The sequence below is a fragment of the Vigna umbellata genome, chromosome 1 (genome assembly GCF_029865625.1).
Source record: "Vigna umbellata cultivar VRB3 chromosome 1, Vumbellata_1.0, whole genome shotgun sequence".
Classification (NCBI taxonomy): domain Eukaryota; kingdom Viridiplantae; phylum Streptophyta; class Magnoliopsida; order Fabales; family Fabaceae; genus Vigna; species Vigna umbellata.
In genome coordinates, this window is record NC_142165.1 from 82,181,303 (window position 1) to 82,253,391 (window position 72,089).

The following is a 72,089-nucleotide window of genomic DNA, read 5'->3' on the forward strand; positions in this document are numbered from 1 at the left end:
CACTAATGGATTACCTCTTTCTTTTGGTACCAATGGGAGCTGGCTTCTTTCAGGGGCTTCTCCAGGTTCCTAAGTTTTTGACTGAGTACTTCAATCTTGACTTTGGATTTCTCTTCAAAGTGGTTCATAGCTTCTTGCAGGAAAAGTATCTGCTTTTTGAGGCACTCTATGCTTTGCTGGCTCTTCATTTCACACATTGACATCTCCTTTTTCTCTGCATGCAATCTGGCCATCTCATATTGCACTTCTTTTAAGCTTTCAAGAGCACATTCTATTTCTTTTCTCAAAAGTGAAATGGTTACATCTCTTTCATGCACATCATTAGAAACTCTTCTTGATTTTGAGTCATTCATATAATATCCACATTTGTCCAAATTAAAGGGTAAGTCAGCCTGGTCAACTATAGGTTCTTCAACAAAATGGGGATCTGAATCACTGGTTATATGTGTTTCCGAACAGATCTGCAGCAATGCCATAATAACAAATACTGAATAAAAGTCATTCACATATCACTGACATAAATGAAATATAAGTGACATTGCCAAAAGTAAATCTATCAGAAAGCAGCATTAGTTTACCCTTGGTTCACCAATATCATCACAGTTTGATATGCAAGCTTCCAATGATTTTCGGTTATCAAGACTGCCTGAAAGGTCTGCAAAAGAGCTCATGCATGACCTGAGTGAAGAGACACCATCTTGTAATATCACTAGCTGCTCCTTTGTCTTTGAAATGTCATTATTTTCAATATCTCCAAGCTTTTGTTCCAAAGCACAAGAATGCTCATGCTCCTCAGACAGCTTCTGCCATAATTCATTACATCTTTCCTGTAACTCCGTTATCTGCATTCCTGCTTCAACAATTGAAGTGGATTGTTCCATTACAAGGGCATCCATCCTCTGATTAGTCTCTGCTAATTCACTAAGCTGAATATCCTTATGCTTTAGATCATTGAGGTAATCAAGATTCACTTCTGACAATCTATTCACAACCACAAAAGCAGCAGTTGCACAGTTTGACACTTTGCTGATATGTTCTCGAGCCAAAGCACGAAAGTTCTCTTTCTCCTCTGACAGCTTCTGCCATAATTCATTACACCTTTCCTTTAACATTGTTACTTGTCTTTCTGCTTGTGCAAGCGAAGCAGATTGGTCATTGAGAAGAGCATCCTTCGTTTGATTAGCTTCTGCGAATTCACTGAGTTGAATACCCTTATGCTTTAGATCATCCAGGTAACCAAGATTCACTTCCGACAATCTATTCACAACCACAAAAGCTGCTGTTGCGCAGTTTGATGTTTTTCTGCTATGATCTTGAGCCATTAACAACTGCTCCTTCAGCTTTGCCACAATAGATGTTTTTTCACTCAGTTGAGAGGTCAATAGGAGAATTTCTTTTTCTTTTTCAGCACACTCCTTCTGATGGGATTCTGTAATCACTAACGTTGCACTTCTTAAGGACTTCAACATACACTCCATATCACTTCTTTTATTGCTTGCATCTTCCAAACATCTTCTAAGTTCATCAATTAATAATTCCTTCTCAGAGATTTTTCTAACCACCATGCCAACTTGTTCAGAAATCCAGATCCGTTTCTGTGGAAATGAATTGCTTATGTCACCAAGTTGGTCAGAGGCATCAACAAGTGCCTCACATCCATCAAAAAGAATTTCTTCAATCTCAGAGGTTAATAGTTCCCATTCTTCAGCCAGTGAAATGAGTTCTATATCTTTCTGGCCAATCTCTTCCTTTAAAATTTGATTATCATTAGTAGTTGTATGCAAGTTTTTGTACACCTCCTTCAATTCAGTTTCCAGATTCAGCATACTCTCTTTCATTTCCTTTTCCTTCAAATGACTGTCATTTACTTGATGCTGGAGCAGGGCAAGTTCTTCTTGCATACAGACAATCACCTCAGCTGTTTCAGCCTCAGCTTGCCGACGGATTTCATCCATCTCCTCTTCATTGGATATCTGGAATGCACGATCACTTTGGTATGACATGTTCAGTTGCTTGGCTTTTTCAAGAGAATCATGCATCCTTCTAAGTCTTACCTGTAAGGGAGACTTATTTTCAAACTCCGGATGATCTGAAGGAAAATTATCTCTAAACTCTTTAGACATAAGTTGATTCTTCAGGGTCATGATTTCATGCTCTTGTTTCCCCATAAGCTCCAGATAATGGCGGTTCTCGTTCCTTATCTCTTCTATCTCTTTGATAGATAATATTTGCTGCGATTCTAGAGCTTCAATAACAGATTTTTCCTCTTTCAGCTCATTATTTGCATCCTCTAATTGTTTGCTTGTCTGCTTAAGACTGTCTTTTGTCATAAAAAGGTCCTGATTTAAGTACGTTGTTTGCTCCTCCAATATGCCACGGAAAGTCCTCTCTTCCTTCAGAATTACCTTCATTATATCTAATTCCAGCTGCAAATTTAAAACATCTTCTGTGTGATTTAACATTTGAGTTTCATGCTTCACCCCCATCGGTGGAACTGCCTGAGTATCACAAAATGGTCCTTTTGTAGAAGCCTGTAAAACAATAATGATAAAAAGATACTTCATTTCATATGACGCAAATTTCATACATAGAAAGGGGTAGTAAAGGACAATAATTTTTGTAGAAGGAAAGACCGTACAAAAACAGCATTCACATTTTCCTACTGATTTGTACAATGTATGGTAAAGACAAAAATGAATATATGTTAAATCAGAATAACAAAACTACCTTTGTAGCAGCAGTTGTGCTGCTTAACATTGATTGAAGAGAGTCTATTTCCCTGTACAAATATGCAATGCAAAAACATTAGCATTTTTACAGCAACGAAATTTGGAGCTCCTATTTGTCTGTATACAACCAAATGAACTTCAACAACAGCACAAAAATTATACCTACTGAGTTTTGCATTCTCCTCTAAGCAATAATTTAAATTACGCCTGCATTCCTGTAACTCATCAAGGGTGTTTCTTAGCTGCAAGCCATTAAAAGAAGTGGTCTCACATAATTATTCTGTTGGGAAGAAAAGTTTATATTATGCTATGAAGGAATAAAACCTCTTGATCAAAAGAACTGTTCTCTTTCTTGCAGCACTGAGCTTCCTGCACCAGCGGTAAAAATAAATTGTTAGATATACATTGCACTTTACAGGAAGGATTAACAGTTATTGGTGATCACTATTGTAATGATGACTGTATGTCATACCATACTAGTACAAATAATGACATTGGTCTGGTTTAGAAACACAATTTCAGCAAACATTGCTCTAACATGCAAAAAGGAATGAAATGTTCAATAGATGAAAATCATAAACTGTTTCAGGTAATTGTAGACTGACCTGAGGTTGAGTGTCGTGAATTGAACTACGCTGAATGGAGTTTCTTCCATGATATTGAAGCAACTACAGAGCAAAGGTTTTTCAATCGTAAAATCTTAAAAACAAGGAATCTAGAATGGAAATTATTTATGTATTAAATTCTAGAAGCACAAATACTTGTTCCCTCAGAGAAGACACTTCGGCTAAAAGAATATCTCTCTCCCCTTCTTCATAAAACTCTTGATATCTGTACAAGTAGTTGTAAGGAGCTGCTAAAAGGAGAGAATATTTCATAATGACAGTCTTGGTTAGAAAAGATACATTACCTTCTAAGTTGGTCTAGAAGCCTGATATTCTCTACAGCAAACCGAGTAACTTCAGGATTTCGATCAAGTTTGCCCTGAAGTATCTGATTTTCCTCAGAAAGCCTTTTATTCTCTTCCCGCAAAAACGTGTCTGTAGGAATGGAACCATCTAGTCGGGATTCTAGTCTCCGAATTTTGTCTTCACGAAACCTAAGCATCATTTTGCAACTCCTAGTGTCCTCTTCTCTTTGACGAACCTGAGTGACAGCAGATTCATGGATAAAGACTGAAGACAGTTGAAATATTAACTCCAATAGAAAAAAGACCTCATAAGAGAACTACCAAATGGTTTAATTGTTCAATTTCAGCTTCAAGTTGCTTGATAGAAATTTCTGCCATTCGTTCTCTTCTCAAAGAACCAGCAAGAGTTGTCTCCAATGATTTTAACTGAGCCACAAATGATTTTGAACATATAAATATATGAAGGTGTGGGGAAAAAACTATATTGTACAGAGATGCTAAGCTAACAACTGTATAACTTTGGAAGACTAGTTTTGGATGTTTCTTAGCCATAGGTAGGTTAATGCATAAGCATTCCATCATGAGGGATAGATGGAGGACCAGATATAGAGGATATTTCCATAGCTAAAACTTAGGAAAAATCCTAAGGCATAGCCTTTCCATTCCACTAAGGCTCACTCTCCCACAAAATCTAACAGCATAGTCATAACTTTTCATTTTACTTGGGGCAATAATCTCTTAGAAAAGAAATTATTAATTATAAAGAAGTCCTTAATTCCTTAAATCTTGAAGGAACAAGCCATAAAAATAATAGAAATATTGGTTCAATCTTTAAACATAAATTGTCATCCCACTGGCTATCATTAACATAGGAAAGCTGGTATACCTGTTTGTGGGACATTCTGATGCCCTTGGATTCATAATCAGACATATTTTCTTCACATTGGTCAACCAAGTCAGTTTCATTTTCTAGAAAACAGTCTTCTAGTTCTAGTGATTGTTTTATATCTCTGACAGAAGCCAAAGAAAATGACAAAGACCTGGAGACATTCTGATGCCGTTTGAGGGTAGAAAGCTCCTCCTGCACCAAAATTTTACCTTTTAAGTTAAAGTATCAACTCACTCAAAGCTAATACTATCAGAAATAACTGATACCACCTTCAAAAGCCGGATTTGATGCTGTAAAGCTATTACATCCCCAGTAGAATCTTCATTCACCACAGCCTACAATAAAAAGATACAGAATGAATAGGGGTGATAGGTTGATGAGATTCATTCCTTCAATTCAGACGAATTTAGATATGCCCTCACATTATTTTGTATAAGTTTTGCTCTCTGAGCAAATTTAAGTGTATTCAACGTTTCTGTGGCACAACTGCAAAAGTGAAATGGGTAAGCCCCATCAAGCTTCTACGGCAAGTTGTAAATTTAGATAAAGGAAATATAGTTCCAGATAAAATGAACAGACCAGATAGAAGGGCTGACATTGGCAATGATCATTGTTTTCGAGTTTCCACCAAGAGAGTCCTGCATTTTATGCCAAATAGTGATGAATAAAGAAGAACCCTGAGACTAATGATTTAACGGAAACCAGCACATAAATCAACCTGAAGAAGAAACGTTAGTCTGGAGTCTCTATAAGGGATATGCCTCTGCTTCCCATTTGCCACATCCACTAATATCATAATAACATGACTGCAAGAATGATTAGAGAATACTAGTTACTTAATGAGAAAGAACAAATATGACAATTTGAAATACTTATGTGGCAAGATCATAATACCCCAAGGTAGATAATGATTTATTGATATTAGCCGCTTCTTTCAAACGCTCACCCTCAGCACCAGAAGTCTTCTGTCTGTTATATATAATAATGATAACTCTGTTAGTATACATGCACTTATATCATCCAATTCCCAAGATACAATTGGTCCAATCAACACCATAAGTTAATGCATACCTTTCTGAACCAGCTAGATCAACCAGGTTTAACCTTGCAAAACGATAATTAGCTGTAGAATCCTTTTCCCATGTGCTCTCAATTACACACGTAAAAACACTATGGGACCTACTGCTCTCTCTATTCATATTTGTTGCTGCAACTTTTCTATTTGCAGAACCCTACATGTCAGAAATGACAACTTAATGGACGAAAATGCATTCAGAGTAAATATGTATTTGATTTAAATAACAAAGATAGGGAGGGAGTTGTTTGGGGATTCCTTAAAATGAACAAGATGGTCCCATAGATGTACCTGAATTAGAAGCCTTATAATGTCACTCACACTTTGAACCTCGAACTCAGATAAATTTTCAACATAAACACCCTTCTTGACATCCTCACGCAGCTATTAAGAAAAAAAAGGAGCATTGAGAAATAATAAAAAATGCTTTGACAGTCATCTCATGAGTGAAAAAACTACACCTACCAGCAAATTAGTAGAGGAGGGATCAAGTAGATCGGTAATTTGTTCGTTGTAAATCTCCAAGAAAGAACACTTGCAATTGTATTTTAAGTTCTCATCTCTTCGGCTTTCCTCTTCCTGGAAATTTGATTCAGAGAACAAATGTAAAACATAAAAAAACAGAGATATTGATTAATTGATCAACATTGACTACAGAAATTGGACTCTTATATATAAAAAGCTGAATTAGCTATGAAAGATTAATGAATTTACAGCTTGGATCCTGGCAAACAAAAACTCAAATATGCGTGGTGTCATTCCACGATGGGGACTAGGCTTCACATCTAGATCCTCAATTTCTCCGAGCATTGTATATGTTTTCCCACTTCCTGTCTGCAAAATTAAAAGAGTCGTCCATCACCTTACAGTTAAAAGATGTCACTTTACTGTCCATTTCTAACTATCTTGTACTAAAACACAGCAATACAATCTCCCAACGGATGACAGAATTTACAACTTAGTTTTTTATAAATGATCCCTATACTGCACAGAGAGCTAAATTTCTTCATAAAAACGCTTTAAAATGTTAGTTGTGTTAGGCTTTTTATGATTCCTAATTCATAGAAACGTACATATTCTTATTGACAAAAATCCAAAGGCAGTGACGAACTGAAGCTCCTGATTATGATATATGAAAACTTGGGAGTTAACTGTCACTGTTTGATAATGGGAAAACTAAGGAGCGAGCTAACCAAATTCGTTTTCTAATTTAAAATCATAAGATTATCCGATTAGCAATAGATTGGAACATGTGCATAAAAATCTGTTATGCTGTGAAAAAATCCTTTAATTTTTCTTTGCTTTATTAGGACAAGCAATGTTCAGAAAAGATAATGACAAATGCTTTATTAACAGAAAAAAAAAATAGATAATGACAAATGTTGAGCCTTAAATCCATGTTTATAAGAGGAGGGGTAGAAAGAAAGAAGAGGGGCTGAGAACAATGGGCTAAGCATGGAAATGCAAACACAGATTTGGTGATAAGCATAACAGATGTACATGGCAATAGGTCATCGGAGTGTGGGAAAGACAGTGAAGGACGTGTTTGTATTATAGGGTAGGGGATAGAGTAGAAGAAGCGGGAACGGGAAATCGGTGAGGAATTGGTTAGGTATGCCTTGGGGACAGAATGGTAGAAAACGAGTTATCTTGTTTGCAACGTTGCTATTTTCTGTTTTTTGCTCGTTTCTTTTTCTAAGCTCATGCATTTCAGTTCATACACTACCAGTTTCTATAATTGTGGCTAAGTTCAGGATGTTACCTGTCCGTAAGCAAACATACAACTATTATACCCTGAGAGGCAGTTCTCTACCATTGGAAGACCAGCCAATCTGAAAATCATTTCCTACACAGCCAGAAACCAGAGACACAATTAACAACTCCTTCCCAACAAGAAATTAGCACCTCAAAAAAGTCATTTCAATGAAACCACACCTGGTCTATGGTTTCACACGCAACATGGTCAAAGGTGAACCGGTTTTCCTGGTGCCCAATCCAACTAATGCTCTGAGAGCTTTCTTGCTTCAGGCATCTGTTATACCCTTGTGTACATCGCTCCATGCTATTGAGAGGACGAACACGAATAATAACCTGTACATAACGAAAATTCAAACCCCAAATCACAAAAAAAAAAAAAAGAAAAAAACACCAGAATTAAACAAACCCACTCATCGAAATAAATCAGCTGAATTGGAGAGATATCTGGATCACTCACCTGTACATTGTGGTTAATCCAAAACGAAGAATCTTCCTTGAGATCAAAGTGAGGCACTTCGACCGTGTTAACAACCGTGGGAGCCATGCAAGCCGAACTGGGAACCCCTTTGTACAATGCAGCATAGTTCCCCAAACGAGCACTGAAGCCACCTCCATCAGCCTTGCTCCGAACACTTGAGCTCGGGGGCTTAGTCACACTCTTAGTCGGAGTGCTCTGCGTGGAATTGCTCTCGGAACAAGCCGTGACACTCGAAGAAGCTCTCCCCACAGTGCGAGGCACGCGAGGAGTCACATTCCCAACAACATATCCTCTCTTATCATCACCAAACGAGGAAACGGCGTCGTTCTTGTGATTCCAGCCGAACCGGTGTTTCCATAGCATGCTTCCTCCCCCGTGCTTATCTGGCGTGCGAAGCTCGGCTCCTCCGCGACCTTTGTTGTTGGCCTTCGAAGGAGTCCTCTCAATCTTGCTCACGCAATGCGCATCGGGTTCCTGAATTGTGTTCAATGGAGGTCTTGAACCATCCCCGTGCCTCTGAACCGTGGTGGATGAATCCAAAGGATCCATATTCTCAGGTTCTTCGTGTTTTCCAGGGTTTCGGCGTGGGAGTTTGAAATCCCTCAGCATTCTATGGCATAATAAAAAATGAAAAATCAAGCATGACGCCAAAAATAATTTATTTAAAGAAAAGAAAGCGTGTTCAAAATCGTGAAAGGAATTGGAAATTTGCAGGACCTGACGGAAGAGTTGCAGAACAAGATTCCGAAGCGAAAAATTTGAGCAGTGCTGAAATTGCTTCGGTTCTTGTTAGGTTGCTTCAATCTTAGTTCGGCGTGGTGTTGCTCGGGATTTCAGATTGAACTGCAAGGTTGAAGTTCAACATAGATCCAAGTCAATCATTTGCAGACACGCACTCTCTCTCTTTCTCTCACTCACTCACTAACTCAAGCTATTGTTGCTGTGAGGTTTCGACTGATTTGAAAATCCCACTTGAAATCGATGTAAGGAGAAGGGTCTTTGGAGTGAACGGTTGAGATTGGATCCAGAATTCAAAAATGTGTAAAAGTTAAGGCATTCGCGGTTTGGGGATTTGAAATACGAGGGCTTTTTGGTCATTTAAGTGGGTTCTTAATTACAAGGAAATTCAAAAATTTAACGGCTACATGCTTCTTCCTGAGAGAGGTGACATGTATTGGGCCAATGGTTCATTGTTATATAATTGAAACGCTAAACAATTATGAACTATTTGTAAAGATTTATAAATGTACATTAAATTAAGGGGTGTTGCTCCCTCCACCCCCACACATCTCTTCCTCCACCTCCCCTTTACTATTTTGCCCCTTCCTCCACCTTTCCTTTACTATTTTGCCCCTCAGTAAAATTTTATTTTTAAAATTGTTGTTTTTTAATTTTATTCATTTATAACATATTTCACTGATAACCTACGTAGTTCCTTGTATGAGTAAAATATTTTTCTACAAAGCTTGGTGATCGTGAAAAGAATTATCAAACAATCTTCTTCTTGTTCTCGGTGCAGTACGTGGTGCAGTGCGTTTATGGTGTAGTGTCCTTGTCGTGGTTCCTCTCCAGGTACGTAGTCATAATCCTTCCAATAATCCTAAACCCTAAATCCTTCCCATACTTCCAATAATCCTTTTAATATCCAAGCCTATAATCCTTGCATGAGCCGCAAAACGTAGTAAAATAAAAACGAAACGTAAAAGGAACACTGCCTATGACATCCTTCAACGGATGTCAACATCCGTTTAAGGCAAAACGGATGTCGACATCCGTTTAAGGCAAAACGGATGTCGACATCCGTTTGCCTTCAACGGATGTTGACATCCGTTGAAGGATGTCATCCGTCCAGAGGCAGTGTTCGTTTTTATTTTATTTGTTTATTTTATTTACAGTAATTTATATTTAAATTTATAATTTTAAATGTTATATATGGTTAGTTTTTAAACGTAATAATTTTGTTAAAATATGAATTTGTTATAGGTGGAGAAGAAGCTTAACGGAAGAGAGAAAGGTAAACGAAAATGGAAGAGAGGAAGAGGTGCAGAGGGAAGTAAATCAGAAGTTTTAAATAAATTAAAATATTAAAATAATAAAAATAAAAATTTTAACTTTTGAGGATATAATTGTCATTTTAGAAGGATATAATTGGCATTTTAGAAAATTGGGGAGGTGGAGGAAGAGACGTGTGGGGGTGGAGGGAGTAACACCCTAAATTAAGTGTCTCACATTCACTTAATATAAATTTAAATACTAATGTGATTAAAAGTAAATATTCATCAATGTATTTTTCTAATTTTTATAAGAAAAGTATTATATATTTATTATATAATTTTATTTTTAACATATGATTGTAATATATTTATTATATAAAATTTCAAAACATTTATAAAATATGATGTTGATTAAAATTTAATTTTTGAAAAATAAAATATTGGATAATTTGTAACCAACAAAGAGGAATATGATTATTTGTCTAAAATTATTCTTAGACACTAATTTTAAAATTTTAATTTGACTTAAATATTTTATAAGTAATTAAAATATATTAATTACATGATAATTATTTTAACTTTTACCCACAAAAATGATTTAGTAAAATATAACATGATGTATTGTTAATAGATTAAGCCTTTTTTTATATTTTTAGCGATTACTTCATTAACTTCAACTTTCTCAAGCCTAATTGCACAAACTTTTAATTGAATCATTCATTTGACTTATAACATTTTTCATTGATGCTCTCTTGATGGATCTCTCATCTTTTTTCTTCTTCTTCTCTTCCATTGATGCAGAACAAACTTAAAAATCTTTTTTTTCTTTCAATCTCCTAGTCTTAACTTAAGTTTATGCTCCCTTGATGGATCTTCATTTAGTTCTCAAGATGGATTTCATCATACACTCCCTTTTAAAAAATGAATTGTCCTCAAATAAAAAAAATATTTGAGGAAGCACAACTTTAGTTTAATGATCTCCTCCTAAATAAAAATGTACCTACAAAAAATAGTAAATAGGAGTATTATTAAAGAAAATAGACCTAAACAAAAAACACAAAGAAAAAATGTCTTTTATTTTTGGAAAAGGTTTAATGAAAAAACATTGTTGGCCTCTTCTTCTCCCTCTGAATAACACTTTTCCTTGCCATAATGGTTAATTTGAGAAATAAGGTCTTTTATTTTTTAAAATATTTTCTTTAGGAAATTTTTTTTTCCACAGAATTTAAAACTTTTTCTTCACTAGGTGAAGAATGAGAGTTATCTACGCTTCTAGTGTGTTGATCTTTTAAAAGTAATGTTCCTTTGGAAGGACATTCAAAAGAAATGTTCCCTCTCTCAAAACACTCGAAGCATTGAACATCTCTTGTTCTATCTTCTTTAGATTTTTTTTTAAAGTAATAAGACCAAATTTACAAAAATCTTTTTGTTCACCTTGAGTTATTTGTAACTTGTTACGCAACAAAAACTCAAAGATATTTTTCAAATGTTATGGAGGAGTAAAAATTAAAGGGGAGTCAAATTGGAGGTAAAAGCATCTTGAAAGTAAAGGTTTGAATCAAGAAATGAGAAACATTAATAAAATGATAAGAATTCAAAGATTGGAAAACTCCCTTTAAAACTCTTGACTCAATTATGATTGGAAGAGTAGGAGATGCATTGAGTAACATTTTTTCTTTGAGTAAGATTTCTTCCTTCTCTTTTTATCTTCTATTAATCTCTTCTTTTTCTTTCTCCTTCCTTTCTCTTCTTTCTCTCTCTTTTTTCTCTCCTCCCTTTCCCTTATAGTTTCCTCCTTACTCTTAGGAGTTCCTCTTCTCTAGCTTTTAAAGCTTCTTTCTCTTTTTCTTTCCTAGCTAGTTGTCTTTGCACCTTTTTCTTTCTTTCAATATCTATTCTTTCATTATCCCTCAAGAGATTTTAAAATTTTCCTTTATGAAAGAACTTCATTTCAGTTCTACTATTTTCTCTATCTCTCACCGTGAGTTCTTTCTTTTCATGTTTGAGCTCTTGATTTTTCTTTAGAAAATGTGGAACAAATTTTCTTCTCATGCATGCTCTTAGATCATTCCAATCTCTAATTGGTGATTTGATACCATTTTTAACATCATTTTGCCTTTGATGCCACCAATCATATGCATGTCTCACAAATTTAGAAGAACACAACCAAACTATATGAAACTTACTACACTTAATAATGAATGGATGAAGTTTCTCAACCTTTTCTTCCCAAGCAAAGTATGACATCGGATCAACTTCTCTAACAAAATGTGGAATTTCATTCTCAACTCTTAAATGCAACTCATCCTCACTATACTCATAATACAAACGATCATGATCCTAAAAACGATCGTGCAAACTAGAATGGTAGAAGTTTTCATTATCGTGACTATTATAAAGCTCATTACTAGGAGAGGTGGATGTTTCTCTTGTGTACCTTCTTTTCCTATGTAAGGTTTTCTCTTTTTGGTCCATTACAAATTTAGTAAACATACTCTCTAGCTTACTTATTTTTTGTGAAAGTTCATTCCTAAGATGTAAGTCCTCTAGGTATCTTTTATTACCATGAACACTTGAATAATGAGAATGTTTACTCATGTTGTGAAGTTCAAAAGAGTTCACAAAGGTTTTCAAAACACTTCACAACTATGAATGAAAAGAGGCCAAAGAATGAAAGCAAAAAAAGCACAATTTGAAAGGTAAACTCAAATGGAGTAAGATGACACAATACTTCAAAGAAATCTAAGAATGATAAGCAAAAAATTAAGGCTATCAATAGGTAAGTACTCACAAGGAATCCCTAAGGAAAAGTGCTATAATAGACTATTAAAACCAAAATAAAGCTAAGAATACAAGTCCAAACAGATTAGTCAATTTAAATCACTTGCTTGAAAATGCAAACTACACTAGAATTCAAGTCCAAAAACTAAGTTCTTAATGTTGTTGTTGTGCCATTTTCTTTTGATAATTTTTTTTCACTTCTTTTGTCCCTTTTATTTTCTTCATTTACTTTGTTTTTATAGAGGGATCTTCTATTTTTGTCAATATAATTTAAAAAACAAAAAAAAACATCATATTTCTTACACAACTCATACTCAAATTCAAGGCTAAATCAAGTAATGTATATAGGAAATCCTAAGGAATCAAATAATTTTTTTGACAACTAGAAATGGAAACTTAACACTGAGAACTTGTTTAGGAACTAAAAAAAAGTATGAATACACTCAAAAAAATCCAGATTCAACCTAGAAACATCAAAATCCGAAAACCAGCCCACACTCTAGAACAACTACTAACCTTTGTTGAGTGTTTTATCCATAACTTTCTCCATATAGTTCCAAATGAGATGATTCTTTTTTTGTTGGAACTCTAGACTCAAAGAGCTTTCCATTTACTACTATAAGTACATATCATTTGGACCTCTAATATGGTTGCAATTAAATTACGAAAACTGACATGCAGACAACACTTGAAACTAAATTTCGAAAAATGGGTAGGCTTGACGTTTTCAATTTTTCTTTCAAGTTCAACAAAAATGTGATGACATATATGGATATACAAGACTTAGGATAAAACAATAGGATCATAAAATCAAAGAAAATGACTCAAAACATGACTCAAAACATGACCCAAACCCATGACACATACCTAGAACTCTACACATGTTCAAACAAAAAATGGAAATTCTAAGCACACAACATAGAATGATTCAAGAAGAACAAATAGTTTGAATCAACATTTCAAGACATACAACACATAATCACATATCAAACAACATACTAGACATGATGGAAATGATGAAACAACAAGAAAATGACAAGAACAAAAATGGGTAAGAACTTAAGACACTTATCTCTTAGACTTCCAAAATAGTGACCAAAGCTTTAGATACCAAATGATGGAGATTTCTTTGAAGATGCTCCTTCAACATAAGCTATGATGAGTTGATGAAGCTTCTCCAAAGAGATGGACTCCATGCGATTAATGAAAGTAGCAGAAGCAAATAAAGATGAAGAGATGAAGATGTTGGCATTGAGTGGTCTTGGTAGATGTCCTTCTAGGAGGTAAGGTCAACCATGAAGGAGAAGGTATGACAGGTCTAGAAGAAGACATTTCATAAGGTGAGAACTAAGGAAAAGTAGTCTTGCAATTTTAGCAAAGTAACTTTATATTCAACTAAGTTCTAAAAATTACAAGAGGGTTGTCTCTCCTTTTATAGAGATAATGATGAAGAGGAGCTCTGGTTCATTTCAAGAAAGCTCCAATCTATGTGGAGGAAAGGGAAAGGTACAATGTTTAAGAGCAGACACTTCATATCTGGTTCTAAGAACAACATAAAAGACAAACGACTAGAAGATACAATTGTCTGTTTCGAGTGCAACAAACCTGTACATTTCATATCAGAATATCCCGAGATTGAAAAGATGAAAAATAATTCAATCGGACCCAAATATGAAAAGAAAAAGATGTTGATGAACACCATGGAAGACCTGAACACATCTGACGAGGACGAAGATGTCAAAGTGTGCTTGGTAGCAGGGAATGTTGAGAGTACATCAGACGATTATGATGATGAGGTAAATTTTTCTGATTACACTCAGTTAGAAATGCATATTATGAACTTCTATCATATTCATCCAAACTGTCTAGTACATATAAGGATTTATGTAATCAACGAATAGAACTCCTCACACAGAAATAATCTAAAAGAGAAAGTAACTACATCTAGAGATAATGTGAAGACACTAAAAAAAATGTTAGGATAGAGTTGAGTGTCTCAGAATAGGATAAGGAAGAAACTAGGCAACAAAATAAAAAGCTTATAAAAGATATAATAGTAGCCAAGAACATAAATTACTTAGAATCCCTTAAACATAAAAATGATACCCTTACTAAAATACCAAGTAGAACACTTGAAGGGAATACTAGACTAGATCGTTTATTAAGAGAAAGTAGTCATTCATACTCCTGATTACTCTCATAAGAGGTTTAGGCTCTTAATTTGTTGGTGTGTATCGTTTCATTACGAAACTTCATATAACATATTACGTTCAATATTTTTTATCATTAAAACACTTTAAAAAGATTAGACTCCTTGGGTCTTGATAGTATCTACGTCGAATATTTCATGTTAAGTAATTTGACAATAAAATTTGACATAAAAATATCTTTTAGACAAATATATATTAAAAATTTATAAAGAATATATTTATTTGTATTTTTAGGTATAAAAATAAAGTTTTAGTCTCTGTAAATGTTAGATTTATCCCTTTTAATAATTAATGATATGTTAATATTTGATTTTTGAATAATATCTATATATTTTATGAAAATCATAAAATTACTAGTGTAGCAAAAATCAAAAACCATATTCAGTATATGTGTGACCGTTCTCATTTCACATGTTCCCACTTTTTATATATATATGTCATGAAAAGGGGAAGGAAACTCTATAAACAGACAACAAAATGTAGACGCAATTATGTGTTTCTCATTTAGAATTTCAGTTTTATTTTGGTAATTTACAAAATAAATGTTGGCACAACATAAATTATAAACTTACACTTAAGTTTTAATTAAAGAATGCTATTAAAAGCACTGAAAGAACCTCATCCAAAAGATAAAGAAGACCAATTCACACTGTATATAAAAATAACCCAAGTATAAAAAACATCAAGTAATGAGGTAAGATCAGTACAACTTAAATGCAAGCAGGATGGATTTCTCCCAGCACAAGGAAAATTCCATAACACAATCCTTCATGGTAGAAAGTGAAGTATATTTGTAAATATTTCACAAAGCAATGAAGAACCTTTAGACATAACACTGTATTGACTCTCAAAATCAGCTGAATGGCCTTCCACCAACTTACATGGCATACACTATTTCTCCACTGCTATCTAAGTCAAGATCAGGATCTGTATCCATGTCCTCATCAATATCCAAGCTACCAGTAAGATCATGGTTGGGAGACTGAGATCCAGCTGCAGGAATTGTAGCCTCTCTGATTATCTGCATGATTTCTTCAATGCTTTGCATTGGTTGATCAGGCTCCTCAAACTGGTTGTTGCTATTCCCATCCATCAGATCACTTGGAAGGTTCTTCAAAAACCACTCGTGGTTTCTAATTTCAGGAATACTTATTCTCTGTTGTACAAACAATTTTAGTTTCTATGTTAAATGTCAATGTCATCATCCTTGAAACCAATAAAAGGAGATCGTCCGATTAAAAACTGCTATCGATGATAAGTTTGTTGGCTATCATAATAATTAGCTTGAAACGCATTCGTAATGATTTCTATTCGGTTCATTGTTTAATGATGATAATACATGAAGATTAAACAAATGTAACGACAAAAACACTTACTTTTGCAGGATCAGCAACAAAAATCCTTGATATCAGATGACGGCACTCGGGAGATATATGAACATAGTCTGGAATTGAGTACTGAACATTCAAAATCCTCTGCAACAAACATGCATCAGTTTAGGAAAAGTAATTTCATAAAAGTACACCACATTGACTGAAAAAAAAATGCAGTTAGCTACATGTATTGTCTTGCGGAAATTTTTAGGTTCCTCGGGATCCTCAAATGGATATGCTCCCACCAACATGACATACAAGGTCACCCCACAAGACCACACATCTGCAATCTGTCTCAAAATTGAGTCTCAACATTAGTATGAAGTAAACAATTAAAAAGCTATGTCAGAATGCAGTGCTGGTTTATCAACATCAGGGCTTCAAATGTTTTAATGTATACCAAGCTAGTGTTATCACAAATCTTTTATTCTACCCATAAATAAAAGGTATTTATGGACATTAAAATTTTCTATTAAAACTCAACCTAAATCAACAGCATCTTCATGGGAAATTTTGAAAGTGTCACAAGTTAACTAAATTCCAAGTGATAGAAGTTACAACATACCTTGCCATCATATTCCTTCTTAAGCAAAACTTCTGGAGCGATATATGCAGGGGTTCCCACTGTAGATTTTGGTTGAGAATGTAGCACTGAGGACTGAAGAAGTAGGACAATCAAGATGCATTGGTAGTGCAAATTTATCCATTATCAACAAATGTCAGATAAAAAAAGAATGCTTGATCTTGGACTTGAAGAAACCTACAAATTCATTAACTTTCTAAACAATGCCCAGTTGAAATTTTAGCGCCACAGCCTTCAATGCAGATACTACAAATGAAAAAGCATCGTAGAGAATGAAACTACATATACCTTTGAATAGCCAAAATCACAAATCTTCAAACGAGGAGCTGGACTACCATCCAACAATGTGTTTTCCAACTTCAAGTCTCGATGGCATACTTGCTTCAATAAAGAAGACCAGAAAATATAGAAATAAAAGTCAGCTATCTCATGATACCTTTTTCTGAGCTAAACATAACTAGTAAAAGAAAAGAGTGTATGTTCAAGTACCATTGCATGACAATAGCTAACCCCTGATATAAGTTGTTGGAAGAAGAAGCGTGCCTGCAGCACACAATTACAGAGATTAAAGGCATATGCAGTAGCATTACACAAATGAATGAATGCAACAGATGAGAACCTCATCCTCACTGAATCGCCCTGCATTGCATATTCGCTCAAATAGCTCTCCTCCAGAAGCATATTCCATTACAATTGCCAAATGTGTTGGTGTCAATATAACCTAAACTCACATAAGCAAAGGACCAATTACAATACTTCTAACATACGAACAAATAGCATGAGACATTAGGAGTTTACACACCTCCTTGAACCTCACAATATTAGGATGCCTCAGAGATCTGTGATTTATAATTTCTCTCTGTACATTTTCATCTATCTGTTAAGAATCAGCATGACCCTGCCGTCAGGTCTACCAAACCAATTTTACCAACAAGGCCATCATCCAAATTTTTACATTGACGAGATCATAACAAGCAAAAGTTACGCTTAATTCAACTTGCGTTAGTAGTAACCAAAAGAAGTAACAACAACATGAATTCTATGAAAGAAACTGAAGAGAGAAGCTCAGTTAACCAAATCAAGTGATCCTTCAAATGATAATCTTTAGTTAATCAAAACACTTAAAGCAGAAATCCTACGAAAAACTCAGTTCCAAACTTCTACCCCCACATACAGCACAAACATCATTGATATGCACGTTTTTTATTTTTGGTTTCCCCATGTATTATATATCTTCCGGAAGGCTTCCGATTGAGATACAATCAAACATTATAACTAGACACCTCGTTCAACAGAGGTTGTTGGTTACGAGAGACTAGCTTTTGTTGGTTGATTGATTTGCGCTATAAGTAGCAGAAGAAGGATAGAGAACGTAGATGACAAACCTTTTCACCTCTCTCAATATACTTAACAGCAACAAGTTCCTCGGTGAGCTTGTCCCTCATGAGCCTTGCTACACCGAAGTTGCCAGAACCAATGTCACGCAGGAGTTCGTAGCGATCACTGTCATGCATGATCGGCATATCCATTCCTGGCCCAACAGCCATAGCAGACAGATCTATTTGGTTTAAAAAAAGAAGTTTTATTGAAGCACAGCACCCCCAACAAGAAGCTAAACTCTCACATTATTAGCATTCCGAAAGATAAAGCAAAAGCAGAAAGGTGACACCGAAGCCCCGGCTGAGGAGGAAGAAATGCGTGGGCTTTGACGTGGTTGGGTGTGGGCCACAGGATTTAGAGCTGGTGGGTGAAGAAAGAGACCAGAAATGGTTCCACCCCGTGAAAGCTTCACCAACCCAAACGAGCATTTGGGATTTTCAGAAGTTTGATATGTACACCATGCATAGTATAGTAGTAGAAGCAGTACAATTTGATTGATTCCAGCTGCAAATTGGCGGTGACACACTCGTGAACTGTCTCTCTCTAGATGCTTCTGTGTTATATGCTGTCTTTCTGTTCGGTGCTCTTAAGATTTTACTTCTTTTATATGTTACTACTGCAAACTTTACGTTTTCTTTCGTTTCCAACAGATTTTATTTATTTCTTAAAACATTTCTTCGCACTTTGTTTTTCTCTTTTAGTATTTCATTTTCCCTCATTTTCATTCGTTCCCGTCCTCTATTCTCTTATTTTCCACGAACTAAACAAAGTGTAAGGGATCAATCGGATTTAAGTCGTAAAATATAATTTCGCATTGTCAAATTCTTGAAGAAAACCATAAGATTTTTCCTTAAAAAATATGGTTTAAACGTTAGACGATATTAAAATAAAAAATGAAAATAATGTATTAAAACACGAAAACAATTCTAGATTTTTTATGAATGTGAAGTTTTGAAAGTGATTTATTAACACTTGTACACATTTTAATATTAACATGGCTTTTTATAATTATAAGAATTGTAATTAAATAACTCATAGCTTTTTTATCTTGTAAAGAAGGCTTTTACAGTTCTTTATTTTTTTGTAATGATTAGTTATTTGCATTTGAATTATTTGGTATCGTAACATAAAGGCAGAAATGGCCTCCTTATTTAGCTATTTTATTTATTTTCAATGTTGATCTATTACAAAAAAACTGCTAACAATAACTAAAAAATTTCACAACATTAACCACTACTGTTGTCAAAAAAGGTTTTGATGAAAGTCAGAACTATTGTAATAATTTTATATGTTACGATAATTCTTGAATTGCCGTTGTTATATCTGTAAAATATAACAATAACTCTGTAATGGTCGTGATATTTAGTAGCAATTTATATTTTCTTAAGCGTTTATAGGTACACTCAATTACTACAAGAAAACATCAAAAAGCGTTCCAATAAAACCCTCGGTCTGACCCAACTACCAATGCTTATGCGACGACTTAGTATGTGGAACGGACACTTCTTTAAACTGGGGTAGCAAATTTATTATAATGAGAGTTGTCGGACTGTGAAATTCAAGCTTCATCATCATGTCTATTTTCTATTTATGAGAAAATATTAATAGTAATTAGGGCTAAGACCTCCTTGAATTTTTTTTTTCTTTTAAAAAATTGCTGTTTGTGTGTGCTAAACCCTCAATAAAATTTTATTTTTTAAAAATATTGTTCTTAAGAGGGCTAAGCCCTTTAAAGTTTTATATATTTTTAAAAATTGTGTGGACTAATCCCTCACTAATGTTACTTTATAAAAATATCAAAGGGTTTCTCCCTACACCACCACATTTTCTTTCTGCACTTCCTCATTTTCAATTTATCCTCGTTAGTAAATTAAAGATGGTGGTTAAAAAAATGTACTTTTCACCAATATTCAATTATCTTATTTAAGCGGTTCCCACAGCATAAAATGCATCCCCACACACTCACGAAAATCACATTCGTCATCTTTTTCCTTCACTTCACTGTGCTATGTTGTTGTGCTTCTTGTCATGGTGGTTCTTTGTGGTGGTGGTGTGTTTGTTTGGAGGTTGGAGAGTTTCCTAGAAGAGTTTGGTGGTCAAGAAGGTGGTCTTGTGCTAGTGGTACATGGTACAAGAAGGTGCTTCGGTGGTGGTGGCGACGCAGTAGGAGGAGGAGATCGTCTTAGGTGCGAAAGCAAGATGGAGAACTCTTCAATGGATATGAAGATCTATCAACGAGAGGTGCGGAAGCTAAGTCATTGTTCCTTTTCAATGGTTTTAATCTATAGAGCACCTCTCTTGCTAACACCCCCTCATCTACATATGTAACACCAAGTAATTCCATTTGTTATGTTTCATTATCCTTTAGACTTTGTTTTCCATCAACGAGTCAATGCATAATAAAACACTACGAACAAGCTTCCTTTTCAAATATGGGAGTTGTTGTATTTCATTCATATGCACATCCTTTTGTTCCTGTAAAATGACATCACAAACAGTAGAGAAAAATCAGTAACAAATAAATTTTTCATGCTTTGTTTCTGTATTTATTTTTCTTTTTTCTTCATTTTTTTCTTCTTTCTTTTTTTCTCATTCTTTATTCACTCTTCTTTTCTTCCTTTTATATTCTTTCTTTTTCTATTTTCTCCTTCAACCTATGTTGATCCTTATTGACTTGTCTTGATGTCACAAATTTCAGCTTAATTTTATGTTCCTCATGCCTCAAGTAAAGTGAGCGTTCATCAAGTTTGAATGCTTTAAAACGAAGCCATGATCATCCTAAAAGAAGATGACAAGAGTCCATAGGAGCATATCACTCATTGTCCAATAGTGAATTTGATCCACACTTCTTGTTGGTAAGTGGAGCTCCTCCATCAATCTTTGGCTCACAACATTGTTGACACTTCCATAATTGTATGCAACTAAACATGAGTGACATTCGATTAAACACCTTGTATAGAAATTTTCCATCGTCATGCTAAACCCAGAGTCGAATCTCTGATACTAAATGATTTTAACCCCATTTTCACAAGGAATATTTTAGAATTTTTTAAGGTTAGAACCTTGTAGAAAATTTGAAAAATTAGAGAGAAAGTTGACAGTATTTTGGAAACATTGATAACTCGAGCTATAGAACACTACTTGGGGTGATTCCAAAATAAGGTGAAAGTCCACATTTTGAACTTTAATTTAGGCTCAAGAATCACTTAGTTTGGACATGTGGAACAAATTTATGATTACGGGATAAAATTGGACAAAATTGAGTTTATAAACATCGAATTAAGAAAGAAAACGAGGTGCAATGAAAAATGGAAGGAAATAATCATTATTTCAAAGGGACGTAACACAAAAAGGATGGCAAAGTCCTTTGATATAGCCAAGGGTTCTTGAATCCTCCAAGAACTTAGGAGAATAACTCTCACTAACCCTATTTTCACTTGTTTTTTTTATGATGAAATGGTTAAGCCTATTAAAAGCTTTAGCCATCAGAATTACAAAAGAGATAACGACTTATTTTAACTACAATATGTGGTAACCAAAAGTCACCCAAAAACATTTAGTTTTACATCATTTTGGTCTTCCAAAGGCTAATGACTAAGTGGTCAATTAGGAATTTATTACAACTTGAAATAAAACCAAAATAAAACTCATTAATTAATTAATCCAAAGCATAATTTGGTCAGCTAATTTTACAAAGGATTGTGCAATTATTTAAACAAACTATTTACTTAAAAACTACAACAAAGTGGCATGTCACCATCATTGGTTCGATTCACATCACTTTGGGTTGTCACAGAACATGGTCGAAGTTCCCAACCACCATGGGTGGATGTATGATCATTGTTACATGGTAGAAGGGGTTTGAAGGAAACTTTTGTCTAGAGAGTTGAAGAGTTTGTTCGGACAACAAGACAATATAAATATTACACTCTTGATAGAGGGATTAGATATTCATGCATCAAGTGCGAATGTACTAAATTTTGGAAAGGTGAAGTGGTAAAAGTTCACCTATACCAAAAAGGATTCATGCAAAATGACAAGATTTGGATATTTCATGGTGAAGAAGTTCCCTCTACCTCGACTGCACGTGAATATTGATAGCCCTCAGGTTCGAACACTTTTGTACATATTTCTAAGATAGATCAATTTATGTATATGCAAAAGATGGTAAATAATGCTCTACTCGACATGTTGAAGAACAATAAGTCGCCGATAGTCCTTTATAAAAGTCTCTAATGAAGTCACTTAAAGGTTTTATAATTTATTGACAGAGACAAATGAGTCTTTATTTAAAGGGTCAACACAGTCAAAATTGTCAGTGTGTGTAAGCCTTATGGCTTGCAAAATCTGGTCATGACATTCTTACTCCCAGAAGCATAGATTTATCTTCAACAACCTCAGTCTAGCCCAACATTATCCCAACAACAACCCTCTCCAGTCGAGCCCACTTTAGTCTGGCCACCTCCATAGTAGTAGCAACAACACAATGAAGAAGAAGAAAATAATTCGAATGACTATGTTGATTATTAGGACTTTATTAGCTTATAAACATTTACTTTAAAACTTCTATATTTTATTAATGACACTATATATAGACATGTTTTAGTGAATAATGTTCTGGATTTGATTATCAATGCATTATCTCCTTGGTTTCACTAATTGGTTTCATCTTCAAGTTTGATTGTGATGGCGTAGGAAATATTGTTCATTGCACTCAACATGTTATCGTATTTACTGATGGACTATACGGACATATAAATATGTCGGTAATGCATTGTATTCGCTCAAGTATTTACTAACGGATATTAACTACCGGTAATTATCGATGACCAATATTTATTGGTAAATGTTTCCGACAATACTATTACCAAAGGAATTTTGCTATTACCGAGCTGTCGGTAATTCCAAATTTTTTTTGTAATGTATAATGATGACAAGAAAACCAAGAACAAAACCAATCCCTTGAACCCACTCAATTAACTTATCACGTTTGAAAAAAATATGATCAATTGTAAAATTGTTTGTATAATCTAACTCACATTTCATTGATAAAAAAAGATAAATCTGACAAAGTTCATTTTTACTTATGAATTCATCAAAGTGAAAGGATAATCTTTCATATTACAATATAGCAAAACATCACTACTATTGAATACCTCACTTCTTCAGTAATAATAATTGAAATTGAAGATCAATAAATTGTTAAAACAAAACAAGTAAAAAAAAGGTTAAAAAAATTAAAAAAAAAAGAAAATGAATAGCTAATTTCGAAATTCGATAGAACTGTTAACCAGATTTTGAAATCTGGATAAGTAAATATCAAATTTCAAAATCTAGTAAGTTCTTGGATCGAATTTTAAAATCCGATTAGTTTCGAAATCCAGTGAGCTTTTAAATTGGATTTCAAAATTCGATAAATTTCATAAATAAGATTTTGAAATCCAGTACATGCAAAATATAATAAAATTCAATATAAATTTTAAAGAAAATAAATATAAAATAAAGAGGATGAAAAAAAACCAACTTAATGAAACTACTAGAATGAAGAATAAATACAAAGCACACTACAAAACCAAAGGACATCAGAGACGAAAGAAGAAGAAAATGCGTGAATATGACTTAGGGTACATGCCTTTAGTAGATATAAAGGGCTAATTACTGCTTACCTAATTTCTTTTTTATTTTATATATTTTTTTTAAAAGTTATTTCTATTATCATATGAAACTTGAAGATGCAGTAAGAAAACTTGGGGTGTAGGAAGAAAGCCCCATCGAGTTTTGTAATACATAGGTCCAAGTTGTTGATTCGGTCATCCAATGTTTAGGCCCAAATTGGTAATGTTAGAGTGTAGAATATATTGTCATCTTAAAGTTTGGGAACAATATTTGTTTGAATGCAATATGCAAATACGATCAGAACTTCATTTTCGTCCGTTTTCCTCTTTTTTTGAAGTCTGTTTTTCTTTCTTGAAATTTATGAATGAAGTTTCATAAGCCCAGGAAAATGAGGGAAAAAGTTGTTTTTTCTTTTCTTTTTTGGCGTAAACGATGTTAATGAAGCGTGAAGCATGAGAATATCAACTTTACATATTAAAGTTAGGATCTTAAAGATTATATATATATATATATATATATATATATATATATATATATATATATATATATATATATATATATATATATATATATATATATAATCATAGTTATTATAAAGATATTTAATATCTGTCACAGATTTTATCTTCCAAAATACAATTTTTTGTATTTCCTAGTTGAACATTCAAATAAATTGCTAATCCAAGATTTAAAAAATAAAAATACTCCTTTTATGCTTGAAAAATGTAGAAATCTCCGGTAAGAAGTAGCTTAGACAAACCTATGTTCTCTTCCTTGCTCTGGATAAGCGATCGGTTTGAGGGGACGTGCATAATACATTCTAATATTCAAGTCATAATTGTTTTTTGATCGAATAGTTACGAAATCCTATCTTGTAAAATATGGTCGTTCGATCCATTCGACTTTGCACCCAGTTATACCTGACTGGTCGGGTTTAAATATAGTAACAGTTATATATCTTCTAACTATAAAATTTTAATTTTTTATATTTATAACATTTTTTTAGAAAAGTAATGTAATATCCGGTCATAAAAACATATCTACTCATACAATATGCAATATATACACACACAAAAAACTCTTTAATAATTTGAACACATTCTAGAATCACATATAGACAAAAGAAAAATATGTTGAATATTTTGAACCACATAGACCACACAATATCACATACATGCAAGATTTTTAAAATAACTCAAGAAGAGGTAAAAAAATGAACTTTCTCTTATGAATATTATATGATCAATAAAATATGTATAATTGAATATCGTAAATCTAAAAGGAATATAAATATAAAGTAACTGTTTTCTAAATGTCTTTATAAAATAAAATTTAAATAATTGTTTTTTTTTTTCTATTTATAAACTTTAATATATAATAATAATGAAATAATCAAACTTTATTTATGAAATATTAGTTCTACTCTTATATGTCTTTACAAAATAAGTGATATATTTTTAATAAAAAAATTACTTTTAATCTTGCATTAGAGGAAAGAAAAATGAGAAAATTGACGAGGAATATAGACAGTGGTCCCACGTTAGGCTGCGGTGAAAGCACCGCCGTTACATATGCGGCGAACCGATTCTCTTTTTCTCTTCTTCTCTCATCATTTGCCACCGTCACGCCACTCTCCTCCAATTGCACCCATGTTTGTTTCCTTCTACTTTTTTCTTTTCTTTCAATACGTCTTGTTACCCAAATTTACCACAAACACTTTCTTGCTCTTCTCAATATTTCCCATAAGTTGAATCAAATATTCAGAAATAATTTTACAGAATAATATAAAAAAAATTACGAAATTAATATAACCATCTCATCTCATTTATGACAAATTTTGTTCTTTTTTATATTTATCTTCTTTTATTTACATTCCAACGTGATTGTGGATAGCTTTAGTAGAGAAAAGGGTCAATTAAAGATCCTCTTGTTTTCTTTTATGTGCTCTCGTGCTTCATGGCTGTAGCCAAATGTGTCTTTTTGAGATTGCTTTCCGCTGCAGGGAATAACTTTTTGTCATTTTTTATTTTCTTGAGCATTTATTTTGCATATTATTAATTTTCCTCCACAAGTAATGCTTTTCAAAACTCAAACCTTTAATAATCTCACACAATATCTTTAGTTTATTTCATGTAATGCATGCACCTCTTTTTTTCCTCGAGTGCACTAAGAGAGGTTACAATGATTCACATGTTAAACTCCTTAACTACGATAAATTGTTTTACATTAGTTTTGTGATGTTGCAGTTTGAATCTTATTAGTGGTCTTTTGTGGCTAATGGATCTACGAATATCCCGAAGTTTCAAGTTTCTATTGAGAATTTTGACAAGACATGACTTTAGAAGGAAAATTTTCTCTTTTCAATTTTTCTGTAACTATTACACACGAAAAGAAAAAGGTTAACCCATAAAAAATATTCATTTTTTTTCTTCAATAAAGAAAAAACAATACCGAAATAAATCAAAAAATTGAATAAAAAAAACTAGAAAGTGATATATCTATGCAATCAATTAGTGTTTGTGCACTCTTATTGATGTGTGTGCACAAACGCATGCAGGTTGCAATTGATTTTACTGTTATCTTAAAAAGCTTTTTCGGGTGGGTAAATTATAATGGTTGAATTTGTCCGAAAGCAACGAAAATAAAAATGTGAGTCTGAAATACTCTTCTAATGGAAGCTATAATGCAAATTCTTGAACTGGAAAGTGACCCTTTTGGTTTCTGAGTGCACAATCACGTTGTGAGAATAGCAAGACTTATCATGATACTGTTGGTTATGCGCATGAAGCAAACAGATCAAGCGTAAAATTCATTCCTCATAATTATCCTCTGCATTTTCCCTCCCAGTCAAAGTTGCTCACCTACAAAATATAAACATATACACACGTATTTTTCACTCACAAAACTCTAAGATTAACACATACGGATGAAATTGCTCCATTCTTTTCTATTTATTACTCTTTACATGAATAGAATAACCTATAGAAGAGGCATACAAGAATGTGTGGGAAGTTGTATGTAGGCTTAGAAAAGTTTGGATGTTAGAAAAGGGGGAAAGAGGAATAGAAGAGGTAATGATGAATCATGATGTATTGTGTGTGAGAGAGATGAGAAAAGTGGATTTGTTGCAAGGGCGAAGCAAGAGAAACAATAATAATGTCACAAACAAAAGAATCCCTGAAAGAAGACAAGGACACCAAACTCTAAAAGCCAAAACCAGCCTCAGAAAGTAGTGAAAAACTGTTAGATGTACCATGAGTCATTATTTTAAAAGATTCCATCACAAAGGGGCAAAAAATCAAGGCCGTTGTTATTATTATCACATGGATTGGGGACAAAAAATAGATGCCTTCATGAAGAGGGAGGAGAGGGAAAGACTGACACAAATGCAATTAACCCATGAATATGAGCTTCTCATCACGTGAAAGATGCTCTTATTTTGGTAGTTGGACAGGGAATTTGTCTAAAAACTCTTATGAAAATTATATTTTTAACAATTTTTTTATAACGGTTCATGATAGTATTTGATTGATCCGTTTTAAATATACAGATAAATAAAATAATGACGAATAATCTAGGATAAGAAGTTATAAAATAAAATTGTTAAAATATCATATTCATTTGTTTAGAACTCTTGTATAAGGTATCTTATCTTCTCTCGATCCAATCAGAACAAACTTTCCCTTCTCTAACTTTCTTCAATCAGAAACCAACTTGCCCTCTTCACTGAACCTAGAATCAGGAATCTCTCAAACTTACGGTGTTAGAGGATCATTATTAAACTAGACAAAAAACAACATACAACTTATATTATATCGGTTGTTTACAAAATATTTTGATCTAAAACTGATTATATTTTTAGTAAAAAAGTGATCTTTAAAATTAATTTAATTTTATAAAATAAAATTTACAGTTGTTTATATGTTATTATAAATTAATTTTATTTTTAATTCATGTGAAACTTTTCTAAAGTTTTTATAAAAATTAAGCAACTTTAGCTAATAAAAGTATGTTACCGATATACCATTTCTTGGATTCCTATTTTAAGGAGTATCTGCTTGACAATAGATTATGTTTTGGTTTGGGCATCAAACTTTGGAGGATTGGTTGGCAACTAGCTAACCTTCCACAAACCACTGGGTCAAGTAACCTCTCACCCACCACACCACCTTGTCTTTGTCACCAAGAATCAAAATTCCATATTTCCCACTTCTGTCCACACTTCGATTAACCTAATCAAATGTTTTGTTCTGAGTTGAAATTTGAAAGATCCTTGTATGGTAAATCATCAAGTTTTCAATTCCTTGCTATCATTACTTCCATTGGAAGAAGGATTCCCTTTGACTGCTTTTGGGAATAACATAACATAATAATAACCCAGCAATACAACAAAGCTACGGCAACAATAGAATTACCATTATGCTCTTCACTATTCTTGGAAATTTTAATATCTCACGTCCTTTCCTCCCATTATTTTATTTCGGAATTCATTACTCTTAACTTATTTTATGGCTACAAATAAATAAAGCAGACCTTGTGCACTTCTCAGAAATGGAAGGTCACTTATTACACTAAACTCTTTCGGCTGAAAATTAGCAAACTTTTTTATTTTGTTCTCACCTTCTTCTTTTTTCTCACAAAAAGTACATTCAGCTGTTAATTAAATGTGCTACATTGATTGATCAATTAGTATCATATAAGCCAACCTTTTGCATTAAAAAAAGTAATTTATTGTTGATCTTATTCCAGGTAAATTTGTTAAAAATAAAAATAAAGTAACGTGTGAAAATAAACTTTAATCTTTAGTTTAATATATTTTTTGAAAAAAAAAAGGTTTTAAATATTTAAAAATTGGCGTGTTTGTACATTTGAATTCTTTCATTGTAAGCTTCTCCGACAGTGATGCGGGGAACCGGAGGGAACCATTCAAACTGCATGGTTAAGATAAGAATAAGATATATTATCAAATTCAATCAACATTATTATATTAAGCCATTAACACTAATTATAATAATGATAATAAAAGTGTAAATCGCAAGAGAAAAAAAAAGATTTTGTAAAAGAAGAGAGATTCTAAATTCTGTTGAAGATAACTGGAATCTAACGGTTGTAAAAAGATATCCTTTTCAATAATAAAAAAGTAATAGAGAAAGAAAAACAGAAACAAAAAAGGAAAAAAGGCATCTTTCTCTTCTGTGCAATGTTCCAGACGTAATCTGAGGCAATATCGAAAGCGGGTCCATTGCACAATTGGATTCCTTATCTCTAGAACCGTGTTGAGATTGGCCAAACCAAACACGCCCTAGCGCGTGCTCCCGACGTGCCATATGATTTTGTTTTAGAGGTATCTGGCCAGCCTGGGAGATATAGATTAGGATTCCACAACACCACCATCTTTCTAAAACTTCCATTTCTCTGCAAAAAGAAAATAGTTTAATATGCAAACGTTTCCCATAATTTGTACGAATTGTACACGCTGAAAAGGAAATTAGTTCAAAACCCTAGGCCCATCTAACTTCTGTAAGATTCTTTTTCCCAAATTAAACACTCTTTTGTCTTCTCAAAATTCTAAATATTCCCATTTCATAGAATAGGTAGATACAAATCTTATTGCTATTAAAACTTCTGTATCTTTTTAACCCTTTTCATTACTTACTTTAAATCACCACAACTTCTGTTTTCATCTTAGAATCTAAAACTTCAAACTACACCCATTGTTTGACTTGGTAAAACTCAATTCAATCTTTTAAATTTTAACTTTTTAATAAAAGAATTATTATAACCGTAAAATAGTATCATTAGGGTCAATTTGAAGTGGGACCTAGTTTCATCATAATAAACGTTTTGAAATGTCAGAAAATAAAATATACTAAAATTATTTTTTATCTTGCTTCTTAAATAATGCGAGAGTACTCGATGAAACATAGAGATTGGTTCTTCACAAATTTAATATGAAAAAAAATAGTGGGCAATTTGATTTTTTTTAAGTATAAGCCAAATGCTTATATTTCTTTTTCTTTTCTGGTGGCATCTAAAATATCATCGTGAAGGTACAAAATTGTCCATTGCAACTTACCAAAGTCATCAATCAATGGCAGACTAATTTCTGAAAATATCTTGGTGGATTGATCATGAGATGACTTCTTGTTTGAAAATCAAAACTAGGGTTTAAGGAATGGAAGTAGATAAGAATCAAATCTATGGAATAAAACTTTATGGAATGCCATAATCTCTCATGTGTAAGTAGAATAAATAAAAAACTTTTTGCTTTAGAGGTCTATGGTCTCTTGTAGTTTGATTTGAGAGATTCTAGTGTTTTTGCTTTATACTTTTAATGAGTATATCACTTATATAAATTATTATTATTATTTTACTTTTACAATAGTTTTTAACATTAAGATTGAAATGGAAGATATTAAATAGTATATAACATGTTGTTTTCCTACGTCAAAAACACTCCAAGGTTATATAATTTTGTGATTGAATGAGAGAAATTAGGCTATTTTGGGACCACTAAAGGATTAGACACCTTGTCACCATTTATCTTTATTCTCTGCGTGAAAGATTCTCCAATATCGTTTTAAAGATTATTCTTTATGATTCCACGTTTTTATTTTTCAAATTTGGTTCCAAAATAGTTACCTAAATATTATTTGTTGTTGACTGGATGATAATTAACTTAGACCAGAGTAATTGCTAAGCAAACTGCTAAATAAGTTGCATAATTAGAAGTCAATTCGATGATTAATTGACGAAAAGATATATTAAAAAATTATTAAATAGTAATTAATTTTGGAGAAAAAAAACATAATTAATTACTATAGTAACAAATTTAAATAATAATTTATAAACTAATAAATATTACTATTTAAAATTGATAAAAATTATAATTAATTTGTGAATTAAAATCATTAACACAAAAATAACTTATTGTATCAATGAATGATAACATTTTTTATAATTAAATGGTCGATATTTATGTCTGACTTATAAGGGTTAAACGTAAAAAAAAAAAGATTTTACTTCTTACACTTATAGATTAGACATAAATGTTTTTAAGAAGAACTTACGATTTTCTTATCACTTTCTCTCTTGCATGAAGCTTTCTCCTGATAATGACGACATTTTGTGAGTTAAGACTTTCATAGGTGATCAAAACTTACATTTTTAGCTATTTTCGTATGTGATTCACCGGAACACATATTTCCCTATGAATATTTTTTTGTATTGAGGTTAATTTGTTATCCTTGTTGCTTTGTTGATGTGTGTGATTGTTGTTGGAGAACTTAATCATTGTTATGCATAATGTCCTCTTTGTTTGTCTTGAACGTGAATTTTATGATTTTTTTTGTTCATATTAGATGTTTGATTAATTTTAGATTTATTAGATAAAAAAAGAAGAAGAAAAAGAAAAAGTAGTAAAAGAAGAAGAAGAAAGACAAGAAGAACATGAAGAACGAGAAAAAAAAAGATGAGAAGAAAAAAAAAACACATATTTATCAAGTAAATTTATTTATGTTATTAATGCAACATACTTAAATTTATGTCTATTTATTAAGTCAACCATAAATTTACGTTTTTTATAATTAAATATAACCTACAACCGATGTAAAATAACATAAAACTGATTTTTTTATTAGTGAATTTAAATTGATATTTAACGTTAACAAGTAATTAAAATTTAAATTAATCTATAATTTATTATTAAAGATTAATTTAGACACTAATTATTTTGTAGTCAAAATCTTAATATCTAATAATATAAACAATTTAAATTCTAATTTACACAACAATTATAATTTTTTATTTATAATAAAAATTATTTTAGATATAATTTAAAAATTAATATTTAAATTAATAGTTTTTATCTCTAAAACTAGTTATTATTTAATAATTTTATTTAAGTAATAATTGCTTCAGTTGAAAAAAAATATAATGATCTCCCTTTTCAGTAAATAGATATTCACTATTTAAGTATGTTAAACAACACCACACTTTTTTCTATTAGCACGTGATGATTTCTTAAAATGTAAATTAAAATGAAATTTTAATATGTAAATGAATAAAGTGTTTATAAGTGTAAATTCTACATTATAGTTACTGCTTAAATATCGATTATATATATATCAATGATAACATAAACAAATGAACTTAAATAAAAAAAAATATTAAATGCATAATCGATACTTAAACAATAAACTTAGTATTTGAATCAAGATAATGACATCACATGCTGGAAAATTCTTCTATAACCTTTCCTATGTCAAATTAAATATCCTTCAACTAAAATAGACTATATTGAATTTGAAGAAAGAGGAACAATTGAAATATTTGTGCTCAAGAGGAAGTTTTGCTTAAACAAATTATATTAAAAAAATTATAATCGAACGGTGACAGCAATCAAGTGTGTTTAATTCATATCTTTATATATATATATATATATATATATATATATATATATATATATATATATATATATATATATATATATATATATATATATATATATATATATATATATGTACATATGTATAGGTTGTACTTTAAAGGGATTTTAATTTTTGCAAATCATATTCACTTCTTAATATCTAAAGTTTAAATGAATAATCCTGTATAGGTCAGTATAAAAAGATCGTATTAAAAATTTTCAAAAATTTCAAATTCACACATACATGACTTGTTATTTAAGTAAATAATAGTTCACGAATTTTTATCCAAATTTTATCTCTCATATTTTCTTAATCTTCACCTTTATGAAATATATTTTTGTTAAAATTAAGCGCATACTAGAAAAAAAAAATTACCTTTACTAGCATTTGAAATGCTTCATGGAAGTGAGTTGGATAAAAGTGAAGGAAAGGTATGCATAAGGAAAATATAAAGTATAATTCTCAAGTATTATTTCAACAATGTTTTTCCTTATATTATATTTTAATCATCTTGCCGTAAAATTGGAACACTTGCTTATCAAAGGATACTTAATAGTTGAAGGTTTCATCCAAAATCAAAATATCAAAGAGGAGACTGTTCAATAATATTTTGCTAACTTCCAATTTTGATAGAAAAAATAAAAAATAAAAAAAATAAACAAACACAGGTAAGACCTACTTTCATTCACGTGGTCGCAACTCAAGAATTATGGATAAATTTCTGATACATCATTGAAACTATGATAGTTAAGAATGCAGAAAAAAACATGACCATGTGGAATATGGATTTTAACATAATACTTAAGAACATCTTAGGTTTTGAGTGACACATAGAAAATCTATGATATTATCTTGATAAATTTTAATTGTAAAGTCATATTTATTTTTTAAATATTACATCATATGTTAAAATAAAATAAAGTCAAATCATTCTTTACACCCTTTATTTTCATTTGAAGTCTCGATTTGTTTTTCTTTTTAAGTTTTTCTCTAATAATCCCCCTTTTATTTTGGTCGTTTGTGTTTATTTTTTATCACAAAAACTTGTGACATTATTTTTGTTAATTCTAGAGTGGTAAAATACTATTCAACTAGCACGAAATTATTTTAATTTAATAAGTGATATTAAGTTTGAATCCTAAAAGTGTAATTATATTTAATATTAAAAGGAAAAGTTTCATTAGATGTAATAATTGTTATTACACGCTATGGTCCTATCATGCTCAACGAAAAGTTCTTGTATTTTAAAATCATCAAAGCTAATAAGTTATGTAATAAAAAAGTAATGAAATTAGTTTTTATTTTATTAAATGTTGAGCTTATTAAACTACGATTCAACTATTGTCAAATAAAAACTAATTGATTTAGAAATCAATTTAGAAACTATTTTAGTTATAAATTAATTAATATATAAATTTATCATTATAATGATTAATTGTTTTTCTTTTTAAAATTAATTATTATTTAAATAAAAATAATAATTTTACCTTAATTTAAATATATTTTATTATTTGTCCTCTCTTCCTTTAGTTTAAAAGGGCTTTCTCATGCATAAAACTAGTACAATGAAATATATTAGTTTTGTAAATACTTTGAAATAATAACAAAAATAAACATTATTGAATTTTAAATTAATTAAGCATACTCTATTCAATTAAAAGATAAAAATTCTCAACTAACCATTGAGCATCTGCTGGTCAACTACGTTTACTTTGAAAAAGTATCAATTGCTACGTGGAAATATTTGAATCCATGGCTTACTAAATTTTACTCACTATTCAGCATCTTCCATGTATTTACATTATTTGGATACATAAAAGCTTGTGAAAAACTCATATAGATTTACTTTTAAGTAATTTGGAGAGATTACATAAATAATATTGTAATTAATATATAGAGAATGAAAATTGAAAGAAAAAGAAAGTACACGTGTTGGAATCTCCATGAACATATGTTCCACCTTTGGTAGCCTTCTCCTTCCTAAAGCAGATTATTCTTGACTTATATTAAAACCAAGATGCAATTGATGGTTCTTTATTTGTTTTGACAAAAGATACAAAATAGTTTAGAATATCATATTAAAATAAGTTATCATCATTTGACTGGACCAAACTATTCTTACTGATTCGCTGTAATGCATGATGATATATTAAATATTGAAAAAGAAAATAGGTGAATCTTATTCTTGAAATAAATAAGCATTATGACACTTGTTGTTTGATGACTGAGAAAAAGAATCTGAATCATGAATTGAAAAGTACATAAAGAGTGTTAGGGAGAGAATTTTGAATTTTTATATTTAAAAATATTTTTTCTATTTTCTTTGATTAACAAAAAATCATATTTTTCTTTAATTAAAAAATACAACATATTTAATTAAGAAATACTTATTTAATTGCAAAAAAATAGAGAAAAATGCACTTGAAATACAAAATGATAAATTAAATAATTACTGCAAAAGTTAAAATAAATACGGTTTGTACACTGAATTTTATACCTTTTTCGAGCACCTCTTTGTCGTAAATAATAGAGAAATTTGCATTTTATATTTGTTGCAAAGTTATTTCTTTTATATTTTACGAAGTTTCGTTCTTTATATTAATCAATTATAACAAACGTTTTATCTCTGTAAGTCAAAATATAATGTCCAAAAAATGGGTCCGAAATCTAAATATGGTTTTAAAATACACTAAAAACGAAATAAAAAAATTAAAATGAAATATAATGCTGACGTGAAAAGAAGAGATGACGTGAAAGCTCTCTTTATGTCTTAAAATATGATTTTAAAGTTTGTCATGAAAATAAGAATGAAAATAATTAAGTTAAGATAATCTAAATTAATTAAAATATGAATTATTGACCAAATTAAACATAAATAGTAAAACTGAAAAAATATTGGACATTTAAGCATAATTTTCTAATTAAATCCGGTACAAGAAGCAAAGTGAAGAAGTGAAAATATTGATTCATCACTTTGTCACGACAACCATTCGTTACTAGCCACTTCATCAATTAGATATCAAAAATGTTTTTCTACATGGTGATATTGATAAAGAAGTTTATATGGAGCAACCTCCTGCGTTTGTTGTTTAGAGGGAGTCTGGTATGGTATGCAAATTGCATCGATCTTTATATGGCCTCAAGTAATCACCATGTGCTTGGTTCGGAAAGTTTAGCTCAATTGTTCAAAAATTTGGGCTAAAACATAGTGAAGTAGACCATTCAATTTTTTAATGTCATTTTTCTATTGGGAAATGTGTTTACTTATATGTTGATGATATTGTCATTATAAGAAATGATGTTGATAGAATATCTCAACTAAAAGAGTACTTGTGTAGACATTTTCAAACTAAGGATCTTGGAAGTCTCAAATACTTCTTAGGCATTGAAGTAGCGCAATCAAAAGATGAAGTTGTAATATCTTAAACGAAGTATGCTCTTGATATATTACAAGAAACAAACATGATTGATTGCAAACCCGTAAACAATCCCATGGATCCAAACCAAAAATTAAGGACAAGAAAAGGTGAATTGTTTTCCGATCTAGAGAGGTATAGGAGGTTGGTTGGAAAACTGATTTATCTCACTATTACAAGGTCATATCTATCCTTTGTAGTTGGTGGTTAGTCAGTTCATCCAGGCTCCATGTGTGCCATTAGAATGCTCTCATTCGCATTCTAAGGTATGTAAAAAAAGCTCCTGAGCAAGGATTGTTATATAAAGATAAAGAAAGCATTCATGTATCTCGGTATTGTGATACAAATTGGGCAGGTTCGCCTATTGATAGACGATCTACTATAGGATATTATGTTTTTCTAGGAGAAAACATTATTTCATGGAAAAGTAAGAAATAAAATGTAGTAGCTCGATCAACAACTGAAGTCGAGTATAAGGCAATGTCTTCACTAACATGTGAACTTATATGGGTGAAATAATTTCCTCAAGAACTTAACTTTTATGACATACATACTACGAAGATGTATTGCGATAATTAAGTTGTTCTCCACATTGCATCAAATCCAGTGTTTCACGAGATGACTAAACATATAAAAATTGATTGTCATTTTGTTTGTGAAAAGTTGTTAACTAAAGAATTTTGTACTGAGTTTGTTGGGTCAAACGATCAACTCGCAGATCTGTTGACCAAGTCATTAAGGGATCCTCGGGTTGAGTTTATTTGTTCCATGCTTGGTAGTACATACAATTTGTATGCTCTAGTTTGAGGGGAATGTTAGGATATTTATCCTATTTATCATGATTATATTGTCTTTAGGGTTACCTTATTTATCATGGTTATATTGTGTCTAAGATTACCCTACTTATAATATATTATTGAATCAATTTATCTTATAAATAAAAGATTACGAGAGATCAATCACGTCTTCTATAATTATTTTACAATTTAATAAAATAACTACATTATTAAATATTGTTATTTTCATCATTGATATTTTTAACTATCACAATTTAAATATTATATTATTTATAATTATTCACCTATTTTTATAATTTTTGTAATAAAGTGAGATATTAAAAGAAATATATGAATTTATAAAGTATAACAAAAATTTAATAAATGACATAGTAATGCATGTATATTTTTTAATCTATAAATAAATATTGTGTAACTAAGTTACACCATAAACTTAATCTTTTATAGAATGGAATGGGATGGAACAAAATCCTCACCCTTAGAATCCATGGCCTTAACGAAGCTTTAAAGTAATCTTAAATTTTAACAGTTACATTAAAAAAAAGAAAGAAAATATAAACAATATAATTTATAATAATTAGTATGTAACCTTAATTTTATACAATTAAATAGAGTTCTAAATTTTTATTGGCTATCTATTAAATTTATAAATAAATTTTAGTTATATTATTCTTAATTCAGATTAATAATAACAAAACAACGAATTATTATTTAATTAGGTTATTTAAATATTAATTTTTGATTAAAAAAATTGAAAATTAAATTATTATTATTATTATTATTTTAACATTATTATTTAAAGAGGAGAGAAAAGTTAAAAAAATAATAAAAGAATAAGATTATTAGTTTGGCGAAATAAAAGCCAATGGGTTTATAGAGATATTGGATTAAATACGCGAGGACACGAAAGTGACTTTTAAAACCTTCGTCGTTGCTCTTCTCTAATTCTTCCTCTTTCTCTTATTTCTTATTTCCGCAGAATCTTCGCGTTCTGAAATTTGCCTACATCCACTTTCCTTATTTTCTCTTTATCATTCGGAATCTCACTCTCTTCCTTTCTCATTCCTATTTATTTCTTCATCCCTTTCCTTTACCCTCTCCTCGCTCACTGTTTCTTCATTTTTTTTTCTCCTGCAAGCAAAAGCAAAATCTGAATCTGAAGAGAAAACACGATCCAATGGGTTCGGTTCTGCCAGAACTGAGCTTGGATTTAAGACCCTCTTTTGTCCCTAAAACCATCACCGATTTTCTCCGTCACCTCTCTTCCGCCACCGACAGACTCGCCACTCTTCACGATTTCCTGTCTCGCTTGGAAGACGAGCTCCGCAAGATCCACGCCTTCAAGCGCGAGCTTCCTCTCTCCATGCTCCTCTTAAACGACGGTTAGTTTACTTCCGTTTCTATTTTCTTTGTTTCTCTCTCTTCTTTCTCCTAATTCATACTTTCATTTCCTTTCTGCCACAGCAATTTCACTCCTCAAAACGGAATCGCAGAAATGCCGGCTGCGTGATTCTTCACCGGTGTTGGAGGAGTTCATCCCTTTGAAGAAAGAACGTGATCGGAATGAAGGAAATAACTATAATGATAATGACATGGATAACGAATGCAGAGATAAGAAGAATTGGTTGAGTTCGGTGCAGCTTTGGAATAACAGTACTACTAATAACTATGCATCTGATCGGAAACATCAACAACTGCATACATTAGAAAATAAGGTTTAATAACTAGAATACCTCGCCGTTAGTTATGCTGTATTGTTTGTATTTCTAGTGTTGTTTTTCCAATCACAATTTGAGCGGCAATCACCTAATTATGCTTGGATAGAAACGTGATTTACCATTCTGAGATTTTTGACATAAAAATGGAAAGAAAGCAATAGGTGGATGCACGGAGATTTTTGTTTCTGATTATCCTTGTTCAAGGAAACAGGAACTAATGCTAAAGAGTGTTTCTTTTGTTGGTGGTGACAGAAAATTGAGGAAGGGCAATCTGTTGGTGAGGATCCTTTTCAGTCGTGCAGCAATAGAAATGGGGGAAGAAGGGCTTTTATGCCTTTCTCCAGGTACTCTTCTTCTTCATCTTCTGTGCCGGTGGCAACGGCGGGACTGGCTGCTGCAACCAAAGAAGAGAAGGAAGAGAGTGTTATGAATAGGCTTTCCCTTCAGACCCCTTCTGTGAAAGAGGGGTGTGGTTCAAGGGGATCCAGAAGCAGTTCCAGTAGGGCTGTTTCTTCTTCTCCTCCTACGGTGCACCCCAGTTTGAGGGCATCATCGCTTCAGCAGACTGCGAGAAAACAGAGGAGATGCTGGTCCCCTGAATTGCACAGACGATTTGTTAATGCTTTGCAGAAACTAGGAGGTTCCCAAGGTAAGAAGTTGATTTTTTATTTGTTTGTTGTTTATTCAAATGATATGAAATTGAGTTTTGATCTATGTATATTTCACTTTCTTAATCTAGAAATGTCATGTTACTTTATATTTCTGATACTGGTTTTCATAATAAAAGACTCAATTTTTAATCAATTCAGATACAATAGGTCAGTAGAAAAGTCCAAGAATTGATGCTGGAATTTGTTAAAATTATAGATGTTGGTTGAAGTTAGGTAGTGTTTGTTCTGTTAGTTCACGTGTAAAGTTGTTACTTAAAGTTAGATCAGGAGATACCATAGGAGTTTACAAATGTCGTCTTATCTGCAATCAGTAGGTTCATTAGGTCAAAACTAAATTATTCATCTCAGAAAACACGGATTTGAAAGGACATGCTATACTGAACCTTGTTTTGTTCTTTTGTTATGTCAATTGCAGCGGCAACACCAAAGCAAATTAGAGAGCTGATGCAGGTTGATGGCCTGACTAACGATGAGGTGAAAAGTCACTTACAAGTGAGTTTTTAGCATTCTTTTGGTCCCTTTAATTGGGGAAAAGTTTCAAGCAAAGATTTTAATGTGTCATGGAGTTTGGATCAGGATTGATGATTGGTTACGTATGATTGCAGAAATACCGACTTCATACGCGGAGAGTTCCAGCAGGAAGTGGTAATCAGCCAGTTGTTGTTCTTGGAGGTTTGTGGATGTCTCAAGATCAGTACAACGACTCCTCAAAAGTTAGCAGTTCAGGGTCAGGTTCTCCTCAAAGTCCCCTTCATTTGACTACAGGGTCTCGAGGAGGAACGTCCCCAACTGAGGGTGACAGCATGGAAGATGATGAAGATGCAAGATCCGAGAGTTATAGTTGGAAAAGTCATATGCAAAAACCTGGAAAAGTTGATGTATAGGATACTATTCTCCACCATGAATTTTGCAGATAAAAGTATACATGGGAGGAGTTTTACGACTACATAAGAATAATACATGATACATATAAAAGAGGGTCAACGAAAAGAGGCTGTTGGAGTTTCTGAAGGTTTAGCTTGTCTTCTATACTGAGTGAGTTTTGATATGGGACTCCCAATTAAAATATCCTTTCTCTTCACTTTGAGAAGCTGGTCATTTTTTTCCATACATTAAAATTCTTTCATTTCCTTCTTTTGTCACGAGAATTCTCTGATATTTAGATGGGTTTCTACATGTTTGGCTGGGACATTGGCTTCTCAACTCACTCAACTGTTTCTTATACTTTTATTTGCACAAATGTTTCTCTTCACAAACTCAGATATATTTTCACAATCATTCCTTTTCTCCTCGTACATTCTTTTCTCTCACATCAGCGAGTTCTGTGCAGAAAACTGGACCATAATTGTCTCTGGCTGTGACTGGAGTGTGTCAAATCAGTACAGCTCCTCCCAAAAACCAAATTGTATTTGTCGCTGTATTAGGTTTGAGAAACTGCGACTGAAGGATCTGTTTTTTCAATAATCTTATTTCAAAGTTTAAAATATTTTATTTTTCTTAAAATTAATTTTAAAGCTTTTGAGAAAGAACTGCAGTACTAAGGTAGAATTATTACTTCATTTAATATTTCCATATTCTTATTACATTGTTTACAAGAAAATATTTTCTTAAAGATTTTTATGAAAATAAATTCATGAATAATTTACATTTTTTCGAGAAGTAGTACTTACTCAATTACAACTAATTACTAAATAAAATTACTTTTTGAACAACAATATTTACCTACTTTTAAATTTGAAAAAAGTATAATTTTTTTATTAACTTGTAAGAAAATAAAGTATTAACGTTTGATTCTAATTCTTAAAATTTAAATAAAACACTCCTCTTAAAATTTAAATAAAAATACTCTTAAAATTTAAATAAAGCACTTAGCCTCATTTGATAGTTTGTTTATTTATGTAGTGGTGGTTTCTGATGACTTTATTTTCGTCAAACATACTAAAGTGTTTTAATTCTGGCAGACAATAAATAACTTTTTCCTATGGTAAAAAATGGAAGGTTTTTTCCTCTCAAATATAATTTCTTCCACCCAACTAAATCTTAGAATCAAACTTAACATATAACATTAGAAAATGTCAAATAATTCAAATCAAACCAGCAAACGCTAATGTAAATTATCTAGTTAATGGTAAAATAACAAAAATATCAAACTAAGTCTATGTAAAGTATTAAAAATGAAGAACTAACCACATTTTGAGATGAATTCGTATAAAATCTTTGAAGATATGAATGCCTTTGATGTATATATGAAAAAAAAAGTTCTTTTCCAATGTATGGATAAGTTGTTATTAATTTTTTTTTTAATTTTTTTAATTGTTTTAATTAATTTTTCTTTTCTGTTGTCGATTTCTTTTAACATGATTTCTCTTAACATAACTAATTTTGCTCATAATATGATGATTGATTATTCGACTAGTTTTCACGTTCCTAAGTGGTCAAATTTGTTTCTGTTTTAGGTTTGGCATATCAAACCTACCCAATGTACCAAACAAATATCAAACCTAATGAATGATGGAGTAATACGTGTCAAATTCTAGCAACTGTTTAACAATTCGTTCATTATTGGATTAGCTATGATAAATATTGAGCCGTTCAATTTGCATCTCCCTAAGTCATCTTATCTTGTAAAATTATTTCATGTCATTATGTCCAAGATACTCTATCCAACGTCATTAATGATGGGTTGTTCTTATATTTAAGTCAATAACAACTTCAATAATTTAAACCAGTTTCACAAATAGTGTCTCCAAATTCTTCCTAATAATAATAATAGTTAATATTTCTCATTAATAAAAACTGTTGGTTAAAGAAGTACATTAATTTTTAAATTGTGTTTGATTGCAATCACTATTTTAATTAGTCAAAGGCTTGAAGTTGAAACCTCATTTTGTCCTTTTACCTAACCCTAGTATCCACATGGGTGAAAATAAAAACGTCAGCTACTAATGTTTATCAATTATGAAGGATATAGGTTCATGCATGACAAAAGAGTCACTTTCAGAAATAAAATTATAGTGGAGAATCTTGCTAACAAAATAATGAAGGAGCCCACAGTGATATTCATTCATAATTATGGTTGAGCATTGGGTGTTTGGTGAAATGCGCGAGTGAAAATGATAGAATCTCCTTCGTTATCTTTACACCTTTTAAACCAGGTTCAGCTTATCCAACCAACTACACCATAATTTAAAATAAAATAATAATACTTTGACAACATTTTTTTATAACATTTTAACACTGTCTACGTGTTATTATGTGATTGGTCTATATTGGTGTTTATGATTATTATTATTATTGATTATGAAATAATTTTAGACCAATCACAAAATGACACATAAACAGTATTAAAATATGATAAAATAAATTTATCAAAATATTATCATCCTTTAAAATATATCTGCTTCGTTCAAAACAACAAATGTAAAGATTTTTATCTAACTAGATCACGTCGAATATGAATCACACAACGTCATTATCTTGTCCTTTTGTTTTATTTTTCCCTGTGTTAACAAAAATATCTACCTCATTTAAAATTTTGATTCTAAAAAAAAAAGAAATTATTTATTAATTTTTCCCTGCGTGTTCACATACCTAAAAAGTTTAAAAGTTATGCAGTATGATGGTCTTGTTGCTTCTAATTAATGACATTGTTATTTTATGCCAAATGACCTTAATTATTTTTTTATAATATGTTTCGGTTGAATTGGTTCGAGAGTCCGTCGTCCTTTCTTGTTCTGTTTTCTTTTGATCTTCAATTCTCTCCGAGAGTGCAATCCACTTTGATGAGTTGTTGACCTGCAGGAGACACTCCGACGCTCAAGTCAGATATGTTTCATAAAGAAATCTATATTTTATTAGGATAGAAAATAATATATTTACCTGGGCCTTAACCCTATATTTATAAGGCTTATCACAATCAAACTCATTAATTCATATTTGATATGACAATAAATCCAATAATACTTGCTAATATACGTGCTAATTGTCCATTAATACCATATTCTTGTGCAATATGACCTGTCAATCACTCATAAATAGCGTATCTTCACATTTAATATGGCCATTAAACGTATTAATTGGCCATTAATGATATTTACCTTGATTAGTTTGTCTAACAGGCGGTCAGTTGACAAGTATAATACATTAAGCCCCCAAAACCCCGAGTAGCTGTTTTGCAGGTGCGAAGGGATTTAAATGCGTCGGACGAATTTAAAGTGGCGGGAAAGAGTGATTACCCTTTTGAATCACCAGGCGGTGTGCTGTGGTTTGAGACCGAATGGGCGAATACTTGTGACCGCTTGGTTTAGGACCAGGAGCTCTCAAAGAGCGTTCCCTGGGTTTTGTGGACGAGGGTGAGAGTTCACGAACACTCTTCACCGCTCGGTTTAGGACCAGGAGCTCTTGGAGAGTGTTTCCTGGGTTTTGTGGACGAGGTTGAGAGTTCACGAACAATCTTCACCGCTCGGTTTAGGACCAGGAGCTCTCGGAGAGCGTTCCCTGGGTTTTGTGAACGAGGTTGAGAGTTCACGAACACTCTTCACCGCTCGGTTTAGGACCAGGAGCTCTCGGAGAGCGTTCCCTGGGTTTTGTGGACGAGGGTGAGAGTTCACGAACACTCTTCACCGCTCGGTTTAGGACCAGGGGCTCTTTCCCTGAGTTTTGTGCCATCGCCCCACAACCTGTGATTGGATGGAAATTGTCTGGCTTTATTCATACCAAAAGTGTAGACACGTAAGTCTTGTCAAGATTGAACGTAGGACTGAACCTTCCTGTGTAGGATATTTTTACTCACAAAAATATGAGTTAAACAAATATATTATAATTTATAAATTATAATCAAAAGTGGTACCTGTAAAGGTTGAACGTAGGACTGAACGTTCTAGTGCAGGATATTTTTACTCACAAAAATGAGTTAAACAAACATATTATAATTTTTAAATTATAATGAAAAGCGGAACCTGCCAAGGTTGAAAGTACGTAGGACTGAACCTTCCTGAAAGTTCTCAAAACAAAAGACATGACTTTAGAAATTATTCGAAGTGGCGATGTCGAGACCGAGCGCACGTCTGGTTCCTCGTGGAATCGTGGGGATGCCGCTCGGCCCCACGGTGGGCGCCAAAATGTTTCGGTTGAATTGGGCCGAGGGTCGGTCGTCCTTCCTTGTTGTGCTCTCTTTTGATCTTCAATCCTCTCCGAAAATGCAATCCTTCCTTGTTTCGGTTGAGTCGTTAACTTGCAGAAGACACTCCGACGCTCAAGTAAGATAGGCTTATGACAATCAAACTCATTAATTCATATTTGATATGACAATAAATCCAATAATACTTGCTAATATACCTGCTAATTGTTCATTAATATCATATTCTTGTGTAATATGACCTGTCAATCACTCATAAATAGTATATATTCGTATTTAATATAGCCATTAAATATATTAATTGGTTATTAATAATATTTACTTTTCCTAATTAGTTTATCTAACAGCTGGTTGGTCCTACGTATAATACATAATAATTTTGTATTTGATCCTTTGGTTGTACACATTTTAATATACCCATTTTATGTCACTTCTGCTTTTTTATGTCACAAAGTACAATAAGAACTTTTATGCATTTTGTGATTATATATTTTGCATTTTTAAAAACCTAACTTGCATTGTGTTAAATCCCAGTTTTTATTTTATTTTATAATATTACTGATTCCAAATATTTAATCTCTAAAACATGTGATATAAAATGATCAACTTTTACCCAAAAGTTATTTTAGTTTCCATTATTTCCAACCAAAGTTATTATTATATATCCCATATGCCTTACACCTGTACACGTGAAAAGTTTCAATTTCTCACTCCAAAACTCAAATTTAAAGTCATCTAATTAGATTTCAGAAAATCTTAACAATATTCTCTTATAGACAGTGATGAATAAAGTGTAAACAAAAGATGCAGATGATGAGTAGGGTTAGTATATTTCATTAATATGAAGAATGGCCAATCACATGGAAGATAATATAAATATATATATATACATATAGATGGGCATATATATATATGGAAGAATATATCTGGTGTGGTGTGGTCCTACCAGAGAAAAAGCTTTGTCGAGAAAGATTCTGTGGAAGAAGACGCAAGTGGTGATAATATGAATGGCATGAATGTGTAAGAAACAAGGTAATGGCACCAAGAGTCCACACGTCCAGATGCGTTGGGCGAAAAGGCCAACCACCACCCACCAATACACAATAAATTTTATATACATATTTTGACCTAATTTCCCTTGGTTTGCTCCACAAAAACTACGTGGAATTTGCTTGCTTCTGTTGTTTCCATCCCTCTCTGCAATTTCCTCAGAATCTTGTGAATGTGACGGAACATGAACAGGAGACAAATTTGTTCATAATTCAAAATGTTAACTCTCACTCTGACTTCTTTTTAAAATCTTGTTCAGATTGTATTCCTTCTAACTACAGGTTTTTAGGTTTTCATGACCATATCTATTCAATATTTTAAAATCTTGCTAACTTAAATATTAAACTTGTGTAATATATTTTATTAAAGGTTAGATTTAATTTTTGGCTTAATTTAATTCCATCTTTTGCCCTCCGATTTCAAAACATCCACACCCTTTTGTCTCCGAGGATTTTCTTCTACATTTCAACCTTAAACTTAAACAATTTCCTGAATTTCTGTCCAAGGTTAGTTCATCGTCTATTGATAATTTAACAATATCGAGCATTACCTTAGCATTCTAATGTTGACATGCAGAAGTAATCTAGTTGTTGACAGGACACTTACACCTTTTGTTTTTAAAAGATCATGACAACTTTTGCTCTTCACTTTTTAAGTTTTGTTTTAGAAGAAATAATCGTCATTCCATTATCATTATCATTATTAATAATAATAATAATAATAATACATGAAAATAGAATTAAAAGAGCATAGAAGTGTGTTACATTAATGTAACCAGACTTTTGATGGTAAAACACACCAATAATATAAATAGATTTTTTCAAAAATCTTGGTTCATTAGTTTAAGCACTTTGTCTCTCTTTAGAAACCAGTTCTTCAGATTTTCTCTGCCTTCTCTCTTCCATTCCTCTTCTCTCTAGACTTCCTTCCTTCTCAACCTATCTGTGCAACAATCAGGTTGTACTTGATTAATTCTGGCATCAAGGGCTTGCTGGTACACTTATTAGTTTGCTGTATTTATACTGGTAAGCGATCCCTCTTGTTTCTTGTAATTTTCGTGCTTTCTAACACATGCAAGTATTGTTCCTCTTGCATGTGTTCACCAGCTTCCATCTAGTGCTGATTTCTATTTTTGGTGGGATTCCTTTTCACCCATCTGAAGTTGTAGGCTGTTCTAGGATCTTTTGGCTATCAAAAGTGTGGAGAAACTGTTCAGTCAAGTTATTCTAAGGTAAGGAGAGCTAAGTCTTTCTTAAATTGATTTTTATGAAATGTGTAAATGTGTTGAACTCTGTGTGACCATGCTGTTTGGTTAAATTTATGTTTTAGGGAGATTTTCTGTATGAATAGAACTGCATGCTGGAAATTATGACTGTGGTTTTGGTTGGGCTGAGGTGGATATCTGAAATTTGCTACGTTTAATGTATGGGTTCTGTTAAATGAATGTTCAGATGGAAGATAAGGGAATTATACACTGTGTTGAGTGAATTAATAGGGTTTTAGGTCATTTTGAGAGGAAGTGAGGTAGTGATTTTGGGCATTTGAAGTCTAGAGCGTTTTTGGGCTATTGGGGCATCCTTAACGAGTGTATTGTGACTTGTTTGAGTCACCAAAGTGGTCCAAATAGGTGCAAGGTAGTAGAATTGTATTTGGGCCCCTAAGTTGTGGAAATTGGTGTCTTAGAGTTAAATTTTGAGTCTTAGTCACTTTAGAATTGTAGTAGGAAGTTTTAGGAACATCTAGACAAGTTTAATCAGGTGTAAAACATGAATTACAGGTGCTAGAAATTGGAGAAAAGGGCTAGAAATGGTAAGGGTGTGTGTGAGCGCATAAGTCTTCATTATTTGCGTTCTATAGATGATGCAGACTCGTTATGCGAATGGTCTCGCATAGCGAGTCTCTGTAGAGGGTGCTCTCTATTTGAGTCATTTGCTGTGCGAGCTGGTGCGCTGTGCGAATGACTGGAGGGTGCTGCTCTCTGTCTGGTGATTGACATAGCGAATCTGGATGCTATACGACTGGAGGTGGCCTGGAGCCACTGCCAGTTAAATTCGAAAGGCGAATTGGGCGCATAGCGAGGGGTTTTAGGGGGTTGGTCTCTGTCTGGGCTCTCGCAATAGCGACTCAGGAGCGTTATGCAAGAGGCCTGAGGTCTGGTACCTTTGTGAGTTAATTCGTCATGCGAGTAGTGTGCACTGTTCGAAAAGCTCTCAGTCTCGTTGTGCGAAGGGGTGCGCTGTGCGAGATGTCTAGAGTTTTATTCTCTATCTTTTCTTTTGTATTGTTTCATATAGAGTTGAAAGTTGTATAGTTTGTGAAGCATGTGTTGGAGCATATTGTATTGTATGATGGGATTCAAACATGATGTATGTTGTTAAAATGAAATGGTATGAATATAAGAGTTATGAATGGTGTTTAAAGTGGAAAGTGTGGTTATTGGACGTAATTCCATGATCTTCAAGGAGAGGATCCATGGTGGTGCCCTTAGTATGTTTAGAATGATTTGCATGGAAGCTCAATCTTGGGGGCTATCCTGAAACTCCAATGGTCTTTCATTCTCAATTAGAGAGGATTGATGCATGTGGTAAGGAGTAGCAGGAGGTCCTAGTCTTGGGTGCTTTCAGTATGGCCCAAGGTGAGTGATAACGGACTAACATCGTAAGTGTGGTAGGGTGAAACCCATTGGCAATGACTTTGCAAAGCAGTAGAAGCCACCACGAGTGCACAACCCGCAATAACTCGACAATCATTCTAAGTCCGGACGAGTCAAGTTTAAAGTGTAACAAGTTGTTCTATGTGATCCGGTAGCTTTGCATTAAACTTGCATGTTGTGTGTGATTGCTATAACATGATTTTTGTATGTCTAGCTCCCCTTCTTCTTATGGTTGTCTTTTGTTTGTGTTATGTTTTCTGTTGCAATGATCATCCATTTGGATGTGAGCAGAGGTAAATGAGATGCCTTTGGAGCAGGCTTTGGAGGGAGATGACGCCGCTGCTTTAGTCTAGTTAGGATTCCTAGTCGTTCTGTTTATTTTGAAATACTCTGATGTGTTTAAAGTTTTAAATTATAGCCATTTTGGGATGACTGTAACCTTAATACTTTATCTACAGTCTTTTTTTAACTATTCTCTTATATTAAAAATGTAGACTACTATATTATATATTTCTATATAATCTGGGACGTTACAATTATTATTATTTTTGTTATTACTGGTTTTATTGTTATTATTATTATTATTATTATTATTATTTTTTGTTGATATTATTCTTATTATTATTATTATTCTAATTATTATTTTTGTTGTTATTACTATTCTTATTCTTATTATTCTAATTATTATTCTTATTATTATTATTGTTATTCTTCTTATTATTATTATTGATATTTATTATTATTATTATTATTATTATTATTGCTATTATTATTATTATTGTTATTGTTATTGTTGTTACTAATATTATTATTGTTATTATTATCATTATCATTACTAGTATTATTATTGTTGTTATTATTGTTATTATTGTTAACATTTCATTTTAATAGCATAATACCACTAAAATAAGAATTACAAAGAAGATAACATACTAATGAAAACTACAAGTTTTTGAAGAAGAAGATTCTACACTTGGAGAACAAAAACCTATCTATATATGCTGCTACTTCACCCTCATCATCAATGAAATAACTGGAAAGATGTGTCTCCCTAAGCTCACATCATTTAAGGTGATCATTGCAAAAGAGAAAACACACAGACAAAGACAAAAAAAGGGTAAACTAATAAAAAGAAACCAACAAGACATATTAATATTGCATCATAAACACAGGATAAAACAACCATCCTAATCATGCCTTAGACCTAATCTTGACCATCTAGATATAATATGAATGTCGAACTATGGTGGTTCATGCACTTGTAGTGATGAAATAGTTGACCCACCCCAAGCTACCACACAAGGTTAGTCCGTTAAACAATGCCTTTGGCCAAGGTAAAACTCCTAGGCTAGACTTCTTGCTACTCTCACCACATGTCTCACCCCTCTCTACTTGAGAATGGATGACCATTAGAGTGTTAAGATAAACCACAAGTACTTAGCTCCATACATTCATACTAAATACACTTGAAACCACCAATAAGAATTTCCTCCTTAGAACTCTCTTTTCCACACTTTTTTATCCATATATATAACCTCAAGTAAACACGGTAAGAAAAAAAAATGAAACCATTACATATCCATTAATGCACAAGAACAAATTCAATGGATACTACCATTCAAGCACCAACGTACCAAAAACAACTCAAAACCCAACAATAATAGGAGAACATAGAATAGAAACAAACACTGCGCACAAGGCATTCAACACCATTTATAACGTTGTCGTTGACACAATCAAATTAATATTACTAAACTATAACAACTTCAGTCTTGCTAAGATAATAGCCAACAAAATAGAAAAGGTAAATTCAACCCTTAGTTGTCTCCCAACAAACACAAAATTGATTCTTAAAAAATTAGTTCTTATAAAAACTATACAAAAATGTTAGTAAAATAATAAAGAAGATAAAAATAAAGAAAATATTAAAGAACAAAGTAACAAAAGATAGAAAGAAAGAAATGTATAAAGGGAGAACATGAGAGAAGAGAGAGGACGAAATTTGAACCCCGAAAGGGGTTTTTAGCTCCTCTAATATATTTCTTTAAGTCTCTTTATATAGAAATTGGATTGGGCTTTGTTTCAGACTTTTTTATTGTTGTAATCTTCTTTATGATAATGTAATTTCTTTCAATTATCTTATAAATAATCCAATATGCACAAACACACATCAAAATATCCAAAAAACATTTATGCAACTAAAAAGCTATTTTTAACATGTTTTTATATTTCATGCTAAGTAAATCCAATTATAACAAATCCTAATTATAATATTTTATTAAAGTACAAAAACCAATTAAGAATCCAATATTAAAGGCTAAACGAGGAAAAAAAAAATATGCATTCATCACACCCCACACGTATCCTTTTGCACTCTTGGGCAAAACTTAGTAATTTCAAAATTTTATTCTGAATCAATATTCATATCAACAATAAACCAAAGAAAAAAAATTTCACTAGAAACTAATCAACTTTCTAAATCAAGTTGTCATGAATCATGCAGATGGGAAAACTCTATTTTAAACACATGAGTTAATCTTTTGAATTTACCAAGAAATCAAATATGAAAGAAATCACTCAAGTTAAAATGTATATTCACTCACCAATGTTCTCTTAAGTGTTTAGGCTTTTGTTTGTACTGAAAATACTCACGTATGTAAACACTACCATAACTTAGCAAGATTCTAATATTCAGATACTTCTGAAAAACATGCATTCAAAGATCACAAGGACTTTTTAAAGGTTACAACGTGGCCAAGACAAAGATAGGAAAAGTTTAGGATATAGAGGCTTAAAAAATTCGAAAAAAGGGAGTTAGGGAGCAAAGATTTTCGAAAATAAATATATTACTTTCTTAGTTCACTTTATGAGAAAACAAGTATCCTTCTTTTTCTACATTTTGTTTCTCACTTTTCTTTCTTTTGCCATTTTTATTATTTTGTGGGTGAGGTACTCACCCACACACTTTATTCATCCCTCATTCCTAACATAATCCATTAGCTCTTTCTTTCATATTAATTTTTTTTTCTTTTCAAGGTTTTGCAATGAGATTTAAGAAAAAGAAGTTAAAGGATTAAATGGGCTATCAATGGATTAATATTAGGGTGGACTTATTTGGCTAAGTAGCTAAAAACAAGAAATTCCTCAATCTTATCAAATAGTGCATATCTACCTAAGTTGCAAAACAAAAGAATCAAGTTAAATATTAGAATATAAACAAAATATGAGTAAGTCACTCAAGAAAAATAGGAATGGTACATGGTGGTCCATCCATCACAATTAGGCTAAAAACTCTTTCACAAAAGATTCAACCAAGTAATTCTCAAATTAACTTAATTAATAATTTACAATTATGAATCAATTAGGCTAGCTTCTAATCAATTCAACAATCCATTCAACATAAAACATGACTACTATTTCAAAATTATGATAGTTCCAATTACTAAATCAAATCCTAAAATCCTAAAAAAGAAATTACAATTTTCTTAGGGAAATAAAACAAAAATTGGAAAAAAGAAAACAAAAAAAAAAAATCCTAATTACTATCCATCTGCTCTACACTTATTTCAAAAATTATCTTTTATAGACTTATTTTTGTGGAGGAGACAAAAAATATTTGAAACTTTTGGCTCAATCTGGCCATATGTAAAAATTTATTTTCTTTAATTTTATGAAATACAAGTTATTGTGTACAATTTTATTAATTTTAAACTTTTATTTTTAATAAAAATAAGTATTTTTAAAATTTAATATTTTTTTTTCTATTTATGTTAAAAATAGAAAATAAACATGTATGCAATTTAAGTTTTTTTTATCAACAATTATATCAAATGAATTTAAATCTAACTTCTTTTCCTGCTATAGTAACCTTTCTTTATGTTCCACAACCAAGTCAACAAACATCACCATTAAAAATTAATTTTCATTGTTTACATCAACAAACTTGATGTGTGGAGCATGTGGCTTCAACTCAATTACAGCAACATCAGGTAATCCTCATCATCTCATCTTGTGAGAAAAAGTCTACACTTGAAGTAGTTGACTCTGTTGCTTCATTATTAACAAGTTCAACAACAACTTTAGTAAAATTTATATGTCCATAAAAAGACATATCAGTGTGATGTGATTCTATAGTTGACTTGATTTGATCTTTGAATCTTGATGTTCACATCAGATGTCCCATTCTACAAGCTTTGATCCATGTTCTCTCTCATTTTCTTGAATTCAATATTCTTCTCAACCATTATCTTCAAAAAAAATTCTAACTCGGCCTCCCTAGATTTGCCATTCATTAGTTGACTTAAACCATCAAATATTTTTTTTGATCTAATAGCCAACTTTAGAAGTACATCTTTTATGTCGTGATGAAGTGCTCTAAACTCTATAGTATCAGAAAATCTCAGATAAGAGTGGATGATGGAATTAACACTTAGAAGTAATTCTAAAAAGTTGTTACTTGCATCCTCCATCATGTTGCATAAAACTTTGTCATTTTCATACCACTCATAAACAATATTTTTCCATCATTGATAAGCTCGCAACCTTTCATCTATAACTTCTATTTTCTCTTTCACTCCATCCATTAATAACTCAACTTCCCTATAGGGTAGTCCATATGGTTGTTACCCATATTTCAAAAGAGATAATGTACGACATAGATAATTTATTTGACGTATAGGCAACTTACTTATATCAGGTGTAGCAATAGGTGTGACAACTTGTTGCTGATAACCATATGAATCATATGATTGTTGATGATAGTAATCATATTTCATTTGAAAACACATTGTTGATTATTATCATATGAAAAATTATTTTTCATTTTTCAAAGAGGTTTTCTGAAAAGAAATAAGTTCAAAACTTGTTGAGTAGACTTCCAAAAAAAAAGAGGTGTGTCTCAATGGACAACTTAAGTACCTTATCTTTCTTTAGCTAAAGTGTTCTTCAACTAGTTTTACAAATTTCCCAACAAAATTGCTCAAACAAAAATTATGAGAAAAAAAAACAAATTTACTAAATTAAAATAAGTAAAGAAAATAAAATAAAATAAACAATAGAAAAAAAAGAAAAAAAGAAAATGTTAGTGATAAATAAAAATAAAATTAAAATAACAAAAATAAAATAAGAACCAAAATGATAAAATTATAACCGTGTTCCCCAAAAATGGCGCCAAATTTGATAATGTTTTTGTTGACGTGATTAAATTAATACTAATAATAAAATATAACAACTTCAGTATTACTAAGATAGTAGCCAACAAAATAGAAAGGGCAAATTCAACACAGATTTGTCTCCCAACGAATACATAATTGATTCTTAACAAATTAGTTCTTATAAAAATTATAAAAAAAGTGTTAGTAAAATAATAAAGAATATAAAAAATAAAGAAAAAAATTAAAGAACAAAGTAACAAATGATAGAAAGAAAGAAATTTATAAAGAGATTTAAAAAGATAAAAATAATAATAAAGAAAATAGGTTGATTTCACTACTTTTTCAAATAAAATTCATCATTGGTTATCTAAAGATTATTGTTCAATTAATTATTGTCTTAGATTTTCAAATAAATCAATGTAAATTCGCAATTAATTTGTTGGTATTCTCACTATTAACCAATGTACATTATCGATTAAAAGTAAGAATTTGTAGATTAATCATAGTAAATTTAACCAAAGTACATTCTCAATTAAATATTACTATTCTAATCATGTATATTATTTTATATCAAGTAAAAAGTTAATCAATCAAAGTATATTCTTGATTAATTCTAGTTACCTCTAATCAAAGTACATCATCAATTATAGGAGAAAACTCGTTTAATCACATGAAAGTTTCTAACTTTAATCAAAGTAATTAAAATAAAAACCCTTGGACTCATATGATTGATATGTTATGTAGATTTAACACCGTGTTAACTTGATATAAAGTAATAATAATTACTTTTACTTTATTAAGAAGCAAAAGATATAAAAATAAATCACAACAAGAATAAAAAAGAACAAACAAATTTATTCATCTAACCTCATAATCCAATTAAGAAATTATAGTACAATCAATTAACCAAAGAGGCTTAGCACTTCATGGAATGTGGAAATAACATGAAATATAAGAAGAGAGGGTGGAGAATATGAGAGAAGAGAGAGATGATGAAATTTGAACCCCCAAAGGGTTCCTTAGCTCCCTTAATATGTTTCCCTAATTCTCTTTATATAGAAATTGAAATGGGTTTTGTTTCAAGCTTTTATGTTGTTGTAATATTCTTTATGATAATCTAATCTCCTCCAATTATCGTCTAAATAATCCATTATCTTCAAGATATATTTTATTTTTGTAGAGATATAAAAATATTTGAGAAGATATTTGCTAGATTAAAATAGATTTTACAAATATTATCTTTTGATATTTATTGATATAGTTAAATAAGATAATTATTTAACAATATCAAATAAAATATCTTAATATATATTTTCCCCAAATATATCTTTTATCATAAAAATGTATCAATTATCAAAGGTCTTTTTGTATAAAAAATAGAGAAAACTGCAATATCAAATTTTTGTTGCATGTTCCCTCTTCTTGGGTTAGTCAAATTTTTTTACTTTTTCATGTTATATTTGGATTGACTTCTTTTGGTTTTGATTAATTTCTATTCTTGGATTTATCTTTAAGGTGTCATAAAACTTTAATCAATTTATTTATACACCTCAATGAGCTCAACTTGACTGCAGCTACACACCTCAAAATATAAAAAAAATATATTTATGCAACTAAAAAGCTATTTTTAACATGTTTTATATTTCATGCTAAATAAACCCAATTATAAAAAATCCTAATTAAAGTATTTATTAAAGTACACAAACTAATATAATTAAGAATGCAATATTAAAGGCTAAATCAACTATCCTCACTGGAAAAGTGGTGTTCAGTGCTACTTTCCTAACGCTCATCCCCAACACTACTGGAAGAGTGGCGCTTAGTGCTACTATCTTGACGTTCATCCCCATCACCACTGGAAAAAGTGGCGCTCAGCCCCATACCAGAAAATCAACAACTCTAAAAGTAACTTTGGTTGACCCCAATACCTATCCAAATGATCAAAATGACATCTTAGATGTAAGACCCGAGAAAAAATAAAATATCTAGAAAGGTGGTTTAGATGTGAATTATGTTTATTAAAATAAGAAATAATATGTTAAATAGAAGTGAAATGTAGCACAATTAGTTATAGTTCATTGTTATGGGTTGATGTATGTGTTTGATTCTTGCTATTTGCATAATATTTTTTTTTATTATTTGTGTTATGTGCAAGGGAGATATTTTTAATAATTGTTGTGATTATCTGTTAAAGTATAAACATGTTATTGTGTTTGTTTAACTTTTAAAAATTTCTCTTAGGTCTTATCATAAAAAACAACATAGGAAGAATATACCTTTATTTTTGTAAGTATATTTTCAAGGATGATAAATGTTGTTGTACATGAAATTTTAGAAAATTTAATAATTAAAAAAAAATACAAATGTCGTTAATACCTAATTGATATTACATATTTCATACATACTAGTGAATGTAATTTTTATTTGACTTATTTTCAGTTTTTACTTCATTATCTTTTCTTAGTATTAAATTTAATTTATTAGTAATAATTGCTTTAATTTTGTATTTTTAAAGCTCATATGACCTTTCAGTCATAAAGTTTTTGTAGACATAAATTTTTACTAATTCTAGATTGAGCTTTAAAGTAGACAAATGAATAGCTAGATATGAATTATTTCTCTTTTTACAATTCTTATAAGTTGAGAAATATTTCTTAAAATTATAAAGAGAAGCCTACAAATATTTAGAAATATTGTTTTAGCTTAGACGATTTTTAATTAGTCTCTTAATTTCTTTAGAGTTTGCAAAATTGCAATTTAGGCTCAAAGCCTGTTTGAAGTCTAGTTAGGCCCAAAACAATATTCAAAAATCAATCGTACAATTTTCAAGATTTTTGTTTTTCTCCTTTTCTATATATTTTCTTTCTTTATATTATTCTATTGTTCTTTACTTTAGTTATTCTCTAATAAATAAATAAACATTTGAGATCAAGTCACATAATCAACGTCAAATAACAAGAATTAAGTTTTATACTTATTTTTCGTCAATTTGAACTTGTTTTTCCTTCCTTAATTTCGATCTTGATATTTGTACTATCAAATTATATTTTTTGAAATTAGAATTCAAAGTAAAAAACAATTTAATCTTAATTTAATGATTAAATACAAATTAGATTAAATAATATTAAGATTTAATTTGTATAATTTTTGTAATTGATTAATTAAATCACTTAATTGTTCAAGAAAAGTATGATTTTCGTTTTGTTTAATTATTTGAATTGGTAGATATATATGTTTTAATCTTTAACATCTAATCTTCTTTTTAAACTTATATTTTGTGTTTTTGAATTGAAATCTCCCAATTTTTATTTTTACCGAAAGCCGTAAATAATAAATATAATTTAATGTGTTATCGACCGACAAACAGTAGAAATCACATATTCAACTCACTATCAATGAACGGTAACAACTAATGTAAAAGAATTAAATAAATCGAAAAAGAAAGAAAGAAAATGTTGGAGGGTAATATTAACGAATATATAGGTGAAGTAACCCTTCTTGTATTTAACAGATTTAGTGTTTTTTTTCTAATGTTTTCATTATTGATTTAATATTTAAAAAAATATTATTTGTAAATTCATGAGTGCTTATTTTTCATTTATGATGTGAATTTTATATTTACGGTCGAATTATTTGTAGTTATATAGGTTGAGTTTTTATTAATTTAAATTATTTGTATAACCACTATGAATACAAGATTGGGCTTAAGGTTTGAAGAACAGACCCATTACAAATTAAAATTGGTCATTGCTTCCTGCACTCTTAAATTTTCTTGCTGCACCCTCAGTATTTCAAATATCCTGTATTTTGTCACCAATTCTTCTTTTGAGGATCCTTGACGAGCTAGTCATTGTAAAGATATGAAGGAGATGCGCCGCTGGTACAGGGAAAGATGAACAAACAGTTAAATTGTCATTTCACTGCACCTAACAAGTACAACAAGAAAACATGGGGTACAGGAGGCCCTAATCTTATGATTGAATAAAATGGGCCTCCTTTTCTACCTAATAGTTTGGCAGTTTCTTCCTGCACCTATCAAATTTGTCCTTCTATCTTATTATTCTGAATTTTATGTTTTTGGAAGACACTAACAATTCCTTTTCCGGATAAAATTTTTCCGAATTAATTTAGTATGTTTTGGAAAATAAAATCCCGAATAATGGGAAGCAGATAAACATTTAATAGTTTTGACAAACATACTCCTACCTTTTGATCCTCGTAACTTAATACAAACTTCTTTTCATAACGCACTTGATGAAAATGCACAATAAAAACAGTTTATGCTTTACCTCTCCCCCAAAATTTAACACAATAAACACCTAAAAAACCTGTTCTGTAATATTTTTATGAAAATAAGAAAACATTTTTTTGTTGCTTGATTAATTTTGTACGTGATCTTACCAAGATTTTGAGCATGAACTTATAAATAGGTAGCAAGATTCTAAGGATAGTTTTGAAAGCTTTCGTTGTCCCAAAATGGCCTCCTAGTTGTTGAGAGGTAAGAAATCTACTTACAAAAAACTCTCTGATGCTCAATTTAGTAAAAGAGTTAAAATATTTGTGAATATCATATCTATAAATGTTTGAGAGTGAGTATTCATTGGAGAATACTAGTTGTATATATATGATCACATAGGTAATGGGCCTAAGTTCCTATTGGAATAATACTTACATAAGGAGTGTAATAAAAACATAATAAATAATAATAGAATGATAAATAATAACCAACACATCAAATTGATGAGATTTAGATATAGTATGCGAATATGGCACAATTGGGCATAGGTTTGGACTGATAAAGAAGCTTAAAGGACCTTATTGGGTCATGCTCTTTAATATGCCCATTAAGCTGGGTAGGAAAATAAAGTCCTTCTATCATGGGAGTTTGGTTTAGTGTATGTGATCATGTCAAACCTTTAGTTGACTTGAGTTTACTTGTATAATTTGTAGATGGATTAGGCATTCAGCCATGTTTGCAAGTGGATTGGTCATTCGATTGTGCTCATAATATGGTTTGAGTCATTCAACCATGTTTTGCAGGTGGATTAATTGGTCATTTAAACGAACTCTTTAATAGATTGATCATTTGATTAAGCTCTTTAATAAATTGACCTCGGGGCTTGATCATTCGACCAAACTCTTAAGTATATAGGTCGTTCAACCAAACTTTATACCATGATCACTAAAATACTTCCAAAGGCATATTAGTAATTTATTATATAACAAATTATTTTTAATATCTTTTTCATGACATTAATCATATTTAATACAAACATTCCACTTAATTCTTACTCAAAATTCACTCATTTTCTCTAACATTGTCCCATACTAAAGAGTCTCACTTTTTATTCAGTTTTCCTCCTTTCTTTTCATTCTCATCCCTATCTCAATCCAAACATAGCATTATAAAAAAAACTAAGAAAAAATATAACTTTCTTCACAAAATATATATATATATATATATATATATATATATATATATATATATATATATATATATATATATATATATATATATATATAAGAACTCATACAATATTAACTTCTACAATGTATAAAGTAATTTTAATCAAAAACTAATTTTAATCTATAAAGAAATCAGTCTTATTTTTTCTTTTTATTTTTCTCTCTAAGAAAGTTTTATGGAAAACTTGTCAAAACATACTCGTATTTCTCTACTTCTAGTTAATTCAGTAAAATATTCAGTATAGAAATAAAATTATTTTGCTAGCAAAACAAGTATAATAAGATTTCTGCACATTACGAGACATGTCTAATTTAGTAGTTTCTTCCACCCCTAACATAATTTATGGAAATTAGAACTCGATTATTTTTTATTATACGAAAAATGTACAATGACAAACAAAGAGCAAGACTAAGATAATCTTTCGATGAGTCAATGTCTCACTTTCGCTATACCTTGAGTGTCTCATTGAATGAGTAGAAGATTTTCTAAGCAAATAAGTTTAAGTGAATGAAAAACTTAGAGTTGTTTGACAAATTTCTTGATGGTTAGGCAAGAAAACAAAACATAAAATTAGGTCTAATAAGATTTTTTAAATGAGGTTGAGTAGAACTAGATCCATACCATTAATTTAGTGAGTATCAGATTAGTTAAGGTCATTTTATACCATATATATATATATATATATATATATATATAATTATAATTATTTTATTTTGTATGTGAACAATATGTATTAACATGGTCATTTATAAAAAAATATGTCATATTGTATAAAGTTAGTGTATGTATTTAAATATAGATTTCGATGTTAGTCATTGTAATTCTACTAAACACTCAACTTCATAAAGATTGATATTTAGGTGGTAAAAGTTGAAAGAATTTCTGTAGTATGAAGAGACATTATGTAATATACTCTTACATATGACATGGGAATTTATCCTCTCATATGTAACATACTTTTTGTCTCTATATATTAGTAAAGGTCATGATCACGGGTGCAAGACATCATAAGAATAAAACACATTTACAGGTCTTCCAAAAATAATCTAGAGTACATGATTGAGTTATGAATGTTCTATGATGCATAAAAAAATTGTTATTGTTATTCCCATGAATGCTCTATAATATATGATGCGTTAAAAATTTTACAATGCTTTATAATATACTATGCATAAAAGAAATTTACTAGCTTAGAATGTTTCTTTGTCGGTTGTGATTTCTCTTTTGTTATATTTTTTTTTGTTTGTTGTGATTTCTGATTTGTTATGATCGCTTACGTTAGCATAAGATAGAGCTGGTGGTAGTTTTCATATAAACATCCTAATACAAAATAAAGTCTTAAAATTCTTTCAAAAAATTGTTTACTTTTAAGTTATGTATTTCTTTAAGTGGTGCTTTTTATGAACACGAGGTTATTTTTTTCAATTAATTTTAGTTCGTGCTACATTATTTTCAATCACATATTGCTCTTATAAATAAATGTTTCATTAATTTTTTTTAGCTTTTTAATATCTCATAAAAAATTCAACATAAACTCAGATTCATTATTTCTTAATATTATATATATATATATATATATATATATATATATATATATATATATATATATATATTAAAAGAATTAAAGTAATTTATGTAAATATCTTCTACTTCATTTAAACAAATTATTTCAACACTATCAATTATTCAAATTTATTTTATTAGACCTGTCAAAACGGGTAACCCGGCCCGACCCAACCTGACTCACCACGGGTTGGCCACTTAGTGAGTCAACCCAACCCGGCTCATTTATTAGCGAGCAAAAAAAATTCGAACCCGACCCGACCCACCACGGGTTAGTGGGTTAAACGAGTTGGCTCATTGACTCACTTAATTATCTTTTTTTTTTCACCCTCTTCTTCTCATATTGTTATAACATGTTACTTTGATTGATCAAATTGAAACAATAATAATTGGACCAATTGATATAAAAGAAAATGAAACAAAAGAAATATATTGTTATATATATTATAAGCTATCAAGCATAAAATTTTGCCAATTTAGTTTAATGAGACATACACAACCTTTTGACCAAGAAACTATATATAGCCGTTAACAAAAATATATAGCACAAGATAAAACTGTCATGCTTGTAAATAGGTCTAAAAACAAGATAAAACAAATGATATATTCCTGAATTATTCAATCTATACTGCATGGATAAATTCACAGTATTATGCTCTCTTGAAGCATCTTCTTCTTTATTTCCATCTATAATATTATCCAATCTATAATCTTAGGATTTTATTTGCAGAGCGGAACTTTTGGAAAAACAGTCGCGCTAAAGGCTCTATTGCTAAGTAAATGTTGTGCATTTTGAATCATTAATTTAATTAATTTGATTTTAATAAAAAATAGGATTTGAATAATTAATTTAATTAAAAAAATAGGTGGATTGGTGAGCCAACCCAACCCACCACGAATTCAACCCGTGTGAACCGAATCGAAATTGGCTCCCATAAAAAATTTTGCATTTTTTTTCAACCCAACCCAGCTCAAAACCGTGGTGAGCCAGATTAGCTCACAGGTTTCAACCTATTTTGAAGCACTTTTATACCCATCATCAATAAAATACTACCAAAGGCATATTAATGATTAATAATTTATTATATAACAATTATTTTTAATATTTTTTCAGTTACATCAATCACATTTAATACAAACTTTCCACTCAATTCTTATTCAAATTCACTCATTTTCTCAGAGTCCAAACAGCCTAACTTTATATTCTGTTTCCCTCCTTTCCCTTTCCATCGCAATCTTAATCCAAACAAAACATTATGAAAAGAAATAACTTTCTTCACAAATTAATATATATATATATATATATATATATATATATATATATAAAGGAACTTATACTTAACTTCTACAATGCATAAGCTAATTTTAATCATAAAGTAATTTTAATTCATAAAGAGATCAGTCTTGTTTTTTTCTTTTTACTTTTCTCTCTAAGAAAGTTCTATGAAGAAACTCATCCAAACATACTCGTATTCCTCTACTACGAGCTAATTCAGTAAAATATTCAGTACAGAATATGAAATTATTCTGCTAGCAAAACAAGTATAATAACATTTTTGCACATTGCTAGACATGTCTAATTTACAAGTTTCTTCCACGCTCTAGCAAGAGACGTTTTATTCCCTTAAAAATATATTATGCACATCTACTTACATGCTCTAACTATATATACATGAGTACAATTTTATCTCATTAAATGCAAATACAATTACCTAATGAGTAGTTACCATAGCCAAGCATCAACCAGTTTGAACCATCAGAAGCTCTCCTTTCTGATACAACAGGCATGTGTTCATTTCTAAGCCCACCATTTTCTCGTTAAGTGCCAAGGAATTAAATGTAGAATCATTTCAACCACAACAGTTCCACAGCCAGACACAACAATAGCCAAGCATTGCATCCAAATCTATCATATCTTCCTGTATTGTCAAGGGAAATTGCTGATGTTTAAACAAGTTTATCACAAAGTATTTCCTCAGGTCAGATATTAGAACAATTTCATAATCTGGACCGACCAATGCGCTTGGTGCTTCTGAAAAGTGAATGCCTAGGAGCTGAAGAAAATTTCACATCCCAACCCTCAACATTCTTAGGAACACAAACATCGAAAAGAAATTGACCAAGGACACTGTGAGCACTGATGCTTGGGAAACTAGGCAGACAAACAGGCTTTTCTTTCTGTTCATCATATGGAGTCCCACATTCTCTATCACTGTAATGCCCTGCTGAACTAGGCAAAAAAAAGTGGTCAGTTGGTCCAACTGCAACTCTTCTAAGGCTTTTATTTGAATTGATCGCCACCTTCTGCAGGTCACAGATTAACTCTGATATCTCATCCTGTGTACCATCCATACCAGTTCTTTCTCTTTCTAGCATCACTTTCTGTGAATATATTGTAAGAGCCTTCTCTAATAAATTATTCACAGCTATTCTATATTGAATTGGATGGTGTTTGTAATGACCTGAAACAAATTAATAATAATAATAATAATGAAATGTTTAGGTTAAACTGTTTCAAGTTAGTCACAATGTAGTTGAAAATCAGTCTCAGACGAACCAAGGTGAGAGGAGCTGCTGAAATTTACAAGGTTGACATCACCATTGAGGTTGCGTAGTCGTTGGGTAAAATCACAGATATTTTGGTATCGCAAAAGGTCATCATTCTCAGAACATAAAAGGAGAAATGGAGCTCCAAAATTCTAAAGAAAAAAAAAAATGAAATCAGGTTTCGAATAAGAAAACTAATAGGATTCCAGGTGGTCAATATAGAACTTACAACAGAAGAATATAAAGCCTGCCAATGCTCAGCAGCTTGGGATTCAAATCTAGTTAGGTATAATGCATCCAATCCGGAGGTAACAGATTTTGCTACCCAAGAAACAAGTTTTGATGGTCCAGGCACCTTTGCAATGGAGGGGTGTAATGCAAAGCGGAAGCCAAAATCACTGGTAACATCTATTGGACCAGAATCATAAATTTGTCCAGAGAGGCAGTTCCTAAGTAGTTGGTAGTTAGGCTACAACAAATAAATCAATAAATCAATAATCAATAATTTCAAGCACAAAACCATCTACAAAAAGTGCATTACCAAGTTGAGCGCAGTTTCACATCTTCCATCAATGAGCTGCATTTATACAGAAAGCTATTACAATGCACATCTCAACTTAAAACGGATACAACTTTAAATTATAATATTCTCCATGTCAAACATAAGATTGGATGCCTAAAATTACCTGAAACACTTTATACAGACAGGCTTTGGACCCCGCAGAAAAAGAAGCAAATACAACAGGACATGACCTAGTTCGAAGCTCCTGCATAATACAAATTAATTATTACACTGAGCATCTACACTACAACACAATGCAAAGGTAGCATGGCATTAAAGAGAGATTTTGAAATTTCCATAAGAGCATTAATATAAATCTGAGCATGCTATCCAAATTCAAAAACTAACCTTAATTAGTTCATCAAGAACACAAAATGCCAATGGCATGGCACTTTCATCATGAAAACTGCATGAGAGGAAATATAAGATATAAAGTTTCCGTCAGTACCACCAACCAATAAATTAAAGAGTATAAATCAAATAAGGTGGTTACAAAATGCATATACAAAATGCATATACAAAATAGTAGGCTTCAGCAGATATTTAGGTGGTTACAACTTGAGCATGGAACTTAAGCTTTTGACAGAAGGATTTAAACCCTGTTTAAATAAACTTTTCCATAAGTACTTAACTTAGAAGAAGAAAATAAATAGGTAAAATGAATTGCGCGTCTGCTATTAGGTAAAATCAATTTATGCACTTTTTAACTTCATATTCTTTTCTCTTATATGCTTATAGAAAAGTTCATCCAAACAGGGTCTTAGGGTAATACAACACCAAGCCACATACAAATCCATTTAATATATTGTCACTGGATTTTAAAATCGTGTTAACAGGAAGTAGAACTTCCCTTGTCCTTTTCCAATGCTTAAAAACTATCAGAATTTAGAACTTTGTCACAGAACACTTCGACCAGAATTAAAGGTTCCCAACACATGTAAGATGTAGAGAACATATATGCCCATAAGTTTCCAACATTTCCCAATGCATCAAGAAGGAGGCACAAACCTTCCTAATGACATGCAGGTAAGTCCTCAGGTGCCTGACACGATCCAACATTAAATTATGGTATGAATTAAGTGAGTAAACCGTAACTAAACCACTCCAACCCACCCATATTCTTAAATTCACAATTCTGTGTAAGCTAGCCAGTAGCCATATATTTCCTCCCACCAGTACTGGGAGTAATTTTTTTATTCCAACTTACTAACACATGGTCCCCTCTGGGATCTGATTAAAGTTGACAAAGCATGCCATATAGTTTCCAACAACCATATGTAAACTCCATTAATATTTTCAATCTTACTTCTTCACCAGTTGGAGACAAATAACTAATGGAAGATGCAAACCCAATCGAATGTGACATTAAACAGCATTCTGCTACTTTCACGGGTAAAGCATTTTCCAAGCCAAACTTCTTCAATTATAATTCAATAGGGTTAGGCAAACGTGACATGCAACATACAAAACTGTCCTCTCTCTCAATATGGCGCATGCCTGTTTTCCTCCTAACCGAAAAATGAGCAAAAAAAAAAAAAAAACTAGTCTGTCCCAAATGCAATAAAGTGGCACCAGGATTAAGAAATATGGTTAGAAAGCTCTGATTTTTACAGCAATTCATCCTCGTCTAAAACCTAGTCCTCCAATTTTATTAAATTGCTGATCCACTAATTTCATCTGGTTGATCAAAGCAGTTCTCAAGCAACAAACAAAATGGAGAGAAAATATAATGATCTAGAAGCTACAAATGAATGAAATAACGACGTTGAAAAACAATAAAGAAAGGAAATTGCAAAAACAGAAAAACTTACGCTGAGAGATAATTGGCAGAACAAACGAGGGAATTCCACCCGAAAGAAGAACACAGATCGACGAATTCTCGTAAAATGGTCTGTGGAACAGAAACCCAAGAGAAGATTACCACGATTCCTCTGAAAACAGTTTCCTCTTTTCTTCCCCAGTAGATGTTACCGCCTCTGACGGCGAAACCACCACCACCACCACCCTCAGCTCCACGCATAGCTCGGAGATGACCCAGTAAACGGACCGAGTAAATTTGAGTTCTGAAATTCGAAAGTTGGCAGCTTTGAAGGCGGCAACAGTGAAGGGTGAAGAAGGGTGGTGGTGTTTGTTGAGTGCTGGTTCGATTAGTTACGGGTGGGTGATGGTGTACGATGGCGGATATGGTGGTAGTTGTTTGTTGTGGGTAAAATTGGAAGCACGAATTCACGGTCATGAATGGTTCAATTCGGTCTTGGTTGTTTTATTCACTAAGAAATGCCAAATCTATGAGAGGCCCACATCAGGATGAATAGAGATTTGCTTTCCGAGTCACCATTTTAACAAACACCCATGGTGTTCTTACGTAGAGTTTTACCTTTCTGGCGTGTCAAGTTGAAACATTACCCTCTTCTTGTAATTTTCTTGTACTTGTATAATAAACATTTAAAAACAACACAAATGCTGCTTGTTTATGGAAACAAATAAAGATTGTAGAGGGATAGAATTATTTCTTAAAGAATAGAAAAAACTGTGTATACTTTTATCTTTGTGTTTCGCACTAAAAAGAAACCATAAAATCTTCCTTTACATTATTACAATAAATTAATAACAACTAATAATATTAAAATGTTAAATTATAACAATAGAGAGAATTTGTGAAAATTAAGCTAATTTAATTTAAAATCTTAACTTTTTTATTTGATGTAACTCATTTTACGAATTATTTAAGTAAATAGAAGAAATTTGTTTTATCGATTATATTTTTATATTATACTTTTATATTTTTTTTATTTACCCTAATTTCAATGAGATAATTCGATAGAAGGATTTTTAAATAGTTTTCTCATCATCATGGAATTTGAAATTGTGTATCTCTCTTAGCTTAATCCATTAAGGTAAAACTATAATATGTTAAAGTGTTCATCAAACTTTTATCTAGAATCACACTTCAACTCTCTCAAAGTCGCTCTTCTTCAAAATTCATCCATCAAACTCTTGTAATGGTTTCATCCTCTCAGCGTAAACGTGTCAAAACTATTGGCCGAAAATCTCACGCGTTGAATATGGAAGGATGGATTAGGGAAGAAGAAGCTCAGACAAACTTTATTAATATCTCTCATAAGTATGTTAATCTTAATTTCTTTAGAAGAGAATGATTCGTGTTTGAAGAATGACTGGAACGACAAAGCTTGAAGACGTTTGTAGAAATGACAGATCCATGATATGTAGACCTAGTGAAAGTCTTTTATTCAAATATGAAAATCAGTGATGGAGCACTTTGTTCCAGGGTAAAGGACGTCAACATCAAACTAATTGATGATGTTTGATCTTCTATTGCTGGTTTTCTCCTTGGGGGTGAAAAATGTCAATTGGGGATTGAAGGTATGCACAAGTTCTCTGTGTACCTGCCTAAGGAATCCTGACGAGCCTAGAGATTATTCTCTCTACAAAACAGGTTGAATGAAGAGAGACGATCATCTTTGTGCTTTTGTCATTACTTGGATTCTTCTGCCAAGGGGCAATAATCATGCACAAGTGACCATGAAGGATATGCGTTTAATCCATGCTCTTAAAGAAAATATACAAATTGATTGGGCAACAACTGTATCAGACAATATGCTCTAGGTGACTCGGCTGGAATCTGCAAGCCTACCCTATGTTGTTTTCATCTCAAAGGTGCTTCTTCACTTTCATGTTAATTGTATTGAAGAGTCATGTGAAACATACAGCAAGAGGAACATCATTGATAAAGCTGCCTTACATCATATGAATCTTCAACATGGACCAGATGGATGGATATTCAAAGATGAAAATTTGGATAGAGAAGAGGCTCTTGCTGGATCATCTACTGCCAACTTCAGACCTAAATCAAAATTTGAGAAATTTATGGTCAGACAGATGCACTCTCTCAATACTCTCTGCAGATCTCAATTTGACAAGCTCAACAAGGACATAACTGTTATACAAAAGAAGCTTGGCATCCAGAGTTTGGATGATGATGATGATGATGATATTGAAGAAGTTGAGATAAGTGATGATGAGGAAGAGAGTATTCCTGATGAAAGCAATGATGATATACTGCTTAGGGATATGATATAGTGAACTTAGTTAGATTAGTCTTGGTATGCTAATTCTGGGGTGAATTTAATCTTGGCCATAAGGCCTCTCTGCTTTGAACATTTATACTCTGTTTTATTTAAATTTTATCTGAGTTAATGGTATTTTGTTTTGTGATTTTATATCTTGTGCTTATTGTTTGAATGCAATCTGAATGATTGTTTGAATGCCAATTGTAGAAAAAGTTAGGCCAATTATCTTAATCAAGAAGGGGGTGAATTGGTTTTTCCTTTAAAAAATTTGTTCTTTAAAAACTTTTCAAAATCTTGGAAGTTTTCTTGAAATGCAATCAAACAAGAATATGAACAATGTAAAAGAGAAGGGATAAAAAGATCAACACAGAAATTTATATTGGTTCGGCCAAGCCTACATTCAGTCTTATTTCAACAACCTGATTTGAAGGGAACCACTATATTGATAGAGTTTTACAAGTAAGAAATACAGAGAACTACCCTGTCAAATGTACTCTCCTTTCCCAACTCAATATCACTTATAGCACAAGACTTGAACACTTTAAAGTCTCACCCCAGAAAGTTATCCCTACTCTCTTTCACCTTAGAGCAATCATAACTCTAAGAACTATAACTCATAAAGTCCTCTTTCTGGCTCTCAGCAACAGGGAAACACAATCAACCAGATTGTAGATGAACATTGATCACAACAGAATACACCAGATGTGCATATTTGATCAGCAATGTTAAAGCACTTCAATCTTGCAAGAATCTTTATGGATTTCCTTCAAAAAGCAATCTTGATTCTCCAAAAAAATCAGGACACTCCTATAATTAAATCTCAACAACCAGTTATGAAAGTTTAAGATCATAAATTCTTATTGAGGCAATGAGTCTATTTATATATTTTTCAACTCTGACGCAATTTAATCGATTAAGCATTTTAGGTAATCTGTTAAGTTTTTCCTTCTACTTTAACAGTTTCACATCTTCATAAGATTTAACAGATTAAAATATGCATGTAATCGATTATATAAAACATACAAGCCACAATATTCAAAATATGACCGTTATTGACAATTATGGCTTTTTAAGAAAATGGTTTTCACTTATTTTAACCGATTATAAAAATAATATAATCGGTTAAGTTCCATATACATAAGCAAATTTGAAAACATTTTCCATTTCAAACACTTCAATGCACTCAGCAAATATATACTGGCATAGCAACATGTTTTGCCTCTGATAAGCATATACTGATATATGATGAGATTTAACAGATTATGCAAACAGTGTAATCGATTATTTCATGCATATATACAATGTGCAATGTGTTTCAACCAATGATTCATTTATAATCAATGAATGCATATTTCAAACAGTTCAAACACACACACAGAGTAAAGATTAATGAGTTGTTTTGCCATTTGTTGTGCAAGAAACTATAAAACATTTCTTTTGTCATCATCAAAAACTCATATGTGAGATATGGGTTCAGTTGTACATAGCTCCCCTATCAACAGTGTGTTTTTGTTCTCCTTCTTCTTCCTCTTTCAATCTTCCAAGTTCCAACTCATGTTCTCTTAATTTTCCAAAGAGAGTAGCCATGTTAATTGTAGTCAAGTCTCTTGATTCAAATATAACAGTGACCTTTGGCTGCCAGGTTCTATTCAAGCTCTTCAAGATCTTCATATCTATCTCCTCTTTGTTAAATGTCTTTCCAAGGGCAAGAAGTTGATTTACAATGTGAGTGTTTTTTCACATCATAATTTGTTTCACCACTTTTCATTATGAAAATTTCGTATTCTTGAATGAGAAAGTTCTCCATTCCTCTCTTGACTTCATCAGTGCCTTCATGAGTAACCTAAAACCTAAAAGTATCCCACATTTCTTTAGCAGTTGCACACATAGAAATTCTATAAAATTCATCAATGGTAGGTGTAGAAAAAAATGATGTTCTTGGCTCTGACATCACAGTGAGCTCTTATGTTTTCATCAGCATTCCACTCAGAAAAATCTTTAACCTTTGTCTTACCATTCTCAAACTTTGTTGGTTCAAAGGGGCCATTGATAACGACATCCCATACTCCTTTGTCAATAGATTCCAAGAAGATTTCAGTTTTAATCTTCCAAAAGGGATAATTCTCACCTGCAAATAGTGGTGGTCTATTTATAGATGCATCTTCTCCAAATGTTTGAGATATATTAGCCATCAGGATCAATTTAATCAATTAAGCTTTGAACACAATCGATTAAAATTCGAATAACTTTCAAATTCCTAACTCTAGTGCCAATTGTAAGAAAAAATGCCTTGTATCTCAAGCCAAGAGGGGGGAGGGGTGAGTTGGACTAACCCTTTTAAATCATCTTTTCAAAATCTTTATGAGTTCTTTGCTTTCTTGAAATCAATAAACAAAAAGTAATAAATCAACAAGAGAGAAAGAGTAGATAAAGATCAACACAAACAATCTATACTGGTTCGGCTAACATTTAATCATCCTTCGACAACCTTATTTGAAGGGAATCCACTATAATTGATTAAGTATACAGAAATACAGAGACAACCATCTCAATGCACTCCTCTCAGCACTCAAAATCAATATAGCAACCGAAGAGATGAACAACCTCAATCTCTCACGCTACAAGAGCTATCACAATCCTTAACCTCTGGCAAACTCACACAGGTATAACATCACATATTGTTTATGAAGAACCAGATCTCTAAGACACACTCCTCTAGTGCAGATTGAATCAGAACCTCTTTAGCATAAAGTCTTTAATCAATCTTAATGGGTAATCAACCAAAATAGTGTAGATTCTCCATGAATGCTTCTTGAAAGCACCTGTAATCACAACTCAATGAGAATGTTAGTATTTGAAAATGATAACGTTATTGAATTAGGTTTAAAGTCACATATATATATTATTTTCAAATCCTGTCGCAATATAATTGATTAGGATATTTATGTAATCTTTTAAGCTTTTGTTTATGTTTTAACAGATTGTCCTATGCATGTAATCGATTATCTAATACATTTAAGCCTATTCTTGATTCAATTGACAACTATATAACATATTAGGCTATGTATGAAAAGGATTAGACTATGTTATCTTGTTTTGATCGATTAGGAAACTTATGTAATCGATTATTCCAACACTTAAGCAAATTGTCTATCAAATTACCATCCTTAACAGATTCTTCCACTTATGTAACATATTACGGCTTGCTTTATGTTTTAATCGGTTATATACCTTGTATAATCGATTACTACAGAGCAGTTTTCCCCTTTTACGCTTACTAAGTAATCTGGTTAAGTTTAACAGATTATATACCATGTTTAATCGATTATTTCAACGAGAAATCAGATTATCAATCTGTTTTAAGCATGATTCATGCAACATTAACAGATTCACATATCAAGCACAAACATGATCAATATAAAACATTTCTTATGCCATTTGTTGTGCAAGAAACCATTAAACCATTCTATTGTTCATCATCAAAGACAAAGATATAAGGAGGTTAAAACTCCCCCTATCAAACAATTTTAAATCATTCATTGCATTTCAATTTTGATATCAACATTGTAGTTATACATTAGCCATTATATTGCAATATAAACTCGTTTCTTATGAGTTTTTCTATTGTCGAAGGAGAGTGCATGGTTGTAGCAGCATTCGTCAAGGTATTGTTATTGTCGAAGGAGTTTGTTGTATCTTTGTCGAGGGAGAGTTTGTGGTTGTCTAGAAGCCTCAAACTGTTAGTTGCCTCACAGACCATCGAGGTAAGTGCAATGTCCTTCTTTGTTTGTATATGAATATGTTTGTGTATCAATGTTTAAGGAATTGGATATGCATAATTGCATTTGAGTCCTTCTATTTAAGTCCTTAAGGTCTACGTTTCTATTTAACTACCGCACCTGAGCTTTTAGATATTGGGGTAGTAGATAGAAATTGAGCAATATCAATTCATAGATATTGGGCTAGTAGATAGAAATGGAGCTTCACATTTTAGTGGAGTGACCCGATGAGCGCAAGCGAGCGACCCGACAACCTGCACATTTTAGTGCAACTTCACAACAAATTTTAGCCCATTGGCTAGCGTATGTGTCACCAACAAGTAGGGTTTCCAAACGTATGACAAACAATAGTGGGAGACTGCAACGTTTAATGTTCTTTAGGAATGGTGAATGGTGTGACCTTCCTAAGGATGTTGTTGACTTGGTTAAGAAGGATCTTAAAGTCAAGAAGATGGTTGTAGAGATAGATTTAAATGTGCAAGGTGTATCTCATGACACACATTACAATACCAAGAAGCAAGAAAATGGAAAAGTGTTTCTCGTATACGTCTAACGACATAAAACTACATTTAAAAGTTCAAATTAATAGAGTGGATCAATCCAGATTGAGTGAGTGTAGTGGGGAAGTACTGTGAATATGTTGTAGAAGTTGAAGATATCATTAACAAGTGAAGTACCTGAAAAACACTAGAAGGGGGGGGTTGAATAATGGTAATGGAAAACTTTTTGCAACCCGATATAACACGTTATTGAGCTTTTGAAATCTTCTTTTAAATAATTGTAGGCTCGACTTAATAGGATTTTGCAATAAAGGCTTTTAGCGTGCTATTCAGAATATATATACTACAACGTTTTGTTAAGAACTTCCTTTATGAAATAAATCGTTTATCTTGAAAGATTCTTCTATTTGGAAATAAAGCACAACTACAGGTTTTCACAAGAGGATAGTTTAGGTAAGAGAAAAGATAAGTGAACAAGAGATTTTATACTGGTTCGCTTCAATTGAGTTACGTCCAGTCTCTTCTGTAGAGGGTTCAACTATAATCTTCACTCGATTACAAATGAGTATTAGCACCAATCCTGGTACTCAACACCCTACCGAGATTTCCTTTGAGATTCACACCACTCTTGGTACTTAGAAACCTTGTCAAGATTCCTAAACTCAAAATAAGTTCAGTTGTGAGTGTTTTAGTTCTCTTCATAATTGCAATCAATGATTGATTACAAGTAATTCAAACTATATCTCTTGTTGAGAGAATTTGATTACAAAACAAAGCAAT

The 72,089-nt window shown here is 31.7% G+C and overlaps 4 protein-coding genes across 7 annotated transcripts in view; 1 reads left to right on the plus strand and 3 right to left on the minus strand.

Moving 5' to 3' along the window:
- The window catches only part of LOC124837882 (kinesin-like protein KIN-12D), a 14,958-nt gene extending 6,032 nt beyond the window's left edge, over nucleotides 1-8,926 (minus strand). The window contains exons 1-23 of the mRNA XM_047313347.2: nucleotides 8,557-8,926; nucleotides 7,819-8,449; nucleotides 7,539-7,694; nucleotides 7,366-7,449; nucleotides 6,318-6,437; nucleotides 6,069-6,182; nucleotides 5,895-5,987; nucleotides 5,600-5,760; nucleotides 5,423-5,497; nucleotides 5,247-5,334; nucleotides 5,108-5,166; nucleotides 4,951-5,014; nucleotides 4,798-4,863; nucleotides 4,526-4,720; nucleotides 3,961-4,065; nucleotides 3,640-3,875; nucleotides 3,491-3,560; nucleotides 3,335-3,397; nucleotides 3,054-3,098; nucleotides 2,892-2,971; nucleotides 2,728-2,779; nucleotides 579-2,531; nucleotides 15-461 (exon numbers count right to left, since the gene is read on the minus strand). Of these exons, the coding sequence (XP_047169303.2) occupies nucleotides 15-461; nucleotides 579-2,531; nucleotides 2,728-2,779; nucleotides 2,892-2,971; nucleotides 3,054-3,098; nucleotides 3,335-3,397; nucleotides 3,491-3,560; nucleotides 3,640-3,875; nucleotides 3,961-4,065; nucleotides 4,526-4,720; nucleotides 4,798-4,863; nucleotides 4,951-5,014; nucleotides 5,108-5,166; nucleotides 5,247-5,334; nucleotides 5,423-5,497; nucleotides 5,600-5,760; nucleotides 5,895-5,987; nucleotides 6,069-6,182; nucleotides 6,318-6,437; nucleotides 7,366-7,449; nucleotides 7,539-7,694; nucleotides 7,819-8,448 (4,956 nt within the window). The 5' untranslated portion in view covers nucleotide 8,449; nucleotides 8,557-8,926. The remainder of the gene's footprint in view (nucleotides 1-14; nucleotides 462-578; nucleotides 2,532-2,727; nucleotides 2,780-2,891; nucleotides 2,972-3,053; nucleotides 3,099-3,334; nucleotides 3,398-3,490; nucleotides 3,561-3,639; nucleotides 3,876-3,960; nucleotides 4,066-4,525; nucleotides 4,721-4,797; nucleotides 4,864-4,950; nucleotides 5,015-5,107; nucleotides 5,167-5,246; nucleotides 5,335-5,422; nucleotides 5,498-5,599; nucleotides 5,761-5,894; nucleotides 5,988-6,068; nucleotides 6,183-6,317; nucleotides 6,438-7,365; nucleotides 7,450-7,538; nucleotides 7,695-7,818; nucleotides 8,450-8,556) is intronic.
- A 6,528-nt stretch (nucleotides 8,927-15,454) lies between these two features.
- Nucleotides 15,455-18,662, minus strand: LOC148206600 (serine/threonine-protein kinase SRK2E). 3 transcript variants are annotated; one of them, XM_088104417.1, is made up of 9 exons: nucleotides 18,166-18,661; nucleotides 17,583-17,657; nucleotides 17,400-17,501; nucleotides 17,270-17,323; nucleotides 17,069-17,161; nucleotides 16,763-16,855; nucleotides 16,383-16,487; nucleotides 16,201-16,299; nucleotides 15,455-15,980 (listed from the first exon to the last, which is right to left on the minus strand). In XM_088104417.1, the coding sequence occupies exons 1-9, from the start codon at nucleotides 18,325-18,327 to the stop codon at nucleotides 15,702-15,704; spliced, it is 1,062 nt and encodes a 353-aa protein (XP_087960543.1). In that variant the 5' UTR covers nucleotides 18,328-18,661; the 3' UTR covers nucleotides 15,455-15,701. The 3 variants fall into 3 exon arrangements, with proteins under 3 accessions (XP_087960543.1, XP_087960544.1, XP_087960545.1); XM_088104418.1 differs by lacking the exon at nucleotides 17,583-17,657 and having other exon boundaries at nucleotides 18,166-18,662; XM_088104419.1 differs by lacking the exons at nucleotides 17,400-17,501; nucleotides 17,583-17,657 and having other exon boundaries at nucleotides 18,166-18,662.
- Nucleotides 18,663-37,321: 18,659 nt separating this feature from the next.
- LOC124837879 (transcription factor HHO6-like) lies at nucleotides 37,322-40,366 on the plus strand. Of its 2 annotated transcripts, XR_015783622.1 has the most exons (6): nucleotides 37,322-37,800; nucleotides 37,883-38,133; nucleotides 38,389-38,785; nucleotides 39,223-39,299; nucleotides 39,413-39,842; nucleotides 40,138-40,366. XR_015783622.1 is itself a non-coding variant. In XM_047313344.2 (5 exons), exons 1-5 carry the CDS (start codon nucleotides 37,596-37,598, stop codon nucleotides 39,689-39,691), a joined length of 1,209 nt encoding a protein of 402 aa, XP_047169300.1. In that variant the 5' UTR covers nucleotides 37,322-37,595; the 3' UTR covers nucleotides 39,692-39,996. The 2 variants fall into 2 exon arrangements, 1 of the variants encoding a protein (XP_047169300.1); XM_047313344.2 differs by lacking the exon at nucleotides 40,138-40,366 and having other exon boundaries at nucleotides 39,413-39,996.
- Nucleotides 40,367-61,373: 21,007 nt separating this feature from the next.
- LOC124837878 (peptide methionine sulfoxide reductase (Protein of unknown function DUF829, transmembrane 53)) lies at nucleotides 61,374-65,205 on the minus strand. Its single transcript, XM_047313343.2, has 7 exons — nucleotides 64,751-65,205; nucleotides 63,288-63,345; nucleotides 63,064-63,144; nucleotides 62,919-62,954; nucleotides 62,607-62,846; nucleotides 62,388-62,529; nucleotides 61,374-62,292 (listed from the first exon to the last, which is right to left on the minus strand). The coding sequence occupies exons 1-7, from the start codon at nucleotides 65,173-65,175 to the stop codon at nucleotides 61,829-61,831; spliced, it is 1,446 nt and encodes a 481-aa protein (XP_047169299.1). The 5' UTR covers nucleotides 65,176-65,205; the 3' UTR covers nucleotides 61,374-61,828.
- Nucleotides 65,206-72,089: the final 6,884 nt, after the last annotated feature.

Bases quoted from the DNA above. Each gene is read 5' to 3' on its own strand.
- LOC124837879 (XM_047313344.2), top strand. From the start codon at position 37,596: ATGGGTTCGGTTCTGCCAGAACTGAGCTTGGATTTAAGACCCTCTTTT. The intron at 37,801-37,882 runs GTTAGTTTACTT...TTTCTGCCACAG, and splicing joins CATGCTCCTCTTAAACGACG to CAATTTCACTCCTCAAAACG. The intron at 38,134-38,388 runs GTTTAATAACTA...TGGTGGTGACAG, and splicing joins TGCATACATTAGAAAATAAG to AAAATTGAGGAAGGGCAATC.
- LOC124837878 (XM_047313343.2), bottom strand. From the start codon at position 65,175: ATGACCGTGAATTCGTGCTTCCAATTTTACCCACAACAAACAACTACC. The intron at 63,346-64,750 runs GTAAGTTTTTCT...CCTCTCATGCAG, and splicing joins TCTGCCAATTATCTCTCAGC to TTTTCATGATGAAAGTGCCA. The intron at 63,145-63,287 runs GTTAGTTTTTGA...TGTATTATGCAG, and splicing joins TTCTTGATGAACTAATTAAG to GAGCTTCGAACTAGGTCATG.
- LOC148206600 (XM_088104417.1), bottom strand. From the start codon at position 18,327: ATGGCTGTTGGGCCAGGAATGGATATGCCGATCATGCATGACAGTGAT. The intron at 17,658-18,165 runs GTTTGTCATCTA...GATTCTTAACAG, and splicing joins ATATTGAGAGAGGTGAAAAG to ATAGATGAAAATGTACAGAG. The intron at 16,856-17,068 runs GTATATGTAGTT...CTACTTCTTCAG, and splicing joins GTGATTTTGGCTATTCAAAG to TCCTCAGTGCTACATTCTCA.